Source organism: Gossypium raimondii, chromosome 1 (genome assembly GCF_025698545.1).
Source record: "Gossypium raimondii isolate GPD5lz chromosome 1, ASM2569854v1, whole genome shotgun sequence".
NCBI classification, from domain to species: Eukaryota; Viridiplantae; Streptophyta; class Magnoliopsida; order Malvales; family Malvaceae; genus Gossypium; species Gossypium raimondii.
Genome location: NC_068565.1, coordinates 14,358,074 through 14,430,162, shown reverse-complemented (window position 1 = coordinate 14,430,162; position 72,089 = coordinate 14,358,074). Strand labels below are relative to the sequence as shown.

The 72,089-nt window shown below is 33.5% G+C and overlaps 4 protein-coding genes across 11 annotated transcripts; 2 read left to right on the top strand and 2 right to left on the bottom strand.

Moving 5' to 3' along the window:
- Positions 1-29,421: 29,421 nt before the first annotated feature.
- On the top strand, positions 29,422-30,879 carry LOC105783540 (uncharacterized). The gene is made up of 5 exons (XM_012609063.2): positions 29,422-29,542; positions 29,619-29,808; positions 29,887-30,093; positions 30,190-30,381; positions 30,496-30,879. Exons 1-5 carry the CDS (start codon positions 29,460-29,462, stop codon positions 30,661-30,663), a joined length of 840 nt encoding a protein of 279 aa, XP_012464517.1. The 5' UTR covers positions 29,422-29,459; the 3' UTR covers positions 30,664-30,879.
- A 6,120-nt stretch (positions 30,880-36,999) lies between these two features.
- LOC105783555 (uncharacterized) lies at positions 37,000-53,780 on the top strand. 4 transcript variants are annotated; one of them, XM_052632070.1, is made up of 5 exons: positions 37,000-37,259; positions 52,716-52,905; positions 52,974-53,180; positions 53,290-53,481; positions 53,576-53,780. In XM_052632070.1, the coding sequence occupies exons 1-5, from the start codon at positions 37,177-37,179 to the stop codon at positions 53,708-53,710; spliced, it is 807 nt and encodes a 268-aa protein (XP_052488030.1). In that variant the 5' UTR covers positions 37,000-37,176; the 3' UTR covers positions 53,711-53,780. The 4 variants fall into 4 exon arrangements, with proteins under 4 accessions (XP_052488030.1, XP_052488032.1, XP_012464551.1 ...); XM_012609097.2 differs by lacking the exons at positions 52,716-52,905; positions 52,974-53,180; positions 53,290-53,481; positions 53,576-53,780 and adding exons at positions 37,338-37,527; positions 37,632-37,838; positions 37,932-38,123; positions 38,239-38,562 and having other exon boundaries at positions 37,071-37,259; XM_052632066.1 differs by lacking the exon at positions 37,000-37,259 and adding an exon at positions 52,481-52,623.
- LOC105783564 (uncharacterized) lies at positions 46,504-52,393 on the bottom strand. 5 transcript variants are annotated; one of them, XM_052632086.1, is made up of 5 exons: positions 52,266-52,393; positions 50,433-52,040; positions 50,260-50,352; positions 47,348-47,720; positions 46,504-47,272 (listed from the first exon to the last, which is right to left on the bottom strand). In XM_052632086.1, the coding sequence occupies exons 4-5, from the start codon at positions 47,537-47,539 to the stop codon at positions 46,658-46,660; spliced, it is 807 nt and encodes a 268-aa protein (XP_052488046.1). In that variant the 5' UTR covers positions 47,540-47,720; positions 50,260-50,352; positions 50,433-52,040; positions 52,266-52,393; the 3' UTR covers positions 46,504-46,657. The 5 variants fall into 5 exon arrangements, with proteins under 5 accessions (XP_052488046.1, XP_052488043.1, XP_052488037.1 ...); XM_052632083.1 differs by having other exon boundaries at positions 52,166-52,272; XM_052632077.1 differs by lacking the exon at positions 52,266-52,393 and having other exon boundaries at positions 50,433-50,601; positions 51,857-52,126.
- Positions 53,781-55,504: 1,724 nt separating the features above from the next.
- On the bottom strand, positions 55,505-57,149 carry LOC105783533 (high mobility group B protein 3). The gene is made up of 8 exons (XM_012609052.2): positions 56,988-57,149; positions 56,852-56,900; positions 56,630-56,725; positions 56,341-56,398; positions 56,188-56,232; positions 56,021-56,101; positions 55,862-55,951; positions 55,505-55,772 (listed from the first exon to the last, which is right to left on the bottom strand). Exons 2-8 carry the CDS (start codon positions 56,890-56,892, stop codon positions 55,755-55,757), a joined length of 429 nt encoding a protein of 142 aa, XP_012464506.1. The 5' UTR covers positions 56,893-56,900; positions 56,988-57,149; the 3' UTR covers positions 55,505-55,754.
- Between the last annotated feature and the right edge of the window lie 14,940 nt (positions 57,150-72,089).

The following is a 72,089-nucleotide window of genomic DNA, read 5'->3' as shown; positions in this document are numbered from 1 at the left end:
CAGAATTTATAAGAAAATCGGAAAGGAAAGAAGAGGAGCAAAGTGCTTTCAGATAGTTTTTTTTGTGTGTGTGCGTGTGCTTAAAAAGAGGAAATCTGCCCTTTATGTATACTAGAAATAGAAAGGTAAAACGGTAAATAAGCAGGGGTAAAGGAGTAAAAAACATAGGGACAGTTTTGAAATTGTCCAACCATTTTCACGCTTAACAGCCAAAAAATATAATTGTTCCAAATTTTTTGTAACAGTAAAAAATGGGAACAAATAAAACTGTAATAAAACTGTTATCCAAAAAGAAATACATGCGGTACGTGTTAACATGGACAAGGAACAAACCAAGCGGGCAGTATGGCGTGCGTGTGATAGGCCTATAACTTAATTACTCAATGAAAGCACAAAGTAAAGCTATATAAAAACGTTATTTATAGCTTGTACTTAACCAATGTGGGAAATACCCACTAACAACAACCCTTTGCATTACCAACAATCCCCCATTAATGTAAAGTAATTTGGAAATTTTGTAAACACAAGAAAAAGTAGAGTTCTTTTTTCCAATTAAAACGTGAGAAGAGCAACAGAGAAATTAGTTGCTTAAGCACTAGTATATTGTGAATTTGAACTAGTACATAGTGAAATAAGTGATTCTTCTCTTTTACAAGTGAACGAATCTTATTCGAATATGCCTCTTCTTACTATTGTAAGCTTAACTCTTAGAAACACAAATTGTGGCTTGCGAGTCACATAATAAATATACATGAGGTATTGATTTTTCCTGTAAAGGAATTTTTGCAAGTAGATTCCTAAGTCACTCGGCCTCTTACCCGGCTAAGTCAATAGATATAAACTCTGAGTCCATCGTGCAGCGAGCAATACAGGTATGCTTAGCATACTTCCGTGAAATGGCTACTTCACCCAAAGTAAAGATATACCCATTTGTAGAGCTTACCTCATTATTATCAATTACCCAATTTACATCACAATAACCTTCAAAGACTGCAGGATACCTAACAAATTCTAACTTCCAAGTTATAGTACCTTTAAGGTATTTAAGCAAACACTTTAGAGCATTCCAATGCTCATTGCTTAGATTATAGGTATATCTACTTAGTCTACTAATCGCATAAGCAATGTCCGGTCGAGTGTAGTTCATCAATAACATAAGACTTTCAATAATCATACCATACTCTAATTGAGACGCACTATTTCCTCTGTTCTTTAACAGTTGTATGCTAGAATCATAAGGAGTTCTCACAGGGATTACATCAACTTTTTAACACTTTCTCACTATAGTGAGACTGGTTTAATACAAACCATTTTTCTGATTTTGTAACCTTAACTCTTAAGATTACATCTACCTCTCCCAAATCAGTCATTTCTAATTTGGTAGATAAGAAATTATTTGTTTCATTAATGTTTATATTGGAACTAAAAATTAACATGTCATCTACATACAGACTTATGATGACACAATTAAAACCAAACATCTTAGAATATACACATGCATCTGCACCATTAACAATAAAACTGAAACTGAGAATAGTCTTATGAAATTTCTCATACCATTGTTTTGGAGCTTGTTTGAGACCGTACAGATATTTTTTGAGTATGCAAACTTTATCTTCCATAACAGGTGCCACAAATCCTAGAGGTTTCTCCATGTATATCTCCTCATCCAAATCACCATTCAAGAAATTTGTCTTTACATCCATCTGATGTACCAATAAATTATGAATGAAAGCTAAAGCAAACAAAACATGAATGGTTGAGATCTTAGTCACAGGAGAGTACATATCAAAGTAATCTACTCTAAATTTCTGAGTAAACCCTTTAACCACTAGTCTTGTCTTATATAAAATCATAGGTTTTTGGATCCTCGTCTATAAAAAATGCATGAGCAATAGAATCACTTATTAAGTCTAAATAATTAACTTCATTTATAAAAGAAGTAAGAAAATCAGGTTTGAAACTAGTGACAGTCCTTTGTCTTTTACTTCTCCTAGGTTCTACATCATCATCAAGAATATCTGTATTATGTTTACTAGAAGAAGAAACATGCTCATCTAACTGTGTATCAGGATTTATTTCAGAATTCTTTAGAGGGAAAATATTTTCAAAGAAAACAACATCTCTAGATTCACATATGTAAGAATCATGCAAAGACATAAATCTATTTGCAACACTGTTTAGAACATAATCAACAAAAACAACATCAACTGTTTTAGATCCAATAGTGTTCTGTTTAAAAGCAAACAAGCCTACTTTGCTAAGCACCCCCACACTTTCAAGTATTTCAGATTAGGGGCATAACCTTTCCACAATTCGTATGGGGTACAGTCTAATTTTTATGATGCACTCTATTAAGGATGTGATTCACAGAAAGTACAGCCTCCCCCTACATGTGATCAAGTGAACCAGAAATAAGTAGTAAAGCATTCATCATTTCTTTTAGAGTTCTGTTTTTCCTTTTAGCTATGTCATTTTGTTGTGGAAAATAGGGAGCAGAAAACTCATGTATAATTTCTTCTTTCTCACAAACCTCTTTAAGAAAGTTAATGATATATTTGCCCTCTCTATAAGATCTATGACACTTTATTTTTCTATCAAGTTGGTTTTCTACTTCTGTTTTACAAAAGGAGAAAAGTTTGTTCACATTCATATTTGGTTCTTAAAAGATAAACCTTTGTATACCTAAAGTAGTCATCTACAAAGGTAATATAGTAGCGTTTTCCATTTTTACTTTTTGTGTTTCTAAAGTCTGCTAGATCAATATGAACTAATTTTAAAAGTTCAGTTTTCCTATTAGAAATAGTCTTTAAGGAAGGTCAAGCATGCATGGCCTCAACACAAATTTCACATTTATTAAAGCTAATATTACCTAGATTAGGAAGTAGATTTATTTTTTCGAGTTTTTTCAAAGAATGAATATTCACATGTCCTAATCTAGCATGCCACATGTCAAAAGATTCAACAATATAATCAAAAGTTGTGGCTTTATTATTAAACATAGTCTCAATCACAAATAAATCTCTACTTAAATAACATTTCCCCTCATAATCTCCATAGCTGGAAAGTACAAGTTTATCGGATTCAAAGACTAGTTTAATGCCTGCCTTATTCAATAATCCACCACTAATCAAATTTCTACTTAGGGCAAGTACATAAAAGATATTATTCGATGCCAACATTTTACCACAGCATTTATAACCTCATCTGTTATATGAGCTCGTGGTTTGTTTTCATTTTAGCAGTTAGAATGTTGGTAGCATTGGTATGCTTTGTGGACATGGATACAGACTGGGCGAGCGGCGGTCGCACATGGATGATAGACCTATAGCCTAATTACTCAATAAGAGCAAAAAGTAAAGCTATATAAAAAATCTATTAATAACTTATACTTAACCAATATGAGATATACCCACTAACAAGAACTCTTTTCATTACCATCACGTAGTATGCATAAGAAAAGAGTTTGATGTCAATGGGAGATTGAAAAACCTACAACTACAACCAATCGAAACAATTCTTTTAATTTTAATATATATATTTAAAATTCAGCTAAGTGAAACAAATTAATAATAATATTTTTGAATGAACCTCATAAAAATTTATTAACATCTTATCTCATCAACAAAGAGCAAAATAAGCATCACAAAAAAAATACTTGATAAAAGTATCCTGATACAAAAATTAGCAACACAAAATATGCTGTATGAAGCGGATATCCCATCTTCATAGTAATTTTCGACATCACTTCTAGCTCTTTTGAAATTGGAGCTTTTATCAACAAACACACTTGGACGCTACGTTCGGGACATCCCGCAAATCTTGCCCCGAGTGCTTGATCTATGTCGTGGCTTTCCCAATCTTGCTTACCACAATCTACTATCTCTCATCCATGAGACAACAAAATGGAAAAGGGTTTTATTTTAGAAAACTATACTTGATATCGTGAACTGAAACTTAATTATTGAAATTAACCATACAGCCAATGACAGTGATAATATAAATAGGGTTGCATGTAGAAGCAGTCAATATATATATATATAAATATACATACACGTATCAGTTTGATTTTAAAAACGTTTAAAAAAGAAAAAGAAAGAAGGCTTATCTGATATTACCCCTGATGTTATAGCATAGCATTGAATAAGTAGTTTGGATGAGGTCATTGTCGGGTTTGTCCAAGTATTGGTGGATGATAATGTCCATCAATTATCATGCAATTGAAGACTGGATGGGTCGTATATGCAAATGATTTTTCATCATGTAATTAATGTAATTCATGATTAGTCTGATTGAAAACCAATTTTTCTTTTTTTCAGTTTGATCCACTACTTTTATTCAACTTTTGATTTGAGACCTTTTTTGAAACCTCTTTTAATTCCTAACTTTCCATTTTCATGGATACAGTGGAAGACTTGGATATGCGCAGCATCATGCATGTTGTAATATATATATATATATATAAATAATATAATTGGATGCATGCTGGATTTCAGAATTCAGAGCACATCTATGTTTTGCTTTACTCTTTAGATGTATTTTCATATTCATTTGCAGCAATCTCTAATCCTCAATCTTAGGGTGACTAAAACTAAAAGAAATTGAACTTAAGGCCTGAGAGAGAGAGGGCTCAAGAGCTCTCTGTTTGTTTTTTAAAATGAGATGAAACTGATTTCTTGGGGTTTTTTTTTAACATTTATACTAAGCATAAAACGGCGCCATGTTGAACTTAAGCAACCATGGCCAAAACGACGTCGTTTTGCGTTAGACCCGATTACCCGACCTAACGCAGCCAGGATCCGCGCGTTTTCTAATTTGAGGGGTTATTTTCCCATATGGCCCCTCCGCATTATCGATTGTTCTGATTCAGTCCTTTTTTCTTTTTGCCTCATTTTGTAATTTGGACTGCATGTTTGTCGTGGTTTTCATCTTGGTCCTCAATTCGTTGGACCACTGAGTAAGGGACGCATGGCCTAAAAATAGGGTTTATTTCCCATTTGGCCCTTCGTACTTCCGCGCCCTTTCATTATGGTCCTTCTTTGTGCATTTTATTATGGTTTAACCTTTCAATTTCATTTTTATCCCGATTTAGTCCTGTTATTGTTATTTTCAATATTATTATTATTATTGTTGTTGTTGTTTTATTATATTTTTCTTTCTTTACTTTATCATTATATTCCTACTATATATTCATCTATTTATTTCTTTTTATAAAATCTTTATATGTATATAATTATTTTATTATATCATGTTATTATTCATTGTTTATCATGACTTTTTTTACCTTAACAGCACTATTATTATTATTAGTATTATTATTATTATTATTTACTTCTATCTACCTTTTAAATTTCAAATTTTGTTATATATATATATATATATATATATATACATGCATTCATTTTATAATATATACATATACGTACACATTTTTAAATTTTTTAAATCACATATATATGTATGCATACCTTTATATTTTTTATATTTCATAACTTTAAATATATATATATATATATACATATTTACATATTTTTATATTTAATAACCTTAAAATATGTACACGTACAATGATTTTCCATATTTTCATTATTTTATGTCTATACACATACATATATATTTTATATATTCTATTTCTTTTAAGGTTTCGTTGTTTCATGCGGTTTCTACTTTTTATTTTATGCTTATTTTATTCGAATAATTTATCGCTTATTATCTTGCATGATTAATTCGCTTTTATTTATCTATTTTCGTCGTTATTGCTCGTGTTATTTATGTTTACATCATCGTATTCATTTTTATTTTGTTACGCATATTAACCTCGTGTTTTATTTCTATTATTTCAAGTTAGATTAATTTATCTTGACATATAAGTTTCGACTTTCAAATAAGCAAAATTTCGTGTTTAGATTCGAGAGGATTGAGCCTTAACGTATTGGGTTCTAATTTTCTTCGTTGAATCTAAATAATCGAGAATGCTCTTTAATAAAAAAAAACATAAAAAACTCATTATCGGGAATTCAATACGTTGTGTCTTAACGCATTGGATATGACACGTTGGTTTCTTAAGATGATGATTTTTTCTAAAAAAATCATAAAGGCAATATTCAATGTTTAGAATTTTGAGAAATTGTATCCTAACGTATTGGGCTGCGATTTTTTTTCATTTGACTTAAACAATTGAATATCCTTTTAAACTTTATTGCACGAGTTTTCAGACAAGCTCATTTTTAAGGAGGTGAAATATCATGCCCTAACTCATTGGGTATGACATTTTCTCTCTCCGAAATGAGAGGGTCTTAACATGTAATTTGATTTATACAAGTTTTTAATACAAGGATCGTATTTCGAATCTCTTTAAAGTTTTAAATCTTCGAAACTAAGACATTAATTAATCAACTAGGTACCAATTTTGGGCGTTACGAGGGTGCTAATCCTTCCTCGTACGCAACAGACTCCTGAACCTATTTTTTCTGAATTTAGTGGACCAAAATCGTTGTTTTAATAAAATTAAATTATTTATTACAAAGAACCACTTTTCAAGGTGGCCCGATCACACCTTATCAAAAAAGGATTGGTGGCGACTCCCGTGTTCGTTTTCATTTTAAAAATCTAATTCGACCCTGTTTTATCAAAAAAATGGTGTCAACAGCTTGGCGACTCCACTGGGGACCCAAAATAAGAGAGTCGAGCCACAAGTTGATTATTTCTTGTCTTTTTACTGAAAATGGAAAATTTGGTTCAAATTTACGATCCTTTTATTGCACATAGTATGCATCATTTTGTTATATCTGTTTTATTTGTTTAAGTCTCGATATAGTTTTTGCATATTGCATTTACATGATCGTTCGGTCATACCCTTCTAAATGGGAGTGAGAAACTACGCATTCGTGAGGTTTTCACCTCTGCATGGGATAGTGAATCACTTCCGGGATACATCCGTACCTATGTCTTCGTGAGATTTTCATCTCCGCATGGTCGTAGGGAAATGTATTCCCCTGAACTGAACTCAGTCCGTATGAGCCTATAATGGGTGAGGATCGAGGAATCTGCTGGTTCAGGTACCCTTACTTTAGAAACAAACCGCATATAATGAGTCTTAGTAGACTACCCTAGGTAGAATCATATCGAATGCCTAGAGGTCACCCGAAAACTTGGTTTAAAATTACGATCATTTTGTGGTGTTTTGTCTGTTTTTGTTACGATTATCATTATTTCGGTTTGTAATTACTCTATTGGTTTGAATTTTTGATATGTTTCTGCATATTGCACTACATAACCGCTTGATTATACCCTTTTAAGTGGGAGTGAGAAACTAGTCCTTTGTGATGTTTTCACCTCCGTGCAGGATAGTGGATCACTTTCGGGATACATCCGTACCTATGTCTTCGTGAAATTTTCATCTCCGTGCAGCCATAGGGAAATGTATTCCCCTGAACTGAACTTGGTCCATATGAACCTATAATGGGTGAGGATCGAGGAATCTGCCGGTTCAGGTACCCTTTACTTTAGAGCTAAACCGCATGTAGTGAGACCTAAGAGCCTACACTAGGTAGAACCACTCTGAACCATTAGTGGTCACCCAAATAGGTGTTCTATTCTTTCTTGCTTACTTTTGCTTTGTACTAACCCGTGTTGTTTTGTTTTGTTTATGATTGCTTTGCATTTTCATCATAGGAAAAGAGGTGTTGATTCAAATTTGATTGCTAAATAGAAAAGCTTGTAATGGAAAATGAATTTCTTGATAAAGTAAAATATAATGCGACTGCCCGAATATGGACTGATTAAACACAACGAGAGAAGGCTAGAAGTTCGTGGAGGAATATACGAGTATGCTTCGCTGCCTCAAGATTCAAATCAACAAAGATTATTCGAGAAGCTGTCACGAAACTAAAAAGCATCGCGGGGGAGCAATGGGTTGTGGCTCGGATCAAACAAAAAGGAGATAGTAGAGGCAAATTTTGGGAAATTCGTAAGAATTGATCCTAACATCCTGATATGAATAAAAGATCGATGTCTTCACCTAGAATATGAAGGCAAAGCCGCATATGTAATCCATTTTATGTAAAGAAATTTGTTCTCTAGAAAAGTTATTCTAATGGAATTGAATTCAGAATCAACGCCTCTCTTTCTTTTTGCATTCATTTCATGCATTTGCATTACATGACATCATATGCATTAAAATCTGCTAAAAGGGCCTAATTGAGTAAAATTATTTTAAAAGAGTTAATCTAGAAAACCAACGCCCTCACGGTATCTGAATAGAAGTTAAAGGAATGGACCAAAGACTGGAGAGATTAGAGCAAATGCAAATACAGATGCAAGAGCAATTGACTAAATTTCAACAAGATATAAAGGATTAGAAGCTAGAGGTCCAAAGAAATCTGATGAGCCAGTTATTAGATAGAAGATTAGAAAAAAGAAAAACCCAACGGTCCACTTTGGGATGATAATGAGGGCCCTGGATATCCTCCAGGCTGCACCCCAAATGCATATATAACATACAAACACAATACCAGACCAGTACCTCGACACTGGTGATTTTCTCAACAGGCTCAGGATCCAATCTGAGGAGCAATCTAGCTAAGCCTTTTGCCTCTGATGATCCAAAACAAACGAGGGTAGAATACCCAAATATTGTAAAGGCCTCAAAGAAGAAAAGGAATAAGGGGGATAATGCGGGCAAGTATAACATGGGCTACTCAAAAGCAATCATTGTGGGCCAGTCAAAGACAAAAACGACTAGCAATCAGGCCTCTTTTAAAATGAGAGTCTTATACGAAGGCAGATATAGAAATGTCTCAGTTCGCCTATACCGATGTCATGTAGAGAGCTATATCAAAGCCTATTTGACACACATGTGGTATGTCCCTTCTACTTAAAACCAATATTACCCCCATTTCCTAAATGGTATAACGCAAATGCCCAGTGTGAATACCATGCAGGAATTACGGGGCACTCGATTGAAAACTACACCACATTCAAGAAGATAACAGAGAGATTCTCAATACGGGCATTGTCAAATTCAATGAGTCCTCCAGAACAGGAAATTTACTACCTAATTATATTGATAAGGGGGTGAATGCGACGTACGAAAAGTGTTGAGAGACGTTCACATCAATGCCATATGTGAGGACACAATTAAAAAAGGACATTGTTAGATATTTACCCTTGTATACTTGGGGGTGTTTTGAGCAATGGGACTGTGGAAGAGATCCCTATATTTTTTATAGCTAATTCAGAGTAATGTCCAAAACACGCTTATTGTTTTAAGCCAAGGAGCAATAAGATTCCTTTTGTGAGATAGGCTTATGCTCACTATCTTTAATTCAATAAAATGCATCTTTGTTTCTCACTTAGAGCAAATATTCTTTTATTGTTTCCATTTCATTCATAATCATACTATACATGTAAATATTCTCAGATTCTTTTATTCTTTGGATCTACTTTCGTCCCCATAACAGGTCTCCAGATATCAATGATATGAACGACACTGCTATTGACTCAGAACCTCCTTTGGAGCAGGATATGTGTCTAAATTAAACCTCAGGACTTTGGAGATAACTGAGATTGTAGCTTATCTCTTGATTTGTTAAATACGGGAAAATAAGATTCTACCTTACAAAGAATCAATGGAAGCCATGACCTTTCTCTACGTGGGGCACAAATGCCATAGGGCTGATCTCACCTAAGGTTTTTGACGGTTATCTTTATGGTCATCAATTACCTCACTAAGTGGGCAAAAGATGATTCATATGCCAATATCGCAAAGCCAACAGTTTGTAAATTCTTGAAAAATCATATGTCAGTATGGAATGCCAAAAAAGAGCATATCTGACAATGCACTAAAATTGAACAATGGCACGATATTAGAAGTTTGCAGTCTGTTCAAGGTTAACACCATTTCACCTAAAAATACACGGTGCAGTGAGAACAAAAACAAAAAGAAAAAAGAAAAAACTTCTATCAGAGCAACGCCTTGCCTTATCGCGGTTTTGCTCATTGAGGTCAATATTCCTTCTCTCTCAGTGTTGGATCAAATCTCGATTGAAGAGAAATGTTCAAAGTTATCTGTCTGGGTCAAATACACCAAAAACAAAAGACGCGAGCTCACCAAAGAAGGTTTGCCCTAGAGAGTTCTATGAGGGGGACCTAGCATCGAAGAAGATCCTCTCCATACAAAAAGGACTTTAGAAGAAATATGATATCAAACTGAAAAGAACCTTATGTGGAAGGCTTTATCTGGAGAGGTGTTAATTTCGACCAAAAAGGATAGCAAAGACTTACCTAATCCTACGAGTTCAAATTCAATCAAAGAATGTTAAAAAAAATAAAGAAAAAAAAGAAAAAATAAAAGAAAAAATAAAATAAAATAAAATAAAAGAAGAAAAAGAAAAATGAGAGGCCAATGTGAAAACCCAGAAAGGGCGCCTTGAGACCAAAGGGGTTTTGAATTGAAAACCCAAGAATGGGTAGTTCAAATTTTGGTCAAAGGTGGGGCATGCGATGGCCTTGTCCTCTCTGAACTAGCAAGAAGGTGAGACGCTACATCTCGGGCTATCAACAAAGTCTTTTAGGACTTCTAAACACATATCAAGTTCAAAAGGGTCCTCAAGAAGCTTATGCAGAGAAGCTCATGCTGCGATATCTGGGGCACCTGCTTTTATCTTATTCATTTCGTATCTTAGCAAAGTTTGCTATCTTGATTATTTATTTCTTTCGAGCTTTGTTCTCAATAAAATTCCATCTTGTCCATTGTGATAATCCTTTTCATCTTATTCATTTTGAATCTTAGCAAAATTCTCTATCTTGATTAATTTATTTGTTTAGAGCTCTGCTTTCAATAAAATTTCATCTTTCCCATTGTGATAATATTTTTCAAGCATTTCCTATTGAAATAAAGATTAATGGGCTGTTAATATTCAAGCAAAAGGAGTTTTGCATATTACTTTAGAAGTTTCTAAATAATACAGGAACCTGAAACAGAACTATTGTTTAGAGCACACGAAGTTTAAAGGTTGAAATGTTTGAGGAGGAAAAGTTTAAATCAAGACTATCCTTTCAGATTTTGTTGTCCAAACATTGGTCGAACAAAACGACAAAGTGTCGTGTTGGTGACAAAGCTTCAATTAACAAACAAGCAATGATCACCGAGTGATAAGATGAGGTTTCTACAATTGTACATAAACATTTGGTATGACACCCTTGGAATGGTGTAAGAGAATAAGGAGATTCAAATCCTGTATTCCCGAATTACAGTAGGGGAGATTTGAGAAAGAGTCAGATCTTATACTCCTAAATTACAGTGGGAGGAGGATAGTTCGAATTTTATGTCCCAAAATTATAGTGGACTTAACATTGAAGATTACAGCGATTTGGACTTTGAAGATTACAGTGGGGGCAATCCAGTTAAGTAAGAGATGAATGCCAACAGCTTGGCAACTCCACTGGGGAGCCAAAATAAGAAAGTCAAGCCATGAGTTGATTATTTCTTGTCTTTTTGTCAAAAGTTAATAATATGGTTTAAATTTACGATCCTCTCATTGCATTTCATTTGTTTTGAATTATAGTTTTCATCATGTTTTGTATTTTAAATTTTTATATCTCCACACATTGCATTGCATGACCGTTGGTCACATCCTTTTAAGTGGGAGTGAGAAACTAGTCCTTCGTAAGGTTTTCACCTCCGTGCAGGATAGTGGATCACTTTCAGGATACATCTGTACCTATGTCTTCGTGAGATTTTTATCTTCGTGCAGCTATAGAGAAATGTATTCCCCTGAACTGAACTCGGTCCATATGAGCCTATAATGTGTGAGGACTGAGGAATCTGCTAGTTCAGGTACCTTTTCCCTAGAAGCAGAACCATATATAGTAAACCTTAGGAACTCGCCCTAGGTAGAACTACGCCAAACTCTAGTGGTTACCCGATTAGGTGCTTTATTATTTCTTGTTTGTATCTTATTGTTATACATGATACTGACTTGTTGCATTTTGTTTTGGTTGCATGACATTTTGACTACATCGCATTTTATTATAAAAGGCATTGACTCACATTCGGTTACTAAACGGAAAGCTTATCATGGAAAATAAATTTCTTGATAAAGTGGAAAATAATGCGATTGTTCGGGTGTGGTAAGAAAAAACGCAACTTGAAAATGGTGACAGCTTGTCGGAGGGATACACACCAGAATTATGGGACTTCACTTATATGGGCCCAGTGGGATGATGAAACCAAACAGATATTTTACTATAATTATGGTGTAACACCCCTTACTCGAGACCGTTTCCGGAGTCAAGCACGAGGCATTACTTAGCTTATCTTACTAATTCGGGACATAAAAACTTAATTTGAAATTTTATTTCACTATTTACAGCAAATCTATCCAATCGCGCAGCAGTTACAAAATTAAGTATAACTCGAGCTAAGGAACTCAAAATTCAATTCCGTCAATTTTTCCTGAAACTAGACTCATATTTATACTTAACATAATTTTTTTAGAATTTTTGGTTTAGTCAATTAGTACAGTTTATTAGTTAAAGTTTCCCCTGTTTCACCGATCGACTGCCCTGACCTCTTGTCACTAAAAATAAATTTTCTCACTGTAGGATTTTCATATGAAGTTCTTACTTGTTTCTACAGAAAATAGACTAATTAAGGAATCTAGAAATATAAACTACATCTCATAACCATTTTTATACAATTTTTAATGATTTTCTAATCTCAGAATAGGGGACTCCAAAAACAGTTCTGACCCTGTCTCACTAAAATTCACATATCTTAAAATATAATTTTTTTAAACCGTTATTTTTCTATGAAAATAGACTCAACAAGCTTTAATTCCATATATCATTCAACCTCTAATTCATTTTATACCATCCTAGGTGATTTTTCAAATTCACGCCACCATTGTCGCTCAATTCATTTCTTTGCAAAATTTTACCCTTTCATGATTTCCATGCATAATTTATCACCTAGACTCTTATAACAACAAACATCTTCATACTTAACCATTTTAATAACCATTCATCATCAAATTCTCACACACCATTCTTTAGCAAAATCATAATTACAAACATGCAAATTAACTAAGTCCCTATACATGCCATAACTCAAACGTGTTTCATCATAAAATACCGAGCAGTTGTTCTTGATAGTGTAGACGATCTCCGACTTCTTTAGGATCCCTGAAGCAACTTTGCAATACTATAAGAGAAAGAAAAATAAAAGAAGTAAGCATTAAGCTTAGTAAGTTTACTAGCAAATAAATAACAACATTTAACACAAATGATTATACTCAAATGTCAAGGTCTCTAGTTTACTCTTTAATTAATCTCATTCCCATTCTCTTGCTTGTTTACTTAGTTAACTCGTGATCATATCTTACTCTTCCATTGTTGAAACGTTGAGTATCATTAGATAATATAATAAATTCTTGACTCTTATAACTTACCTGAGCTTGCCATTTACGCTTTTAACTGAACTTTCATGTACCTGATTCGTTTACTAGCCCGTTGAACCACATTGGAATAATAAGGATCCTCGGGTATCTTCTGATCATAACATGCCAAAGCCATGTCTCAGACATGGTCTTACATGGGATGTTCTCATATCGGTGCCCATGCCATGTCCCAGACATGGTCTTACGGGACCTCTCATCTCTATATAACGCCATGTCCTGCACATGGTCTTACATGAGACCTCTCATCTCGGTGCCAATGCATGTCCTAGACATGGTCTTACATGGGACCTCTTGACCCAAATGTCATGACATTCGTATCCAGTACCATCCTTATGTATCAACGGGACTTTTTAATTTTAATTCTCTATCATCTCATACTTAAGTCAACATTAAATAAATTCATAAAATAAATACATAATTGATGGAAAATAACAGCATTAATAATAATTATTGAAATATTGCATTTATTTACTGTAAACTTACCTCGGTACCGAATATAGCCCAATTCACCAACTTAGTCTTCAACTTTATTCTTTTCTTTGTCTAACCTCGATTTTCATTCTTCTTGGTCTAAAATAGAAAATTTAACTTACTTAATACTCACATTCATCAAAACATCCCTCGACTCTAACTTTTTCAAAATTACGATTTTGCCCCTAAACTTTTGAATAATTACATTTTTGCCCCAAGGCCCGGAAATTAAACTTCATCTCATATTCTTATGTTTTATGACCTGCTGAACATTTTTCCCTTCTATGGTAACATCAAATTCTCACTCTAACATGTACTTATGAACATTAGGTATTTTTACCGATTATGTCGTTTTACTCGTTTTCACTTAAAATTGGCTAGCAAAAGTTGTTTAACATAATTTATAGCTTCATATTCTATCATAAAACATCAAAATAAACACTTTTCACCTATGGTTATTTTTCCAAATAAAAACCCTGGGTTAAATTATTGCTAGAATAAGCTAAATTAAGCTATCGGGATCTAAAAAACGTAAAGAACATTAAAAACGGGGCTTGGGATCACTTACTATGGAGCTTGGAAGCTTGAAAACCCTAACTATGGCTTCCCCACTTGCTGATTTCGTTCTAATGAAGAAGATGATGATTTTTTCCATCTTTTTCCCTTTTAATTATTTTTATTACTAGATTACCAAATTGCCCCTAACTTAAAAATTTTCTATTTCACTTATCTCATGTACATTTTTGTCTACCAACTTAACCAATGGTCTATTTACCATATAAGTACCTCCAATTTAAAATTTCATAACAATTGGACACTTCTAACATGTAGAACTCAACTTTTGCACTTTTTACAATTTAGTCTTTTTGACTAAATTGAGTGCCCAAACGTCAAAATTTTTGAACAAAATTTTCATGAAATCATTTTGTAAAATCATAGACCATAAAAATATAAGAAAAATAAATTTTTCCTCATCGGATTTGTGGTCCCGAAACCACTGTTCCGACTAGGCCCAAAATCAGGATGTTACATATGGTGATTTGCCCTTTGTGTTGGATATTAAGGTGGATGAGCATTTGTTTCGAGCTCTGGCCCAGTTTTAGAATTTCGCTTATAGCTGCTTCATTTTTGGGGAGGTAGACTTGGTGCCTACTATAGAGGAATATACGACTCTGCTACGTTGCCCAAGAATCTTGGTAGATAAGGTCTATTCTAAATCCATCAACGTCCCGACTTTTGTAAAAAAGTTAATGAATATCTTAGGAATGAGTGAAGAATGGGTCTCAGCGCGGGTCAAACAAAAGGGAGATAGCAAATGTGTCCCTTGAAAGCGTCTGCGTGATTTGATTTTAGTACATATTGATACTAAGAAGAAGGTCGATGTTTTTGCTTTAGGCATTGATGGATTGATGATTTTTACTAGAGCGCTAGGGTACGTTGATGAAGCAGTTACAGATTTGTTTGATCGACTGGACAAGAGAGTCACACCTGTCCCAGCAATTTTGGAGAAGAAGATTTGTTTGATCTAAATGTCTTCTCCAGGCTGAGAGACGAAGATATTCGACTGATAGAGGAGTATTTGCAAGTAGTCCCATCTGAGATAGAAATCATAAAGCAGGATTTTGAAAAGAGGAATTTGGAGTTGGGAAAGAAAATAGAGCAATTAGAGGAAGAAAAAATGCAACTAGGACTAGATGTCGACGTTCAAAAGTTAGAGACCGACAAATGGAGAAAATGAAAGAACAAGGCTGAAGAAAATTTGGACAACTTGAAGATGGATTACAAGAAGTTGCGTAGGTCAATAAGAATGCCAATTTGGGTAAGACGTCGGAGCAATGGTGACAGGAAATCCAAGAGGAAAAGACCAAAGTTGATCAAATGGGAAAAGAAGTCTATTAGAATGCCAAAACAAGAAGATAGGATTGAAAGCTCGAGTAACTGAGTTAGAAAAGTCGTTTCACCATTACCATAGTCAAAATTCTACGATCGAGTTAAAAGCAAGCTTAGGCAAAATTGAAGAATTGAAGGGACGGGTAGGAGAGCTCGAGGAAGCATTACAAAACAGTAAACTCCGAATAGAGCTTCTTGAGAGGGGTATTGAACAGTGGCAAGAGCAGTCCCGTCGGTCTTAAGATCAGAATAGAGAAAAAGACTATATTATGGGTAAGGCAGTGGCTTAAATATGCGAAGTAGCTGATCATCTACAAACCCTAGCAGTTCAGGCTGATGTATTAAGTTCGAAGTATGAGTCAGAATCGGGCCGAGGCCGAGAACTAGTTTGGCTTCTTAGAAAGGTCAAGGCTTTGAGTATAAGGGCAAAGTCGTATATGTAATCTATTTTATGTAAAGAAATTTATTTTTTAGTAAAGTTTTTCTAATAAAATTGAATCAGAGTTATTACCTCCTTTTGCATTCATTTCATTCATCTGCATTACATTTCATTATATGCATCAAGTATAATAAAAAGACCCTAATAAACTAAAACTATGACAGTTATCCTGGAACATCCTTACGACACAAGAAAGAAAACAAAGGCAATGGATCAAAAGGTTGAAACAAATGCAAAAAGAAATGCAAGATAAGGTGCAAGAACAATTGGATAAAATCTAACAAGACGTGCTAGAATCCCAAAAAACCTATGATGAGCCAACTGGCACAATTATTGGCTTGAGGGAATGATAAAGGAAAGAGCCCTGTAATCAATTCTGGAGTTGATCATGAGGACCCTGTTTACCCTCCAAGTTTCACCCCAACGAATACTCAGACACAACCGAAAATGTGTCCGCAAAGAGTGCCTGTCCCAACCAACCCCATTGTCCCTGATTTAGACGATGTAACGAAAGTAGAGAAAGTAAGGGTGGATTTATCGAAGCAACTTGAAGATAGGTGTAGGTGGCTAGAGGAAAAGTTCAAAGCAATGGAAAGTATTGATTACCGTTGCAAGATCGATGCCAAAGACCTGAGTTTGGTCCCTGACTTAGTTCTCCCTCCTAAGTTTAAAATGCCCGAATTTGAAATGTATAACGGGACTAGCTGTCCTGAAGCCCATATCACCATGTTCTATCAGAGGATGACGGGATATATCGACAATGGTCAATTGTTAATTCACTGTTTCTAGGACAGTTTGATCGGAGCTGCGGCCAAATGGTATAACCAACTGAGTCGTTTCCAAATTAGCTCATGGAAAGATTTGGCACAAGCCTTCATGAGACAATATAGCCACGTAGCGGACATGACACCTGATAGGATCACACTACAAAACATGGAGAAGAAACAAAATGAAAGCTTTAGACAGTATTCCCAGAGATGGAAAGAAGTGGCAATTCAAGTCCAGCCGCCTCTTCTGGAAAAAGACCAAAATGCTTTTCATCAATACTTTAAATGCCCTGTTCATCACTCATATGTTGGGAAGCGTCATTAAGAGCTTGTCAGATATAGTGATGACCGATGAAATGATCAAAAATACGGTAAGAAATGGTAAAATAGATGCAGGAGAAAACTCTAAAAGATCGGCCTCGAGGAAAAAAGAAGGCGATGTGAATAATGTAAGTGCAGACAACAAGGGATATTCAAAGCCAATTACCATTGGCCCGCCAAGGACAGTAGCAGCTAGTCATGAAGGCCCCCCGAGGTAAGAGCCTAATTCGAGGTCAGAAAGACTCCATTTTATGCCTATCCCAATAACTTATAGGGAGCTGTATCAAAATCTGTTTAATGCACATGTGGTAGCCCCTTCTTATCTGAAACTCATGCAACCCCCGTTCCCTAAGTGGTATGACGCAGACGCCCAGTGCGAATACCATGCAGCGATAACGGGGCATTCGATTGAAAATTACACTGCATTCAAGAAGTTGGTCGAAAGACTCATTAAAATGGGTATTATAAAGCTCGATGACCTCTCAGCATCTAATGTAGCAGGAAACCCGTTACCTAATCATTCTGACAAAGGAGTAAATGCGATAGCTGAGGGTGGATGTAAGAGAATTAAGGTAGACGTGATGGAAGTAAGAACCCCAATAAAATGTGTTTGGAAACAGATAGTATGTAGGGGTCTAATCACACGAGATTTAGATGAAAGGCCTAAAGGGGCAGGAACATACTCTGAGTTCCATACCAATGAGGGTCATAACATCTAGGAATGTACAGAGTTCAAGACCATGGTACATAATCTGATGAATAATAAGGAGATAGAATTTTATGAAGAGATCAAGGGATTTGAAGAGATAGAGGTTTGCGCCTCAGATGAGGGACCCGTAGAAAGGTTCCAAAAGGTCAATCACCCAGTGGTGATTATTTCACAGCCAAGAAGCAATGAGGCATGGATACAAATACCACCAAAAGTCATAATCCAAAAACTTGTACCCATTTCCTATAATGATAACAAAAGGGTTCCTTGGAATTATGGCTGTAATGTGACAACTTCAGGAGAGGGAAACCCAATAAATGCTTCAGAAGAGAACAATTATGATGGCTTCTACACACGTATCAGAAAGCGTTACGATCCAGCAATTTCAAAAACAGAGCCTATAAAAGGAAAAGCTGTGGTGGTCGAACAGAAAAAAGAAAAGGCAGTCCGATTTGAATCACATATCAACGAGCTAGTAACGGAGAATGAAGCTAGGGAGTTTTTAAAATTCTTAAAACACAGCGAATATAGTGTCGTAGAGCAGTTACATAAACAGCTGTTCGTATCTCGATACTAGCATTACTCTTAAGCTCAGAGGCACATCGCAGCACGTTAATAAAAGTATTAAATGAAACTTATGTTGCTGATGACATCTCTGTGAACAAGTTAGACCGTCTGGTTGGTAACATAAGTGCTAATAACTTCATTTTCTTTAATGATGATGAATTACCATCGGGAGGCATGGGATCGACCAAAACTCTGCACATTACAACCCGCTGCAAGGGGTACACGTTGTCGGGAGTATTAATTGATAATGGATCAGCCCTAAACGTCTTACCGTTATCCACCCTGAATAGGTTGCCCGTGGACAGCTTGCATATGAAAACGTGCCAGAACATAGTGAGGGCGTTCGATGGTACTGAAAGAAGAGTAATGGGAAGAATTGAAATACCCCTTTTAATCGGCCCAAGCACGTACGAGGTAGATTTCTTGGTAATGGATATCAAGCCTTCTTACAATTTCTTATTAGGAATGCCTTGGATTCATTCAGTAGGAGTAGTACCCTCATCGCTGCACCAAAAGTTGAAGTTGGTAATGGACGGACGGCTGGTGACGATCAATGCAGAGGAGGACATCATTGCGACTATAACGAGTGACGCATCGTATTTTGAGATAGAAGAAGAAATAATTGAATGTCCATTCCGATCTCTGGAATTTGTAAATGCAACCTTTATTGTTGAAGGGAGTAAGACCCCCACACCCAGAATATCCAGAACAACGAGGATGGGCCTACAAATGATGGCTGGAAAAGGGGCTCCACCTGAAAAAAGACTCCAGAAATACCTTTAAGGGAGGGTGGAGGTACCCAGATTAATGGACAAATGAGACTGCTTTGGCTTAGGATATAAGCCAAATGCAAAGCAAAATAGGAAAGAGTTGGAAAAGAAGTAGGAAAGGAGAAAAGCGCGTTTGGATGGAGAAGAGATTAAATGGAAGTCCATGATAATCCCTCACATATCCAGAACTTTCGTATCAGGGGGAACTATTCACTTTGAGCAGATGACATCGAGAAAGGTAATTGCAGAAGAAATATTGGAGAATCTGAGCATCAATGCAATATGCGAGGAAGAGGTGGAAGAAGGGAATTCATCAAGCATTCGCCCTTATGAGTCGAGAAGCATTCTAAATAATTAGACTGCAGAGGAGATCTCTGTAACTTTTAAAGTCAATTCAGAGTAATATTGGAACACACTTGTTGCTCTGAGCCCGAGAGCAACAAGAATCTTTTGTAAAAGGCATATGTCTAAAGTCTTATTTTAATGAAATATATATTCTTTTATTCTTTCCATTCCATTCATAAACATACTGTGCATATAATTATTCTTAGATTCTTTTTCTTTGACTTTTCCTTCACCTCAAGAATAGGTCCCCAAATATTAATGATATAAGTGACACTGCTACTAACTTAGAGTTCCCTTTTGAGCAAGACATGTGTATAGAGGATTCTCAGGATTTTGAAGATGATCGAGGCTGTAACTTATCTCTTGATTTGTTAAGAATGATAGAAAAAAAAAGAAAAACAAATCCTACCTTATAAAGAGTCGGTAGAAGTTGAGAGCTTAGGGGAGGGAAAAGAAGTGAAAATTAGAGCTTGCATTGACACAGAGATGAAGTGAGTTCTCATTGAGTTGCTCCAAGAATTCAAGGATGTATTTGCATTGTCCTATCAAGAGATGTTCGGGTTAAACACTGATATATTAGTACACCGACTCCCCATAAAGAAAGAATATAATCAGTTCAGTAAAAACTTCGAAGGATGAGACTTGATGTCTTGTTGAAAATAAAAGAAGAAGTTAAGAAGCAGTTTGATACTGGTTTCTTACAGGTGGTCAAGTATTCAGAATGGGTAGCCAACATAGTCCCTGTTCCTAAGAAAGATGGGAAAGTGCGAATGTGTGTGGACTACAGAGATCTGAACAAAGCCAGTCCCAAGGATAATTTCCCGTTGCCCCATATTGATACCTTAATGGACAATATAATCGGTTACTCACTGTTCTCCTTCATGAATGGTTTCTCCGGGTACAATCAAATTAGAATGCATCCTGAAGACATAAAGAAGACCACATTCATAATAATGTGGGGAACTTTCTGTTACAAAGTGATGCCATTTGGACTAAAAAATACGAGGGCAACGTATTAGAAAGTCATGGTAACCTTGTTCCATGACATGATGCATAAAGAGATGAAGTTTATGTTGATGACATGATTGCAAAGTCTAGAACAGAAGGGGAACATGTGCAAGTCCTTAGAAAATTGTTCATAAGGTTAAGGAAATTCCAGCTAAAGCTAAATCCAGCGAAATGCACCTTCGGGGCCAGATCAGGAAAATTACTAGGATTCGTGGTCAATGAAAGAGGAATTGAGATCGATCCAAACAAAGTAAAGGCTCTACAAGAACTACCCCCGCCGCGTACTCAAAAAGAAGTTTGAGGTTTTCTAGGGAGACTAAACTACATCGTCCGGTTCATTTCACAATTAACTAAGAAATGTGACCACATATTTCGTCTCCTTAAGAAACATAACACAGGTGTATGGAATGAAGAGTGTCAGAAAACTTTTGAAAAAGTCAAACATTACTTGTCCAACGCCCTAGTGCTAATGCCACCTTGCCCAGACAAGCTATTAATACTGTATTTGACAATATTTGAAAATTCCATGGGATCCGTGCCTGGCCAACATGATGAGTCAGGACGAAAAGAAAGAGCGATTTACTATCTCAGTAAGAAGTTCACTGAATGCGAGACAAATATTCGCCAATTGAGAAGTTGTGTTGCGCCCTGATTTGGACAACTCAGAGATTGAGACAGTACATGTTGTACCATACAACCTAGTTAATCTCTAAACTAGACCCTCTGAAATACATGATGGAGTCGACTGCTCTGAATGGAAGAATGGCCCGATGGAAAATTCTATTGTCTGAATTTGATATAGTCTATGTGAACCAGAAAGCAATAAAAGGGAGTGCAATAGCGGACTTTCTGGCCAATAGAGCACTAGAAGATTATGAGCCACTAAACTTTGATTTCCTGAATGAAGCTTTGATGATGTTGCAACCACAGAAAAAGACTTACAAGAATACAGTTTTTGGAAGCTGAACTTTGACAGAGCTTCGAATGCTGTGGGCAATGGGATTGGGGTAGTCTTGGTATCTCCCGATGGTGATCATTACCCATTCACTGGTAAATTAGATTTTGATTGCACAAATAACATGGTGAAGTATGAAGCATGCATCATGGGAATTCGTGCAGCTATTGAACGTAAAATCAAAGTGTTGGAGGTGTATGGGGATTCTGCATTGGTAATTTATCAGCTCAAAGGCGAATAGGAGACAAGATATTCCAAGTTGATTAATTATCGAAAGTTGGTCCTAGATTTAATTGAGGAGTTTGATAACATTACCTTCTGTTATCTCCCACGGGATGAAAATCAAATGGCAGACGTGTTGGCTATATTAGCCTCTATGATCAAGGCAAATAAACAAGAGGATGTGAAGCCTATCCAGATGAGCATTTATGAGACTCCAGCCTATTGTTACAATATTGACGATGAAAAAGAAAAAGATGATCAATCCTGGTATCACGACATACTGCGATATGTAAAGAATCGCGAGTATCCCGACCAGATGGAGAATGAAAAGAAGACATTGAGAAGTCTGGCAAATGATTATGTCTTAGATGAAGAGATCTTATATAGAAGAGGAAAAGATCAAGTGCTGCTAAGATGCGTAGACGTTGTAGAGGCAAGACAAATCTTGGAGGAGGTCCATGAGGGAGTTTGTAGAACGCATGCTAATGGTTTCACGATGGCCAAGCAGATCATGAGATTCGGATATTATTGGTCCACCATGGAAGGAGATTGCATCAAATATGCCAAGAAATGTCATAAGTGCCAAATTTATGGAGACAAGATTCACGCGCCCCCTTCACCTCTCCATGTCATAACTTCTCCATGGTCTTTCTCTATGTGGGGTATGGATGTCATTGGGCCGATCTTGCCAAAAGCTTCAAATGGGCACCGGTTCATATTCTTAGTTTTTGACTACTTTACTAAGTAGGTAGAGATCACTTCTTACGCCAATGTTACAAAGTCAGCAGTCAGCAGATTCCTAAAAAAAGAGATCATATGTCGGTATGGGATGCCGGAAATGATTATATTCGACAATACATTGAACTTGAACAACAGCACGATAGCAGAGGTCTGTAATCAATTCAAGATCAAACACCACAACTCATCGCCATATCGCCCAAAAATGAATGGCGCGGTAGAAGCGGCCAATAAAAACATCAAGAAGATTGTAGGGAAAATGACTGAGACTTATAAGGATTGGCACGATAAGCTACCATTTGCCCTTTTTGCATATCGAACATCTATCAGAACTTCTACCGGGGCAACACCTTTCTCATTGGTGTATGGAATGAAGGCAGTTTTGCCCATTGAAGTAAAGATTCCTTCCCTCCGAGTTTTATCAGAACTGAAACTAGATGAAGCAAAATGGATCCAATCCTGATATGATCAACTGAATTTGATTGAAGAAAAGAGGCTGCAAGCTATACGTCATGGTCAAATGTGCCAAAGGAGAATGATGCAAGCTTACAACAAAAAGGTTCGCCCTAGCGAATTCCACGAAGGAGACTTGGTACTGAAGAAAATCCTCCCCATACAAAAAGACTTTAGAGGAAAGTGGATGCCAAATTAGGAAGGACCTTATGTGGTAAAGAAAGCCTTTTTTGGAGGAGCATTGATTTTGACCGAGATGGATGGCAAGAACTTACCTAATCCTGTGAATTCAGATTTAATCAAGAAGTATTTCTCTTAAAAAAAAGGGAGAGGCGAAGGTGAAAACCCGCAAATGGCACCTTGAGACCAAAGGGGTCTTGAATTGAAAACCCAGGAATGGGCAATTCAAATTTTGATCAAATGTGGGGCATGTGATAGTCTTGTCCTTTTTAAATTAGCAAGAAAGAGAAATGCTACATCTTGGGACATTAACACAGTCTTCTAGGACTTATAAATACATATCAAGTTCAAAAGGATTCTCAATGAGTTTGTGCGGAAAAGTTCATGCTACGATGTCTGGGGCACCTGTCTTCATCTTATTCATTTCTTATATTATCAAAATTTGCTATCTTGATTAATTTCTTCATTTTGACCTTTGTTCTCAATAATATTTCATGTTATCCATTGTGATAATTTGTTTCATTTTATTCAGTTTGTATCTTTGCAAAGTTTACTATCTTGATTGATTCATTTATTTAGAGCTTTGTTCTCAACAAAATTTCATCTTGTCCATTTTGATAATCTTTTTCAAGCGTTTTTTATTGAAATAACGATTATTGCACTGATAATATTCAGGCAAAAGAAGTTCTGCATATTACTCTGAAAGTTTCTACATAGTACGAGGACTCGAAGCAGGGCTATTGTTTAAAACTAACCAAACCTAGGGGTTGGAAGCATTTAAGAAAGAGTAGTCTAAGTTGCAACTATTTTTTTGGTTTTTCTGTCAAATATACCGACTAAACAAGAAGGCATTAGTGATAAAATATTGATGAACAATAAGGATTGACAAGCCAAACATTAAAAATGGATCATTCTCATGACATTCTGCATTCATACAAATATCATTCATACACATCTAGTTAGGAAATTTTGATTCATTCCGATCATAATATTTTAAACAATAGGCATAATTAGGTCCATGAAATGGATTTTACAGGTCATGTTCCCCAGAGAACAGATCAATGAAGTTACCCATACCCGTGAAGTTGTAGTGGGATGAATTGAAGTCATTATATCAAATCATATCTCCCTGAACAATGGTGGAGTAGGTTGAAGATTGCAGATCTTGTCTCCCTAAGCAGTAGTGGAACAGATTGAAGACAGCGAATCTTATCTTCCCGAGATAGTAGGAAGTAGATTTAAGCCACCAGTCCTATCTCCCTAAGCAGCAGTGGAGTAGGTTGAAGATTGCAGATCTTATCTCCCTAAGCAGTAGTGGAGCAGATCGAAGACGGTGAATCTTATCTTCCCGAGATAGTAGGAAGCAGATTTAAGCCATCAGTCCTATCTCCCTGAGCAGCAATGGAGTAGGTTGAAGATTGCAGATCTTATCTCCCTAAGCAGTAGTAGAGCAGATCGAAGACGGCGAATCTTATCTTCCCGATATAGTAGGAAGCATATTTAAGCCATCAGTCCTATCTCCCTGAGCAGCAATGGAGTAGGTTGAAGATGGTATATCTTTTCTCCCTAAGCAGTAGTGGAGCAGATCGGAGACGGCGAATCTTATCTTCCCAAGGTTATAGGGAAACAGATTTAAGCCACCAGTCCTATCTCCCTGAGTAGTAGTGGAGTAGGTCGAATATTGTAGATCTTATCTCCCTAAGCAGTAGTGGAGCAGATCAAAGACGGCGAATCTTATCTTCCCAAGGTAGTAGGGAAGCAGATTTAAGCCACCGGTCCTATCTCCCTGAGCAGCAGTGGAGTAAGTTGAAGATTGTAGATCCTATCTTCCTAAGCAGTAGTGGAGCAGATCGAAGACGGCGAATCTTATATTCCTAAGGTTGTAGGGAAACAGATTTAAGCCACCAGTCCTATCTCCCTGAGTAGTAATGGAGTAGGTCGAAGATTGTAGATCTTATCTCCCTAAGCAGTAATGGAGCAGATCAAAGACGGCGAATCTTATCTTCCCAAGGTAGTAGGGAAGTAGATTTAAGCCACCAGTCCTATCTCTCTGAGCAGCAGTGGAGTAGGTTGAAGATTGTAGATCCTGTCTCCCTAAGCAGTAGTGGAGCAAATCGAAGACGGTGAATCTTATCTTCCCTAAGGTAGTAAGCAGATTTAAGCTACTAGCCTTATCTCCCTGAGTAGCAGTGGAGTAGGTTGAAGATTGTAAATTTTATCTCCCTAAGCAGCAGTGGAGCAGATCAAAGATGGTGAATCTTATATTCCCAATGTAGTAAGGGAAGCATATTTAAGCCACTAGCCTTATTTCCCTGAGCAGCAGTGGAGTAGGTTGAAAATTGTAGATCTTATCCCCCTAAACAGTAGTGGAGCAGATCGACGACGGCGAATCTTATCTTCCCCAAGGTAGTAGGGAAGCAGATTTAAGCCACCAATCCTATCTCCCTGAGCAGCAGTGGAGTAGGTCGAAGATTGTAGATCTTATCTCCCTAAGCAGTAGTGGAGCAGATCGAAAACGGCGAATCTTATTTCCCCAATGTAGTAGGGAAGCAGATTTAGACACCATCCTTATCTCCCTGAGCAGCAGTGGAGTATGTTGAAGATTGTAGATCTTATCTCCCTAAGCAGTAGTGGAGCAGATCGAAGATAGCGAATTTTATTTCCCTAAAGTTACATTGGAACAGATTAAAGCTATAAATAATAGATCTCATCTATCTGAAGTTGCAGTAGAGTAGATCATATCAAACATTATCTCCCTGAAGTCGCAGTGGAGCAGGTTAAAACAACAAGTCTTATCTCCTTGACGTTGCAGTGGAGCAGACTAAAACCACGAATCTCTTCCCCCTGAAGTTGCTGCGAAGAAGATTAAAGCTACAAGTCAGATCTCTCTGAAGTGCAGTGAAGTGGATTGAAGCAACAAGACCCAGTAGACTGGAATGAGGCTATTTGAAGAAAAGAAGAACCCAAAGAAGTCAAGACTCGGTGAGACTGGGTAAAATTGGTCTTTCTTAGTCTTTGCTCTGTTCTCGTTAAACGACAACGAGCAAAGAGGGGCATCTGTAAAGCCCATATTTCACCCGGCCCGAAATAAAACCAAAAAATAAACAGTCAAAAAATCCGAAGTCCAAATACTACAGACCAATTTACAAGTTATAAAATTTGAGCCCAAATACAAGAGAGGCCCAGTGGCCCAAAGACTTAAGTGTTTTCAGAAAACCCTAGGGTTCCCTCCCCTCTCTAGCGCCGCGTGACCTTCTACCATGTGCGTTTGACGCCCTCTGCTGCCGCTGCAACTCTGCATGGTCACCTGTAAACACTCAACAAGAGAAGCAGAAGCAAACAAGACTAGACAATAGCAAAAATTATTTTGTTTTATTTTCTCTCGGCTATAAAGCCGAAGGTTGTAAAAAGGAAAAATAGGGCTTTTTAGAAAAATATTAAGGAAACAAAACAGAAAAGAAATCAGAGGTTTTTCTTCTTTTTGCGTTCGAATCTCTTGTATTATTTATGTTTTTTTTCTTATTTTTGTTATACTAAATAACCAAAAAACAAGAAATAAAAAAAACCTTACCTACGCAACGCTGGAGGAAGAGGAGACGAGTGGTTTCCCCTCGTTCTTCGAGTCTTGGGCTGATTTTTCCCGAGATTTGGCCCTGGATCCGTGTCCTAGAGGCAATCGGCTTCAAAAAGGGACCAAAAAGGTCTAATTTTGTGCCTCCTGCCGCCGTCCGCGGCGGCGCTACGGCGGAGGCTCGCCGAAACCCTAGGCCGGATTTAAGGCCTGAGAGAGAGAGGGCTCAAGAGCTCTCTGTTTGTTTTTTAAAATGAGATGAAACTGATTTTTTTTGGGGTTTTTTTAACATTTTTACTAAGCATAAAACGGCGTTGTTTTGAACTTAAGCAACCATGGCCAAAACGACGTTGTTTTGCGTTAGACCCAATTACCCGACCTGGCACAGCCAGGATCCGCACGTTTTCTGATTTAAAGGGTTATTTGCCTATCTGGCCCCTCCGCATTATCAATTGTTTTGATTCAGTCCTTTTTTTCTTTTTGCCTCGTTTTGTAATTTGGACTGCATGTTTGTTGCTGTTTTCATCTTGGTCCTCAATTCGTTGGACCACTGAGGAAAGGACGCATGGCCTAAAAATAGGGTTTATTTCCCATTTGGCCCTTCGCACTTCTGCGCCATTTCATTATGGTCCTTCTTTGTGCATTTTATTATGGCTTTAACCTTTCAATTTCATTTTTATCCCGATTTAGTCCTGTTATTATTATTATTATTTTATTATTTTATTATTTTTCTTTATATTTCTTTCTTTACTTTATCATTATATTCCTACTTATATATTCATCTGTTTATTTCTTTTTATAAAATATTTATATGTATATAATTATTTTATTATATCATGTTATTATTCATTGTTTATCATGACTTTTTTTACCTTAAAAGTACTATTATTATTATTATTAGTATTATTATTATTATTTACTCCTATCTACCTTTTAAATTTCAAATTTTGTTATATATATATACATGCATACATTTTATAATATATACATATACGTACATATTTTTAATTTTTTAAAACAAATATATATGTATGCATACCTTTATATTTTTTATATTTCATAACTTTAAATACATATATATATATATATATATTTACATATTTACATATTTTTATATTTAATAACCTTAAAATATGTACACGTACAATGATTTTCCATATTTTCATAATTTTATGTCTATACACATACATATATATTTTATATATTCTATTTCTTTTACGATTTCGTTGTTTCACGCGGTTTCTACTTTTTATTTTATGCTTATTTTATTCGAATAATTTATCTACTTATTATCTTGCATGATTAATTCGTTTTTATTTATCTTATTTTCGTCGTTATTGCTCGTGTTATTTATGTTTACATCATCGTATTCATTTTTATTTTGTTACGCATATTAACCTCGTGTTTTATTTCTATTATTTCAAATTAGATTAATTTATCTTGACGTATAAGTTTCGACTTTCAAATAAGCAAAATTTCGTGTTTAGATTCGAGAGGATTGAGTCCTAACGTATTGGGTTCCAATTTTCTTTGTTGAATCTAAATAATCGAGAATGATCTTTAATAAAAAAACATAAAAAGCTCATTATCGGGAATTCAATACGTTGTGTCCTAATGCATTGGATATGACACGTTGTTTTCTCGAGATGAGGATTTTTTCTAAAAAAATAATAAAGGCAATATTCAATGTTTAGAATTTTGAGAAATTGTGTCCTAACGTATTGGGCTGCGATTTTTTTCATCTGACTTAAACAATTGAATATCATTTTAAACTTTATTGCACGAGTTTTCAAACAATCTCATTTTTAAGGAGGTGAAATATCATGCCCTAACTCATTAGGTATGACATTTTCTCTCTCTGAAATGAGAGGGTCTTAACATGTAATTTGATTTATACAAGTTTTTAATACAAGGATCGTATTTTGAATCTCTTTAAAGTTTTCAATCTTCGACACTAAGACATTAATTAATCAACTAGGTACCAATTTTGGGCGTTACAAGGGTGCTAATCCTTCCTCGTACGTAAAAGACTCCTGAACCTGTTTTTCTGAATTTAGTGGACTAAAATCGCTGTTTTAATAAAATTAAATTATTTATTAAAAAGAACCACTTTTCAAGGTGGCCCGATCACACCTTATCAAAAAAGGATTGGTGGCGACTCCCTTGTTCGTTTTCATTTTAAAAATCCAAGTCGACCCCGTTTTATCAAAAAAATGGTGTCCAACAATATTAATAAAATAATTTAGGTTTATATGAATAAATATCCTCTACGCGCCTACTTTCAAAATGGGTGCCATTTCTTATATGCTTTGCTCTTATCCAAAAAAGCCGTCCGTACAAGATTTTTATATTTAAAATTAATTTTTATTATATCAAATTAAATTATTTGAAAAAAATCAGTGGGTATCGTTTTGGGTAACGCCATTTGGTTTCTTAAACCATTAAAATTCACTGTTTAAAATAATAATGATAAAGCAAAGTGCATGCATAAACGTAAACAATACCACCAAAAGAAGAAAATTTGCAGTCTCTTCTCTATTGTTCCATCATTCTAGAGTTTTAACCAATCCACTCAATCCCAAACAATTGAACCATGTGTATTGCCGCTTTTATTTGGCAAGCTCATCCACTCTATCCCCTTCTTCTGTTACAAAACAGAGATGAATACTACAACAGGTATGTTTCCATTTCACTTCACTTATTCTTCTCTTTACTATATATATCTCTTATTTGTTTATGGGTGGAATTGAAGGCCTACAAAGGCACTTGCATGGTGGGATGTTGATGGTTGTGAGATACTGGGAGGAAGAGATGAAGTTGCAGGAGGGACATGGTTGGCTTGTTCAAGACAAGGCAGAGTTGCTTTTCTTACCAATGTTTTGGAGCTTCATCACCTTTCCGGCGCCAAGACCCGCGGGGATCTCCCTCTACTTTTCTTGAAGGTATTTATATGCCCTTGAAAAAAATATTATTCAAGCAAGCTCAACTAACAATAATGGTGCCAACTGTTGTTGATACAGAGCACAAAGAGCCCTATGGAATTTGCGGACCAACTGCTCACAAATGCTCATCAATACAATGGATTTAACCTCATAGTGGCTGATATTGCTACCAAATCGATGGTTTATATCTCCAACAGACCAAAGGGGGAAGCCATTCACATTCAACAGGTTTCTCCAGGTCTTCATGTTCTTTCAAATGCCAAGCTTGACTCACCCGTGCCTAAGGTACCGTACACTATTATCTCCTTTACGCAAAAAAAAAAAAAAAACACACAAGTACAAGGAATTCTTCAATTATTACTTCCAGTCTTCACTCTGCAGGCTCTGCGGCTACGTAAAAGCATTAGACAGATGATGAATAAATATGGCAAAAATGAAGTAAACGTGAAAGAAATGATTGAGAAACTTATGAAGGACAAAGTGAAAGCTGATAAGAGTAAGTTACCTGGCATTTGTGCTCTCGACATGGAATTCAACCTTAGCTCCATATTTGTTGAAATGGACACTCCTCAGGTAAAATTTCTAGTTCTAAACCACCCTTCTATTAAATTTATGAAAAATAACGTTAAAGCTGATAAAAACCTAGAGTCGTTTTAACTAATATATCATGCGTTTTGTGGGATTCAGGGGCTTTGTGGGACAAGGAGTACAGCAGCATTGACCATACGTGCTAGTGGGGAAGTTAGCTTTTGTGACAAATATCTTGAAAAGGGTGTGTGGTTTGAGAAAACCATCAATTACCATATCCAGAATGAAACAAGGGATTTTTCTGAAGTTAAATTGAGTATGTTGTAAATGGAGTGATGTATGGCCGAGTGCCTGATAAAATGTTATATTTTGCAAGGAAGGACCTTGCTGATTGCTAAGCTGCTACAGCACGAGTGCCTGATAAATGTTTATAAATTCCCGAGAAACTTAAACAACATCAAAGATAACGCAGAGAAAACCCCGTAAATGTCCTTTCTGAAAGTAGATTATGCAAAAACAATCAAAACCCATTGAAAACAGGAAACCAATCAACCAAAAATAACACATCACCTACAAAATACTTTCATAATTAATAAAATTTATTAATGCCTTTCATTACTTTTTATTAATTATCAATTTTGTAACTTATATTCTTAAAATACTATAAATAGAAACCTTTCAAAATTATCTCTAAAATTCCTTCAACTAATTTTCTTTACTTAGCCTTATCGGTAGCCACATTTTCTTTTTCTCCACCTTACCAATCATCATCTGCCATTATATTCAATGTTATCGAATTTACTCCCGCCTTTCTCTCTACTTTCTTCCGGCAATACTTCCTCCATCAAAAAATTCTCTATAAATGACTATATATGTAATAGCTGTGTTCCTATTTAACTAAAAAACAAAATTCCTACCCATATTTTGCAACATCAATTTCATAACTAAAATAAAATAATAAGGATGACTTTGATTTACAAAATCTGAGTTGGGAAAGAAGAAAAGAGAAATAGGGATAGTTTGGGGGTGGAGGCGATGAGATGAGTGAGTCCATCTTAGCTTAGCTAATTGTGGCATGGGACATGATCTGGAATGTGTGTTTTTAACTTGCCAACTTACAACCAATAAATTAAAAGTTGGCCAACTCCCATTTCTTTCTTTGGATAATATTTAGAAATGGTGATGGGATTGAAAGTATTTCACTAAATTCCATATCATTAATTAGCATTTCAATGCTAATGAATTTTATTTATATTTTAAATAGAAATATATTCATAATCAATTATATATGGTATATTTATTATGACTTGCAAAATTACATTAGCTGAATTTAATCATAAGCAGTCAAACATGCTAATGTAAGTGTTAATACTATGCAATTACGGTTTAACTTAATGGATCTTAATTAGTGTGTGAATTTCATGTTTTATGAATAAATCCTTAATTTATACCTATTCAATGAATAGGTTATTGGTCTAAGTTTGAGGGTCTGTCCCAAGTTGAAAGAATTTGAGTAAAAATATTTAACTCAAAAAATAGGTTTAGGTAAAAAAAAAAATTAGACTCGTTTAAAATATGGGTCATATTCGGGCTTGAACATTTGAAGGCCTGAGTCTAGCCGAACCCAACTTTTTTTTCTTTTAAGTTTATAATATTTTATTTCTATATATTATGTAATTTATAACACATAAAAATTAAATCTATAATATCACTTTGTTAAGAAGACTATATATAAAATAATATAATTATATATTTTTTTTAAAATAATATGGGCGGGCTTAAAATGGAGCTGAATCATTTATTTACAAATATGGGTGAATTGCATTAGCAACTACTTATTTGAGTGCTCAAGCATGTAATGTCTTTTATTATTTTATTCAATCAAGTTGATGCATCTCAAATAGTAAAATTTTAGAGGCAATTGACAAGTAACAGAATATGCGGACTACAATTAAATGGTTAGAGATTAGAAAAATATATATTATAACACCCTATTCTTATCCAATCGTTGGGTTCAAATTCCTTCTTGAAGTAACTACAATTTCATTTAATATCAAATAATGCTGCAATTTCTTTTTATTCCTATACTCAATTTCTCATATTTTTCAATATTTAGCATCGAATCAAAATCTAATTTCATATTATTTTATTAGGGATCTTGTGCTTTTAATCAATAACATAATTTCTTAATAGCTTTCAATTTAATCTCAAACGTTAAGATTAACTTTAAACTAATTTCACAATCTTCTAATACAAACTTAATGAAAAAGTCATAAATTGGAGAATCTGATACATGCTATAAAAATCATGAAAGAAAACCTCTCTTACCTAAACTAGTTTGGATCAAATTTTGATAGAAAGCTTGGACGGCACAATCTAAAGGGAAAGATGTTCATCTTATTCTCTTTCCCACTTGTTTTTGTTTTTACACCCATAATTAGAGATAACTAAGCTTAATTAACTTTTCTTAAAGCTTCATTCATAATCTAAGTTTAAGCTAATTAAATCAAGATGGATGGATTAGTTGGTCCCACCCACTAACTATGGTCCTCAAATATTTTTTAAATTAAAATTTAATAACGATTGTATTTTTATATTTTAATTAGTGATTTTTTCGATTTAATATCTTGACTGTTTTCAATTTTAAACACATAATTTCACCAACTCATGTTACATAATTAAATTTGGAAAACATCTAAAATCGAGTCCTTACAAATATATATTATTAAATTGAGTGTGCTAATAATAAGTACATGGACTTGTTTAACCATGCACAATTTTCTTTGGTTGAATTAATATTCTAATTAAATGAGTGATGCAGATTTTTATTATGTTTTGCCCAATGCATTAAAGACAATGTTTTTGAAGGTGGTAATTGGATTTGGACTTCTGCCGCATTACAAATCATGAATTACCATATAGCACCAAAAATTGAGAAATAGAAATTTCATTTGTGAAATATAAGTTCAAAATTTATCCATTTAATTTTTATTTATCCTAAGTAATTAGAGAATATTTAATATTTTTAATTAACTGTATTATCTATTTAAATTTTTATTCACAATTTAAATTAACATGTTTTATTTTAATTTTGTATTATTATTAGTTTCAAACTATATGCTTCATTATTTTTAGATGTTATTTTGAAATGCACACGTGATTTTCACATGTATATGCATGTGATAGAACTACCGTGCATATATATAAATATATTACTTATAAAGTTTTTGTAAAATGGACAAGTGATTGAATTGAGAAATTTAAGACTAGTTGAGTGTGGATTTTATATACTCTATAAAATTACCACATAATTTAGTATTTATAGTAGAATGATCCATTTATAACAATGTAAAATTAATATGGTTTTACATATTTTCATAATTTTTCTACGATTAATATTTTAAAAATTGAAATGTTATATAATTCATGTAAGATCAAAAGTTTAGAGTAAATTAAAATTCTAACTATTTATTTTATATAAAAAGAAACTTTCAACCAATAATATTTTAGAACGATATAATAGAGATTATATGTATAAAAGATGCAATTATATTGATAATTTCGATGATTAAATGATTGAAAAAATTAATAAAAGAAGAAATTCTATGGCAAAATTATTGTGCCTGACAAAAGAGGGAAAGGATTTTTATGTAAAGAGATGATAAAAAGTATGAGTTAACACTATGGTGCAGGTAGACGTATAGGAGTAGCTCATACGCCGCCGTTTGAGGCCATTTCATTTTCTACATAGAATGCCTCAAAATTGGTTGTGCCAAGGAATTGTGAGCTGTGACTAATTTAATTAGCCGCAAAATAATGCATAAATAAATATATATTTATTTTTTAAAATTCTTATAATATTATATCTATAACTATTCATACCCTTTCCTCAATTTTTAAACAGGAGGATAATGTGTTTTAACGATCTGCAACAATGTCGATGCCAATCAAGCTAAGACTCAACCGAAAAATAAATAATATCTATTTATACAAAATGATCAAACTTGTGATTATTAAATTGCTATTTTGAGTGAATAAGAAAAAATTAAAATTAAAATTACTGAAAACAGAATCAAAATAAAACATCCGTTTGAAATTGCTTAAAATAATTAAATTCCATTCATCTATTTTAATTTATCAACATTCAATCTTCACAATTTCGTTTACACTCTCACTGACTAGAAAACCAACAAGTCAATAAATTAATAAAACCAATAGTTTAACAGTTCATATCGTAAAAATCAACAGCTCAATGTCATGCGCTTTTTAATATTTGGATTAATTATTAAGTTCTTATAAAGTACAAATGAAATAAATAAATAAAATTTTCAAAAGAAATTAAAAGAATTGCTTAAAACACACATATGATGATGGCGGTGGGGAAATATTAATGGTGCTAAATTAGGGTTTTATGATGTAGATTCAATTCGATGGCAATTATGAGAAAGTTAAAAGACATCACATGGAATCGACTTGCTCGGCCTTATTAGTGGAGGATGATGCTCATAAAATCAATTAATACTTAATATAAATCAAATAAATCATTTTTCATCTGTCAAAAAATACCTCTCTCGATTTCAAATTTAAATAAATTACTCCTTATCAATTCTGAAAGTGGGTAATTAAAGACAATCAATCACAGCATTAATGTTTTCATTCAATTATACATGAATTTGATTGGTATAATACTAAATTTCACCCTCAAAATTTACATATTCTATCAATTTGGTCCCAATTTAACAAATTTATCCCGCAACCTTCATGTAAATGTTGAGACAGAAATTTGTTGAATTTTTTGGAATCAAGGTTAAATTGACAGAACATATTAGTATACTAATCGAAATCATGTACAACTAATGGAAGGCATTAACGTCGTGATTAATTGCTCATTTTCAAAATTAACAGGGTTTAATTTGCTTCAATGTGTTTTGAAAAATATTAGTTTACTCGTTTTTGAAATTGAAATAGATGGAAGAAGTTTTTTACCACTGGAATATGTTTTTCTTTTATATAAACTAAATTAAACTTAAATAAAAATGGTCTACTGGTACAGGAATGCTTCGGTTCTCTTTTGTCTAAACATATTTTATTATTTCAGGATTTAATTTAGAAAAAAATAAGGGGTAAAAAGGAAATAGTCCAACTTTAGACTACGGCGGCGTCTACGGTTTGTAAACGGGAGCCTACGCGAGAAATATATTCTTATCCATTCATTTAATTCATTGGTAAATTCGTAATTTTTTATTTATATTTAATCTGAAAGCAGATTATTTTTTTAGAATTTTAATCTCATTATAAGTTTTTATCATATATACTCTCCTCCCCAACCTTTAAATAGAAGAATAATGTGTTTCGCGAACTCACGTCATCCTGACAACAATATCAATATTAATTGAATTAAAACTCAATTCACAATAATGATTAAAATTTTCTTTCTCTATAAATATGTTGTAAACCTTTATTCGATAATGTATAATACTTTTGATGTCAAAATAATGCATTAAAATTTATTCAACTGTCAATTTAAGTGGAAAAATTGGAGATGAAATTTGTAATTAAACCTTCTTTAATTTATGTCCTTTTCCATAAAAAAAATTTCTTAAAAAAATATTAAATGTTGGAAAGTGGTTAAGAAAATCATTAGGATAAACTACCAAAATAGTCATTTTTGTTTGCCTTAGGTTGCATTTTAGTCATTTATGTTTGAAATGTTACGTTTTAGTCACTTACGTTATCGTGTTGTAACATTTTAGTCACTGAGTCGTTAATTGTCGACAATGGTGTAACAGTAAGGTGATGTGACACGTTAAATCATCATTTCAAACGAAAATTTTAGGTTAAATTTTACAATTGGTCCCTATATTTTTCATTTTCAACAATTTAAAAATTTTCTTTTATGTTCTTCTAACTATTTTTTTTCCATTCTCTTATGCTTCTCCCTCTATTTTCCTCCTTTCTTCATTTATTTTAACATAGTTTTTCTATGCTTTCCATTTGTAACTAGTCCACAAGCTCGCCTCACTCGAAAAAATTAAATTGTTCTAAAAAATTAAACGTAGAAAAATTACGTTGAAAGAAATGGAGAAGTGAGGAAAACAAAGGGAGAAGCATAAGAGAATGGAAAAGAAAGAAAGTTAAAAAAACATAAAAGAAAAAAATTAAATTGCTTCAAACGAAAAAATATGGGGATCGGTTGTATGAATTAACCTAGAATTTTTGTTTGAAATGATGATTTAATGTGCCACAGCAATTTACTGTTACACCGTTAACAGAAACTAACGGCTCAGTGACTAAAATGTTACAACGTGATAACATAAGTGATTAAAACGTAACATTTTAAACATAAGTGACTAAAATGTAATCTGAGCCAAACAAAAGTGACTATTTTGATAGTTTACCCAAATCATTATTATTAATTTATAATTCATCCTCATTATTGATTAGTGTCACTGAAGCAACGAATTTCATTGGGTTTGGTAATGGATGAGAGTTTGCTCAAAATCTTCTCCATTTTCACTTACATAGTTTAGGATAAGCATGTTAAAAACCTATGTTATATCCATAGAAATTGAAGGCTATATTTGTTATCATCACAACAAGCGCAAGCATTGTTGGGGTATATCCACTTCTCTTAAACCACTACAATGTACAAGTAGCAGTAAAAAGAACAGATAATAATGATTAAAAGCTTGGGTAATTAATTTTGTAGTATATAGTCGGTCCAACACTGACTTATATCTAAGCAAAGTGCATGCATCTACCACAACATTTTTTCTCTGATTACCTTCTCTTTTCTTCTATCATTCTAGAGTTTAAACAATTGAATAGAATTGTCTAACCATGTGTATTGCTGCTTTCATTTGGCAAGCTCATCCACTCTACCCTCTTCTGCTTTTACAAAACAGAGATGAATACCACAACAGGTATGTTTCCATTTCACGTCAATTATTCTTCTCTTGAAAATATATTTATCTTATTAATATATATGGGTGGAATTGAAGGCCTACGAAGGCACTTGCATGGTGGGATGTTGATGGTTGTGAGATATTAGGAGGAAGAGATGAAGTAGCAGGAGGGACATGGTTGGCTTGTTCAAGACAAGGCAGAGTTGCTTTTCTCACCAATGTCTTGGAGCTTCATCCCCGTCCCGACGCCAAGACCCGCGGTGATCTTCCACTTCTTTTCCTGGAGGTAAATAAATCTATATGCCTTTTTTTTTTTTTTGGGTTGAAGTCAGCTCACCTATCAAAAACGGTGGTCATTCATTAAAAGTAAACACGCTGTTGTTGATACAGAGCACAAAGAGCCCCATGGAATTTGCGGAGCAACTGGCCACCGATGCTCATCAGTACAATGGATTTAACCTCATAGTGGCTGATATTCCTTCCAAATCAATGGTTTACATCTCGAACAGGCCAAAGGGGGAACCCATTAACATTCAACAGGTTTCTCCGGGGCTTCATGTTCTTTCAAATGCCAAGCTTGACTCTCCCTGGCATAAGGTACAGTAACTTGTGTCGTGTTATTTTCCTATAAAGTTATGCCCAAAGGCAGATGGACGCTGGAGAATTGATTCATCCACTCCCATTGTGCAGGCTCAGCGGCTAGGTAAAGGCTTCAAACAGATGCTCAATAGATACGGTAAAAATGAAGTAAACGTGAAAGAAATGGTTGAGAAACTTATGAAAGATAAAGTGAAAGCTGATAAAAGTAAGTTACCTGGCATATGTGCTCTCGACATGGAGTTCAACCTTAGCTCCATATTTGTTGAAATGGACACCCCACTGGTAAAATTCCAAGTTCTAAACCATCCTCCTACTAAAATTTATGTAGAACAATGTTGAAGCCAATAAAAATTGTGGTTGTTTCAACTTACATATCCATCTATTTTCTGGAATACAGGGGCTTTATGGAACAAGGAGTACTGCAGCAATGACCGTAGGTGCTGGTGGGGAAGTTAGCTTTTATGACAAGTATCTAGAAAAGGGTGTGTGGTTTGAGAGAACCGTCAATTATCATATCCAGAAGCTCAAGTAGATTGAATCCATGTCACAGCAAGGGATTTTACTACTCAAGTTATTTATGGATTTGCGAATGTTATAAGCATTTTAAGTTTATACTAATTGTACCAAAGGAGTGATGTATGATGTATCCCGGTCTGCCTAATAATGCAAAATCCAATAAAACAATGGAAGAAAAATAAGAAATGTAACATTTTGCAGGGTACGACTCTGTCATCCTCTTTGCTAATTGCATTCAATTCGAAAACCCAAGAATCAGCCAAAAGAAAACGACATGTGCTGAGGTATGTGAGGTTCCAAGCACAAATGATATAGCTTACAAACCTACCTCCAAAGCAGAGCAGATGTCGCAGGCATTTGCATTTGTGTGCTGTCTTGAAAACCTATACCTCATTTCTTTCTCAACAAGTCAAGTTGTGGGAATTGTATTAAGGCATGTTTTTAAGCAATTAAAACCCTGCCATCTCTACCTCCTTACAAACCTCTTTACCAGGATTATTATCCAAGATCATATACCACTAACAACATATATGTAGTGGATCCAACATTCTTTTACTTTACTTAGCAACTCAACCACGCTCTCAAGCAAGCCGTAAGGTTCAAGTTTCCAGCATGACTGTCCTATAATCTTAGTATATATATAGTGGAGGGATCTACTTACAGCAATGTAAAACTAATATGGTTTTACATATTTCATAATTTTTTCTACGATTAATATTTTAAAAATTGAACCGTCATATATTTCATGTTCAATTCATGTAAGATCAAAGGTTTAGAGTAAATTAAAGTTTCTAACTATTTATTTTATGTAAAAAAAACTTTCAACCCTTACACATATAGATAACAATAGAGATTATATGTATAAAAATATAATTATATTGATAAATTTAACTATTAAATCATTGAAAAATTAATAAAAGAAGAAATTATAAAATATGTAAAATTATGTAAATATTGGGGTAGTACAAATGAATACTCTTCTCTTGATAATTAATACAATGTATATATTCTATGGCAAAATTATTGTGTCTAACAAAAAAGGTAAAAGATTTTTATGTACAGAAATGATAAAAAGTATGACTTAACACAATGGTGCAGGTAGCTGTAGGAGTAGCTCATACGCCGCGTTTGAGGCCATTACATTTTCTAAATAGAATGCCTCAAAATAGGTTGTGCCACTAACTTAATTAGCCCCAAAATAATGCTTTATTTATTTTTCAATATAAGATATTTTAATACCTATAACTACTCATAACCCCTCCTTAGCCCTTAAATAAAAAAATAACATATTTTAGCGCACTCAAATCCACGACCTCTTATACTGACAACAATATTGATGTCAATCGAGTTAAAAGTTAATTAGAAAATAAATCATATTGAATGAAAAAGATACAGATACAAAATGATGAAATTTTAATTATACAACTGTTATTTTGGGTGAATAAGAAAAATTGAAAATCAAAATTACTGAAAACTGAATGAAAATAAAGCGGAAATTGCTTAAAATAATTAGTCATGAAATTTAAAAATTTTATTTCTAAATTTCATCCATCTATTTTATGAAAATTGTTAAATTAATTCTTCAATTTTGATTTGTCAAAATTCAATCTTCACACTTAAAGAAATTGAAAAATTAGTCCAACTCGTTAACACTGTTGCTGACTAGAAACCAACAACTTAATAAATTAATAGTTTAACAATTTATATACAACAAATTTGCAAAATTAACAGTTCAAATTCATGTGTGTATTAATAATTGGATTAATTTTTAGTTCTTATAAATTACGAGGATCAAATCTTGACAAATAAAGTAAATAAATAATCTTTTCAGCTTTTGTTAATTAATAATTAAAGTAATTAAAAGAATTGTTTAAAACACAAGTTAAGACACATATCATGGCATTGGGCAAATATTGATAGTCGACAATTACTCAATTTTGAAATTGAAAAGAATCAAAAGTATTTTTTTATCGCTGAATATAGTTTTCTTTTATATAAACTAAATTAAAACTTTCTTTTTAAGATTTAACTTAAATAAAATGGTCATCTTCGGTTCTCTTTTGTCTAAACATATTTTATTATTTCAAGATTTAATAAAAAAACTAAGGGATAAAAAGGTACTCCAACTTTATATTGCAGCGGAAAAAATCGAACATAAATACCTCCAGTCATTGCCTGAATCAAATGTCAAAATCTAAATATTGTTACACCACTGTTGAGCACGTCAAACCACCAACAAGGTCGTTGAATTTAGCCATACGAAAATTAAAAACCGTCAAAGTCTTCTAAGCACTCGAAAATCTCACTAGATGGAAAAAAAATATTTTTCGATGCTTATGGACCTTAAGCTAGTTATTATTTTAATGGTGGTTTCCCATCAAAACAACCAATTACATGAAAGTGGAGGGAAACGTGGAAATGACCCGCGAAATAATGAAAACGTGGGATGACCCCTCGAACCAAAACATAATGCACGTCCAACATGAACTTCTACAAGATGAGTGGCAGAGGACAGGTTCCTTGCCAATACCTCCATATTTTAGTGAAAATCTAATAATCTAGGATTAGGAATAGTTGAGCCCAACACAAAGTTTGCGGAGCTCACAATGCGACCCTATTCCCGCATCGTCATCGGTCCATGCCACCCATCTTACATTTGACAAAAGTATCGTACACAAGAGGACATAATATGTTGTGAACCGTACAGAGGAGAACATAGTCCACGATAGAAAGCTGAAAATTTACGTAATTTGTATATTTTTACTTGACCACTCAACCAAAACTTTATTTTAGTGTATTTTATATATTTTAATCTAATTACACATATTATATTATCTCCGTCAATTGTATATTTATACTTACTATTATTGATAGAGCAGTCTGATCCAATTAAATGTCCATGATGGAAATGGGCTTAGTTTCCCTCAAGGCCCAATCACGAGACCCAAAACCAAGTAGTTGAAGTAAAAACTCAACTTATTCATTCAAGACTTTATCACGAAGAAATTTTGAGAAGAAGAGTTGAAGCTTCAAGACCATGGGCTTTGGAGTTCAATACGGAGCGAGGATGAATTAGAAAAGTCCAATTTTATTCACGGACTTAAAATCTCAAATCCATTATGACAAGCCCATGTGAAAGATGTTAACAAGTATAGGCGTTACACTTCAATGAGCCTAATAGAGCCCCCACACCTAACCCAAGTTATAATCATTTCACTTGTAGTGCATTTTTATAGTGCTACAATATAATTTTTAAATCCATAAGAATCAAATAACTCGAAGCCATCAACAATATAGATCCATATATAATTTAATTTTATAGTGCTACAATATAATTTTTAAATTTTATAATTAAAATTTAGAGGAAATTAATAAAATAAATAGTTAGTAAATAGATTTCAAGGAATTTTATGGGGTTTTCTTTGATCCAAAAAGGGATGAGTAGGTCTTTATGGATGATTTATCTTAATATGATTCAATTACTCTTTTTTTTAACAATCTCATTATAGGTTCTGATCACTTCCTTTTTTCTAACAATCTCATTATAGGTTCTGATCATATTTGCTCTATTTTTTTAACACAATGCCTAGAACTACCCATAGTCCCTCCCCAACCCGTAAATAGGAAGATAATGCGCTTTAGCGCATTCGAACCCACATCCTCCTACATTATATGTACATTAAATATAAACATTTAAAACATATGCTTGCTTGTTATGAATGCTATTAAGTGGATGTTCAACCTTTCACTTTTCATCTTCTTTAACCTTTAACCTTTCATCTTCTTGTAACCACTTTCCTATTTATGTATTAGAATATGAAGAGTCTAATCTCCTATATAAATAGAGAAGTATGCTACTTGTAAATATGATGAAAATATAGAATGCAATAGAAATCATCATATTCTCATATCCATCTTTTATCTATTATTTTTGTTTATAATACGTTATTAGCACAAGTTCTTAAATTAATCCAAGAGCCTTTTATTTTTCGTTAGCTTGGACCAAGGTATGTAATACATTTTATCATGATGTCCATCATGATAAAATTACTTACATTATAATTTGTTTCACTTTTTAAGGGTTCCACTAATCCCGTAATTTGTTAAAAACTTCTAACATAGTCAAATTACTTGTAATTTATTTTATGACTAAATTGTTATGATTATTTGATTATTTTTTCCTATTATGTTATGCTTGAAAGTTTTGTTAATGGATTACTTATGTTTGCTTCAAAGTTTGTTAAGGAACTACTTATATTTATATTAAATTTCTATTGTAGTTATATCATCAGTATCGAACCTTACAAAACTTGAATTTGTGGCTCTTGATATTACTAGAAAGAACTATTTATCTTGGATGTTAGATGTTGAAATGCACTTAGATGCAAAAGGCCTTGGTGAAACAATTAATGAAGGAAATGAAGCATCTAGTCAAGATAATGCCAAAGCTATGATATTTCTTTGCCATCACCTCCACGAGGGACTAAAGACTGAATCTTTGAATGTTAAAGATCCACTTGTCCTTCGGAATGGTCTAAAAGAAAGATATGACCACCAGAAAACCGTAATACTTCCTAAAGCTCACTATGATTGGTTGCATTTAAGATTACAAGATTTTAAATCTGTGAGTGAATATAACTTAACTATGTTTAGAATCACTTCAAAATTGAAATTATGTGGAGAGAAAATAACTAATGAGGATATGTTAGAAAAAAACATACTCCACATTTCACGCAAATAATGTTGTCCCGCAGACACAATATCGTGAAAAATGTTTTAAGAAATATTTTGAGTTAATATCTTGTCTTCTTGTTGCTGAGTAAAATAATGAACTGTTAATGAAAAATCATGAGTCACGTTCAACTGGCTCTACTCCATTCTCTGAAGCGAATGTGACATCATATAACGGAAAAGATAAAGGCCACACTAGTAGTTGTGGTCGAGGACATGGCCGCGGTCGTGGTCGTGGTCACGGTCGAGGACGTGGACATGAACGAGGTGGTCATTTCAAGAATACCCACCAGAAGTGGGATCATAAGGATGGAAAAAATGATAAAAATGCAACTGGAAAGTGAAAAGTTTATGTTATCATTGTGAAGGTAAAAACCATTGGTCTCGTACCTGTCATACACCAAAGCATCTTGTGGAACTATATCAACAATCATTGAAGGACAAAGGAAAGAAAATAGAGACAAATTTTGTTTGTGAGAATGGCAAATATGATTATGGTATCATTGGTACAACTCATTTGAAAGTTGTTGATTTCTTCACCACCCCTGAAGGGAATAATTGATCTTTTAATTTTATTATTATAGTTTTAAAGAATAAATTTTATGCAAGTTTGTTATGTTATTAACAGCATGGTTATTATATTATGTTTTAAATTATTTATGAAAATTTTATATATTTTGAAAATCTATGTGACATTTATTTGTTTTCTTTAAAGAATATGAATACTTCTCAAATTCAATTAGTGATATATGGTGAAGACTTACACTTAGTAGGCAATGCAACTACTCATACAATACTTAAGAATAAGAAATATTTTTTTCTCATTTGACAACGCAAAAAGCTAGTGTGAGTACTATATCTGGTAGTACCAAAATCATAAAAGGCTCCGAAAGAGCAAATATATTGTCGCCTAAATGAACTAAGTTTCAAATTAATGATGCGTTATACTCCCCTAAGTCTCAAAGAAATTTGTTGAGTTTTAAAGATATTCGCCATAGTGGATATCATATTAAGATAATAAGTGAAGGGAATGATGAATATCTTCAAATTACGAGTATAATCCAAGGAAATAAAAATATTTTGGTGAAATTGTCTGCACTCTCCTTCAGTTTGTATTACACGAGAATTAGTACAATTAAAGCATATGCTATAATAAATCAGAAGTTTACTGATGACTTTATTATTTGGCATGATCAGTTAGGTCATCCCGATTCAATTATAAAGCAAAAAATTATTGAAAATTCATGTGGACATTCATTGAAGAGCCAACAGATTCTTCAAGCTAATAATTTTTCATGTGATGCTTACTTTCAAGGAAAATTAATGCAAATTAATCATTCAGTCATCACCAGCCAAGATAAATTATGAATCTATCACTTTTCTCGAATAGATACAATGAGATATATGTGGACCAATTAGATATTTTATGGTTTTACTCGATGCTTCGACTAGATGGTCGCATGTATCCTTGTTATCAACTCGCAATCTTGCATTTGCAATGTTACTTGCTCAATTGATCAAATTACGAGCACATTTTCCAGATTTCCCTATCAAGACAATTTGTCTTGACAATGCTGGTGAATTTACTTCCCAAGCTTTCAATGATTTTTGTATGTCTATTGGAATAAATGTTGAACATCCTGTAGCACATGTTCATACACAAAACTGTCTTGCTAAATCATTAATCAAACGTATTCAATTGATTGTGAGACCATTACTTATGAAGCCAAAACTTCTAATTTCTTCTTGGGGACATGTCATACTACATGCAACATCACTAATTCAAGTCAGGCCAACAAGTTATCATAAGTTCTCTCTCCATTACAAATGGTTTTGGTCAAGAACCAAATATCTCTCATCTGAGAATTTTTGGATGTGTTGTATATATTTCGATTGCTCCACCACAACTCTCTAAGATAAGTCTTCAAAGGAGGTTAAGAATATAAGTTGGATATGAATCCCCAACAATAGTTAAATATCTCGAGCCATCAATGGGGAACTTACTTACGGCTCGATTTGCTGACTGTCATTTTAATGAATCAGTTTTTCCAATGTTAAGGGTAAAAAATAAACAGCTGGAAAAAGAAATAGATTGGAATGAATTATCATTGTCTCATATTGATCATCGTACGCAACAATATGAACTGGAGGTTCAAAGGATAATTCATTTACAAGGTTTAGCAAATCAATTGCTAGACGCATTTACTGATCCAAAAAGAGTGACAAAATCACATATACCAACTGTAAATGCTTCAATCAAAATTTTTGTCCCTAAAGGACAAACTCTAGTTGCTGGTGATTCTAAAACATGTTTGAAGCGTGGTAGGCCAGTAGATTCCAGAGATAAGAATCCTTGAAAAAAGAAAGGAGCAAAAACAAATAATGGTCAGATTGAGGAAGCAATAACTTTAAAAGGGTCTCCAGAAGAGATTTTAGACATGACTAAAGTTCAAGAAAAATCTCAATTACCTGATAATGAAGAGATCTCAACAAATTATGTCATCTCAAGAATTAAGTGGAACCGAAATCAAATCGACGTCAATGACATATTTACATGCAATGTAGCACTAGATATTTTGAATGGTAATGTGGATCAGGAACTAATGTCAATTGAAGAATGTAGACAAAGAGATGATTGGCCAAAATGGAAAGAAGCAATTGAAGTAAAGTTAAAATCTCTTGCGAAGAGAGATGTATTCGGACATGTAGTTCGTACACCTGAAGGTGTAACTTGTGGGATATAAATGGGTTTTTGTGAGAAAGAGAAATGAAAAGGGATAAATTGTGATATATATAAATGGTGTTTGGTTGCACAAGAATTTTTACAAAGACCTGATATTGATTATGAAGAGACATACTCTCATGTGGTGGATGCAACTACTTTTAGGGCACGTTTGGTTCGCTGTAATGGAATAGAGCTGTAATAGTAATTCAATTGTTTGGTTGAATGGAATGGAATATAACTATAATAGTATTCTTGTGTTTGGTTGAATGAAATGATGTTGTAATAGCATAAGGAAAAAAAACTAAAATAACTAGAATACCCTTAGCAAAAAAATTTTTAGGTTGATGATTATTGTTATTGTTATTAAATTTTAATAAGATTATTAATATAAATAATAAATAATTTAATCATATTTTAACATAATTATTATTAAATATAATTTTTAAAAATATAATTTAATGAAATTCTTAATATAATTATTCTTATATGAATTTACTAAAATCATAATATATAATACTATAAAAATTATATATAATCTACTTAATTATTTTTAAACTGCAATACATATTTAATGTGCTAAAATATCATTAGTGAAACAAATAATTTAATTATTCTACAATATCACATATATTTTAAGTAATAAATAACTTGAGAATTATATTTTGCATAAACATAATATTCATATATTAACAAAAGGTTACATGAAATTCATGAAATTCTATGTCATAATCCATATGTTATACAGTTTTACAACATCAAAAAGTTAGAACATTGTAATGACATATCATCCCAAATATTACAAATAGAAAAAGTTACCAAAATATCATCAACAGAACCATGATTTTTAATGGTCAGCAAGAAATCTTCTGACCCATTCCAACCGCACATCAGAAGGTAAACTAAAGAAAATGAGCATTTGCGTTGGATGATCTGGAATTTTGCTCAATGCTCGATAGCGCTCATCCACAGTTAAACCTTCTATTTCACATAAGGTTGGATATAAATTTATAGCTTTTTCTTGGATGATCTGGAATTCTTCTAAATTTTGTTGAACTACCACATTTGAGGTAATACTCCTATTGATTTGTTCGCCAATGTCCCACATGTTTTCTGCCAATAAAGTGGCAGCATCATGAAATGAAGAAGAAATATGATCACTTGCATCAGAATTCTTTTTTTTCTTCTTTGAAGATGTGGAACCCCCTTGGTTTCTATCTGGTTGCGGTTCTGTAGCAAAAACATCCATGTCATCCAAAGAGACATCAGCTTCGCATCCATAGAAATCGTTTCTTTCTTCATTAATATCTGTAGTAGCTACATCCTCAACATTTATTTCTTCAATAACATCAGCGGCTGTTTGAGCATCTTTCCCAGTCGCTCGATCTTTTGCGTAGATGGCAGCAAGTTGGTCATCGTAAGGGAAACTACGATGTCTGAATTGACCGGCTTCTTTATGACTCTATAAAAATGAAGAATTCATATTAGTTATAAGTTTGGTCAAAATAAGATAATAAAGACTTGAAATAATTCTTACATTTAAATAAGAGTTCCCAACCACATCTTCAGCAACAACGAGCTGCCTATGCTCATCCCACCCAAAACCGCTATTGTTTTTTCCATTAAGCATGTTATACACAATTGACCAATCCCTTTTCAGTACCCTAATCCTCGATTCAATATTAGGTCTAGCCTTCAACATTGCATTGGGTAAAGCTTTTTCTAACATTTTTTTCCAACTCGTTTAAATAACCTGCTTTGAACCCCGTATCAGCATTAAAGGTTCCAACATTGTGCTAGTCCACCATACAAGAAACCAACGCTGCATCTTCTTCTGGAACCCATTTCATTTTGGTTCCTCGAGAAGTTTGGGAAGAAACATTTGATTCTGAAACATCTGAAATAATTATCTTAAGAAAAAAACAAATTAAAATTAAGTTTAATATCACGAATCAAAAGGTAAACACTTTATAAAATTAAAATTAAGTTCAATATCATGAATCAAAAGCTCAACACTTTATAAAATTATAACACATGATGAATGAAAAGAAATTAAATTATAATTCAACAAGTTTAGTACAATACAAAAAATAATTCAAACACCACCAAAGTTTCACAAACTAGATACATATAGGATGCATATCCGGCCATAAGGAGGCTTGTCATAACCGACGTTGGTATGAAGGGTATATGCCTTGTTGGTGATTCATACTAATCAGTAAAGATATGTGTTGTTCTCCAGATTTGACAGGCAGAAGTAGGAGGAAAAATTCAAAAGCCAGAGACACACCAAATGAAATGTCAATAAATTGATATATATGGAAGCCTAAAGAGGAGTAGCAAGGGAACCAAATGTGTCTTGATGAAATTTGTATACCGTGTTGGCCAGTCAAAATCATTTCATACCATTTACATTCTTAAACAGCTTAAATCTCTATGTTTCTCAAGTAAACCTTTACTTTAGAGATTCAGTTGTTTCACCTTCCTTCTCAATAAAGGGGGCTAAAACTTTGTTCTGCAAAAACCAAAACCTAATAATACTATTAGGTCAAAATTAGTTTAGACTGAACGTAACAAAACACAAAATGTGAGACAAAAGAGTGAGACAAAGCTGAAGTTGAAACAAGGAAAAATAGTTGGTCACAAAATGAGATTCTTGGGGATTTAACAGAATGATGATGTGAAGCTCGAGAAATGCATGCAATAATGTAAATGAAAGACTTTAATATTGTTCCAAAGACAAAACAAATAAATTGTACCCAGATCAAATTAATAAGACCCATGTTACTTAGACTCTTAATTTTTCCTAAAGTATTCATGCCTGATACAAATTTGGACATGGGGATGGAATATAATCCTCCAAATATATGATAAAACTTCAGTAAAATTGAGCATACCCATGTCAAACACATACCCATATCCAATAGATGGCACGATAATCGATTAACAACAATGCCAATGCAGCTTTTGTGATATGATTATGGTTGATGAAATATAGTAACAAACGAATGAATTTGATTACTGCACTTTTTCCATTCTAAAAAGGGGGAGTGAGAAAGCAGTGTAATTGAGAATTAAGAACCTAGAATGAGTAGCACATATCACCAGTAACACACACATAGGTTATATATAGCAGAAGATTTTACTCTTACCTATGTTACTTGGACCCAGATGAATATAAGATAGAGGTACGTGTTTAACATAGTTGTGCCTAGTTTTTTCTAAGCTCTTCTATATATTTGTAGAATCATACCCCCATGGCCAAATATGTATTGGGAATAGAATATTGAACACAGGCACTTTAAATATACTCGGGTAACAATTAGCATAGATTCCTACTGCTACACCAATTCAAAATAAGGGGTCTAAATGTTCAACAAATTTTCCCATGCTTAAGAAATTAAATGTTAACATTATACTACATGTAAAAGCTCATTGTGATTGGTTTATACAAAGGTGGTTTATAGAAAGGAAGTTAACCCCAATCCTTAGCTCATAAACCTCTTTCCCAGAAATTCAAACTCAAGACATTTAAGCTGAATTTCAAGCAACAGTCCACTCCAAATGCCTTTTCAACATTTGCAAAGTTCAAGTTTTTTTTTTTTTGCTAAAGCCTACTCTACTGCTGCTATATGGAGTGCTCTTAGACCTATAGGGCAAATAAGGTAGCTTGGAATAGGTTAATCTGGTTTCAGTACAATGTTCCTAAGTACTATTATCTCATGGATAGCGATTAAGGACAGACTGTCAACAAACGATCATTTCTGGGGAATACCACAATGATGAAGTTTGCTCTTTTTGTAAGCAAGAAAATGAAACCAGAAGCCATCTTTTCTTCACTAGCGGGGTAACCAACCAAGTTTGGCAAGCAGTGTAGGAGCTTTGCCAAATTCAAAGAATGACTTTCAAATGAGAGGAGAAACTGACAATGGCAATTTAACCACTTGAAAACCAAAGTTTTTATTACTTTCATGTTGCTAATTGCTTGGACTACTTAGTGCCAACATCTATTTTATATGTAAACAAAGGAATCAGTTCAATTTTTTGCTGATGCAGATTAAGGAATCGGTTTCCATTGTGTTAATTTAGCTCTTTGTACAGTTTGAGACCTAAATAGTTCAATTTTTGCTAAATGATAGTAAAATATATTGTCATTGTAGCAGTTTACTTGCTTATTTCTTATATAAAGAAAAACTCATTTCAGCTCTAAGTTCATACAAATGCTAAATACTTAGCTCCAACTAAAGAATCTAAACAAACAAGTTAAAAAAAAGAAGAAGCTAACAATGAAATGCTCCAAAACTCAAATGATAAAATGAAAATATCTAAAAATTTCATGTCAAAAGAAGTTAAGCCACATCAAAAGAGAAAAAAATAAAGGAAAATAAAAGAGACTTTGTTTACACATAAGAAGGAAAAATCAATGAAGAAAAGAAGTAAAAAGATTACCTCTGTAATCAATGAAAGGGAAACGTCGGAGAGGATGAAGCTTGATGAAGGCAGAAAAAGATTACCTCCCTTCCCGCTACTGTTTCTCAGTCGCTGCAAGAAGCGGAAGAATGGTGAAGCCCTAAACAAAATGAGTTCTTACCCGAGAAGTGCAAGAAAATGTAAAAACGTACCTTTGGCTGGAAGAAGATGAAGGCGAATTGATTTGGCTTGATTTGGGGATATGAAATCGATGAGAAATTTTTGGGGAGAAGAAGGTAGGCTATTTTGGTCTCAAAATGTGAAGAAGAAAACAGTGAATAGCTATTCCAAGCTAAAACCTCTGAATACCTATTACAGCTGCTGAGGGAATAAGGGTGTAATAGCAAAACCCCCGAATTAGTAAACGGTGAACCAAACGGATGAATAGGGCTGTAATTACTGTAGCGCGGGAATAGGCAAGGAATGGAATGGCTATTCATGCCAACAAAACATGCTGTTAGGTTCTTGATTAGTTTGGCAATAAGATAAGGGTTTGATTTACGCCTAATGGATGTAGTTACAGCCTATTTATATGGCCCACTTGATAATAACATTTACATGAAACTCTTAGAAGGTTTTAAACTGTCAAAAGCAGCTAATCCATGTTCTCCAAAACATTACTCAATCAAATTAAATAGATCCTGTTATGGATTGAAACAATGTGGGCGCATGTGGTATAATCGCCTTAGTGAGTACTTATTGTGGGAAGGCTAAATAATGATCCCATTTCCCCATGCATTCTTATAAAGAGGTTTGGATCATGATTTGTTATAATTGTTGTGTATATTGATTATTTAAATATCATTAGGACTCCTGAAGAGATTTTAGTGATAATGGAGTGCTTAAAGAAAGAATTTGAAATGAAAGACCTTGAAAAGACAAAATTTTGTCTAGAGTTACAAATTGAGTGCTTAAAGAATGGAACCATTGTGCATCAAACAATACATGTAGAAAAAGTGCTAAGAAGATTTTACATGCATAACACGCATCCGTTGAACACCTTAATAGTTGTTAGGTCACTTAATGTAAATAAAGACTCTTTCTGTCCTCGAGAAAATAATGAAGATTTTCTTGGTCCTGAAGTATCATATTTAAGTGCTATTGGTGCATTGATGTATCTTGCTACTCATACACGACCTGATATATCATTTTCTATCAACTTATTAGTAAAATTTAGATCTTTTCCAACCCAAAGACATTGGAATAGGGTTAAGCATGTTTGTCATTATCTTCAAGGTACAAGAGATATGAGTTTATTTTTCCCTAACCTACCCAAAAAAGAATTGGTTGGTTTTGCAGATGCAAGGTACTTGTCTGATCCTTACAATGCTCAATCAGAAACTAGTTATGTTTTCACGTATAATGGTACTGCAATTTCTTGGCATTCTATGAAACAAACAATTGCTGCTACTTCTTCTAATCATGCTAAGATTTTGGCAATTCATGAGTCTAGTTGTCAATGTGTATGGCTAAGGTCTATAATTTATCACATACGAAAATATTGTGGTTTATGCTCTGAAAAAAAAAACTCCAACAGTCTTATATGAACAAGGACTGAATATGAACAAGGACTTACGAAACAGTCAGCGCATGTGCTCCCAACACTCTCTGATGATGAATCAACTTACTACAATTTTGTGCCTTCAATGAAAACATTAGGTGAATGAATCTTACTTGTGGAGAGAATGTGGAAGATTTTATGCATTCATTCAGGGACTACCGCACTGTTTCTTCAATCTGGGAGCGGTATCCTCCATCAACTGCATTGATTAAACAGTGTTGAGGATTTTTGTTTTTAAATACAGATGAGACCAAATGCAGTGTGATTGCAATATCAATTTGGAGGTATATGGGGGAGGAGCCAAATCTGTTTGTTTCCTCTTACGTTTTAGAGAACGATTCAAACTGGGCAGTGTTGAACAGATGCCCCGCCGTCGGCTACATTTTTCAAAATGTTTTTCTTAGTTTTGAAAAGTCAAGATTACCTTTTGTTTCTACCTCACTCAAACCCCTCTTGTAAAACAAGAACAGCTCCTTTTGCCGTAAATGTTGGTTCTGAGGCAATTATTTAGTGTTGGATGACTCTTATTAATCACTGCAATCCAGCTGGTCATAGCAAGCCAAAAAGAAATTGCAGATTTTTTCCCCTGATCTTATCTAATCTGCTTCTCTGTTCTCTTTTCTCATTTCATATTCTGCTATCATTCTAGAGTTCAACCAATTCACTCAAAGCCAAACAATTGAATAGAATTGTCTAACCATGTGTATTGCTGCTTTCATTTGGCAAGCTCATCCACTCTACCCTCTTCTGCTTTTACAAAACAGAGATGAATACCACAACAGGTATGTTTTCATTTCGCTTCAATTATTTTTCTTTCAAGGAAGGAAGCATCTATGATTAATCTATGGGATTTGTTTTATGGGTGGCGTTGAAGGCCTACAAAGCCAGCTGCATGGTGGGATGTTGATGGTTGTGAAATACTGGGAGGTAGAGATGAGGTTGCAGGAGGGACATGGTTGGCATGTTCAAGACAAGGCAGAGTAGCTTGTCTTACCAATGTTTTGGAGCTTCATCACCTTCCCAACGCCAAGACCCGCGGGGATCTCCCTATACTTTTCTTGAAGGTAAATCTATATGCCTTTCTTTGTTGGTTCAAGCGAAACTCAACTAACAGTAAGTATTGCTGATACAGAGCACAAAGAGCCCCATGGAATTTGCGGAGCAACTGGCCACCGATGCTCATCAGTACAATGGATTTAACCTCATAGTGGCTGATATTCCTTCCAAATCAATGGTTTACATCTCGAACAGGCCAAAGGGGGAACCCATTAACATTCAACAGGTTTCTCCGGGGCTTCATGTTCTTTCAAATGCCAAGCTTGACTCTCCCTGGCATAAGGTACATCTCTTTTACGCAAGAAAAACAACTCTTCCATATTACATTGCTATAAAGTCATACAGAAATGCAAAAACACTGGAGATTTGATCCATCCTTTCCCACTCTGCAGGCTCTGCGGCTACGTAAAAGCTTCAAACAAATGCTGAATAAGTATGGTAACAATGAAGTAATGGTGAAGGAAATGGTTGAAAAACTCATGGAAGACAAAGTTAAAGCTGATAAAAGCAAGTTACCTGGCATTTGTGCTCTGGAGTGGGAATTCGAGCTTAGCTCCATATTTGTTGAAACGGACACTCCACTGGTAAAATTCCGTTCTAAATTTATTGAAAGAAAAAAGCAATGTTAAAGCTGATAAAAACTGTAGCCGTTTGAACTATGCGTTTTATGGGATACAGGGGCTTTGTGGCACAAGGAGTACTATAGCATTGACCATATCTGCTGGTGAAGAAGTCGGCTTTTACGAGAAATATCTTGAAAAGGGTGTGTGGTTTGAGAAAACCATCAATTACAATCTCCAGAAACAAATCTAGAAACATTTCCTTTTTCTTTATGTACTATTTTTCGATATTTATTTAGAAAATATCAAATAATAAGATTAAACAGGTTTTCAACCATTTTCAAAAATACAATCTATACTTCAACAAACCTAAAATAAACAATATAACAATCCATCATTCAACAAAACCCAAAATAAATAATAAGAATTATATTTATACTATAAAAATTCATTCTTATTAATTAGTACATCATATTCTAGCCAATTAAAGTTTACATTGGAATGAACCTAAAATTTATTGTCCCAATTATTACCGAAACAAAATGTATTGGCTACCTTAAATTTTACTAAAACTTATTTATAAACCATTTTAAGTTTATATTAATTATACTAATGAGAAAAGTGCATTATAATGGAAGAGAATGTATCCAAGTGTTATATTTTGCGAGGAACCGACTGTGTTCCTCTTTGCTAAATGCAAATTGCTACTTGTAACCAAATACATCTAATAGATTACATTTGCAAAGAATCAGCCCAAAGAAAATACTCAAATCTATTTCGAAGGATATCTTTTGGACTGAAAAATCCCCGTCAACAAAGACGAAACTTGTGGATGCCACATGAGACCCAATTCCCCAATTCTAATGTATCATCCCCAAGCGGAAATAATATGTTGTTAGATGCCAATTTTATATTTATCAAATACCAAACCTTAACACCTCTATGGTTAGAGGTTCAACCCTCGCTCATGGGAGTGAAACACATTTTGTGATTAATCTTTTATCTTAGATACAACCAAAATAAAAAAATTCTTAGGCAGGAGGGTTGCAGCAAGACAGATTCATGATAAGGGACAAGTTATGGAATCGAAAGGAAATGGTTCCCTGGCACAAACTTGTATAAGGGAACCACGCAATCCCAAGTCGCTCTCTTACTGTTTGGCTTCATATACGGGACAGACTGGTTGTTGAGTCCAAGCTACTGTCATTTGGAAAGCAAGTTGATCCTGTGACTTGTGCAGGGAAGAAATTGAAATTAGGGATCACCTATTTGGTTGTTCCCCTTATTACAAGGAGTTTTGATGCTGTGTTACATTTGACTCACTCTTCTTGGCAAGACAAACTTGATTGGATGCTTGTTAATGTCACGGGAAAATCCATAGATTCAGCAATGATTAGTAGGGGCCAGGAGACTGCGAAGGCCAATCCAGCTCCCGTCCAATTAGATAAAATGTACGGTGAGATGTAGGCTAGTTGATGCTAAACTTTCGTTAATGCTTCATATGCAAGGGTTAGTCAAAAACTTTTGTTACTGGTTTCAGAGGAAATGAAAGGTTACAAGTTTTTATACACCTCCATTCAAAAATCACTGCTTGGAAACACAAGTTAACGTCAACACTAATCAAACCATGTAAACCACTGAGAAGAATAAGAACCTGTCAGACTACTCAAAATAGATCAACTGAAAGGAGAGCCTGTCAATAGTGATTATTTATTTTATATAAGGAAGCGTCGCAGAAAGGCTAATGGACTTTCTCCTACACATAATAAACCCTAATTAATAACTTTTAGCGGTTGACCATATATAATAGTGGAATAAAATCTTACAGCATACAATGGAAGACCAATGATAAACGATATCTGTAAATTGCTTTGAAAGATTTGACGCACAAATGAGAACCCATTAAAACGAATACAGAAACCATCACACAACCACACAAACCAGCAGCATCCACGACATATATACATTAATACGCCTGTCAAATCGCATTGGAGCAAGCAGCAAAATTATAAAAGATGGCAACAGTAAGAACAAATTATAGGACTAATTCTCTACAAAAGGATTTATCTAAGCCATTCAACTTTAAATCAAAAAGTACATATAGAAGCAGATTATCCCATCTACAACTATTAATTTCTGAAGGTCAAAAGGAACCAACAGGATTCAGAGGTACATTTCTCCCTTAGATGGCATGCGCATCTAAAAGAATAACATGGAAACATCGAAAGCATTAACATAAGGTTTTGATCAAACACTATCACAGCCTACATTGATTATGCTATCCACCGCGGACCTTCCTACTCATCATCTTCTTCCTGCATTAAAATAAGAAACAATTCATTAAGTCAAACAATAGCAACCAACATGAACAACAGCAACAATTAACCGAAACATTGCAACTTACGTCTCCGCTGCCTTCTTCATCATCATCCTCATCATTCACCTCAGACACTGATTTGTCAGACTCAACATCTTCGTCTTTGGGACCCTCAGCCTGGAAAATCCATCAATTATTAGCTGCCCAAACAGATACATTATGCTCATAAATGAAAAACTGAATTACCTGTCTCTTATTGTAGGCCTTCATGTTCTTTTCATACTCGACCTTTCGCTTTTCTGCCTTGGCTACATAAGGTGCCTTTTCCTGAATATAATTATTTAAATTTAATCAGAAAACGCAGTTGCGAATATAGTTTTCGAATACTTCAAACGAAACAACTAAATACTTACAGCTTCAGACAAGCTCTTCCATTTATCTCCACCAGCTTTGCCGACCTAAAGTTGGCACACGAAAAATAGAACAAATAAATTTAACTTTATTGAAAAAAAACAAAGACCCGTGGCTATAAACCAAAAAGAAAAAATAAAATCAGTGACACCTACAGCGGCAACGGATTTGTTTTTAGGGTGATCCTTCTTGTATTGCTCACGGAACTCCTCCCTATAATACGAAGTGAACATCAACAATTTGGATGAGAAAATGAGAGAAAATCAACGAAATAAGAAAAATCGTTTAATTTGCCTCTTCAACGAGGGATTATGAACGCCAGAACTTCCAACGGAGCAAAGGAACAAACACAAAAAAAATAAAGGAAAAACTGACAAAAGAAACAGTTGAGAATTGTTGACGACACAAATTGAGAGGCAAGATAAGAGAAGAAAATAAAATTACATGAAAACGAAGAAGGCACTAGCAGGCCTCTTTGGCTTGTTTGGATCCTTGGCAGCCTTCCCCGATTTTTTTCCAGCTTTGGTTTTCACGGATAGCCTAAGAACAAATAAAAAATAGTCGACCAATAAGAAAGAAAATTTCCATCCAGATCTTGGATCCTAGAAAACACGATATTAAAAAGCAAGAGAAAAAACGAATGGAAAAAGGGGGACGAAAACTCACTTGGCACTCTTAGTATCTGACTTGGATTTTCCTCCCTTCATGTTGAATCCTGCAAATTAAAATCGCAGATCAGTGGAAAGAGCGAGATAAATCGTGGAAAATTGAGAAAAAAATGGAGGAAACCGACGGAAAATACCTGGTTGGTGAGGTAGGGTTAGGGTTGAAAAAAGAGAGAGAGAAAAGGGGAAACAAAGGAGAGATATGAGATTGGGGATTGAGGGGTGAGTTGAAAGGCCGAAAGGCGGAGATATTAAGTTAGGGGCAAATTGAAATTCAATTGCGCACGAAATGAAAATTGGGGGTTTAGGCGGGATTTGTAAATTTCATGCCAGGTCAGCGATCTGTGTGCTTTTATATTATTGGCTGCGTGACTCCTAAGCTTTTGCCTTTCCCAGATTCACCTCTCTCCCTTTTGTGTTTCCTTTGTGCTTCTTCGCTCTCACTGCATGCTTTGGTTTCTCTTTTCTCCTTTCCTTTTATTGACCTGCACGCCTTGCTTGGGCACTGGGCCAAATTGGTAAATTCATGCCCCTTATCCCCATAAATGTTATAAAAGATATTTTTATATTACATGCACGAGATTGAGATTTAGTGGGCCTTCTCCCACTCAATTCTAGCCCAATTCACTTGCAAAGCCTAATCATAAATCAATGGATCTATAACCAGGGCGGCCCGATCTGCCTTCTAAGTTTCATCTATTCCAGATACTAGTTTGTGCCATCTGCAGTATTGTAGTGGTGATTGTAAGATTAGATATTATAGTGTGAGATAAAAAAAAAACTAAACGCGCTGCACTGAAGATAAACGTCCATCCAAAATAATCCTTAATATATTTTTTACGTTAAAAATAATTAATACAATTTATACTAAATTAAAATAATTAAATTACATATAATTAGAGTTTTTCACGTGTGAGTAAAAGAAGAAAAATTGAAGGAAATAAATGTAGGTTAATTAAAAGAGGTGGTTTTTTTAAAAAAAATATTTATTTATGTTTTTTTTTTTTTATGTTGTCAGAGTTTGATTACAAATTACTCGTACTTAGTTGGGTGAAAAATTAGAACGATGGGAGGAGAAGGTGGAAAGTGGAAAGAAATTAAATTTTAAGTGTAGGCTTAGTTTAGCATTTCTTCTCTAAAATGTTTTTGAAAAGCTTAAAAACATCTTCTTTAGCAATGTTTTTATCCCAAAAGTGCTTCTTAAAAGTAATGCTAAATTGACCAGGGAAGAATAAAATAGAATGGATGATCATTTTCTATCCTAATACATAAAAATCAAATTTTCCAAATCGGGATGATGAGAAGAGAGAAAAGGAGAGAAATGAGTATATTAGTTCAAAATTATGCATTTGTCGAATGTTTTATTTTCTTTCCTTTCATTTTTCAACTCTACCAAAAAATGGATGAAAAGAAAATTATAATTTTGTTTCCATTTTTTCATCTTTCCTCCCAAACAAACTTATGGGAAGAAAAATTATGTTTTTCATCTTTATAGCTTTCTACCTTCTCGATTTTTCATCCTTTTGGTTTTTTTTACACTCTACTAAGTAAAGCCTAAAAGTCCAACATCCTATCATCATAGCATATGCTTATTAACCGCTTGAGTTATTTTATGAAAAATTATTATATGAAATTTTAAAATGTACTTCACTCTTCTCCTAATTGAATTTGTACACAATTAACTCATGAAATCAACTCAAATTGAAATTTTATGAAAGTAGAAATAAAAAAAAACTAATTAAAAAAACATATATTTTTTGTTATTCAAAAAACATTAAATTGCCTTTAGGTTTTTTATCCCTGTTTTAAATTTGGATGTCACTATTATAACAATTGTGAGAGAACGAGAATCGAAGATCGAGTGTATGAGGTAAACTTATCGACCTGGGTTTAAATTCATATTCTCTCCTCTCATTGGGGCTCCTCTTCGTGGAGGTTTATTTTAATAAGAAATTTTTCCTTTAAAAAAATTAATAATATAAAATTTCATTACCATAAAATAAAACCTAACCCTATATTTATGGTTTCAAATTTGTAAGTAATTAATTTTTTATAAATGAGATTTCTAGAAATAGTTATAAATAATTACAATTTTAAAAATATGGGTTATATATAAATAAGTACGAGTTTGAACTGATGAAAATATTCTCTATTTTTACTTGATGAATAATTTGGGGGAAAATATACTGCACTTAGAACGAGGTTAGTAAACCGTTAAACTACTTCTACTTGAAGTGTAGGGGAAATCTGAAGGTGCATACGAATCATAACTTTAAGAGATAATGAGCACAGCCGCAGTGAATTTGGATTCAACATTACTGATATCTATTTTATTTATTTGTCGTAACTTTGTTTCATTCTAATTATTGCTTATTGAGGGAATAATCAACATTATTTTGAGGCTGAATTGAATATGTATTTTTTGTATTAAATTTATATACACTATTTCATTATCATCAAGTTTTTGGCATCTGTGTTTTCTTCTATATCATTTATTAAAATAATTTTAGCTAAATCTTTAAATTAGGGCCCAACCTTTCAAAATGGTTATATAAAGGCCTATTGTTTATAAAAGTACTTAAATGAAGGCTAAACCTTTTTAAATGGTCAAATAAAGTCCTAACATTTTCGAAAGTACTCAAGTAAGGGTTAAATCTTTTTCAAAAGTGCTTAAGTGTCATATACCATGTTACAGATAGACCTGCTCATTTGTCGGGCCACCCAGCCCGCCCCGAAGACTCGCTCAAAAAGTGGAGGGTTTGGGCAAAAATATAGACCCGAAAAATCAGCTTGGAAAAAAAGGCCCATTTAAAAAATGAGTCGGGCCTCGGGTAAGGCATTTTTTGCCCGGGCTTAACCCCGCTCGGCTTGAATTCACAAAAGAATAAAAAAAATCTGCTATTTTTTGTTGTTTTAATGCTATTTTCATGTTGTTTTCTCCCTATTTTGCTACTATTTCACTATTATGTTATTACTATTTTGTTGTTATTGTTTGGATATTGTATAACACTTGTTTTATTGTTAATTTTGCTCTATTTTAGTGTTATTTAAGTATACATATTTTTAAAATTCATTTTCAATTTGTTGAAACATATTTATTTTAATGTTTTTTTATTTTTATGTATTATATATATTTAAAATTATATAAAAATAATATAAAATTAAGACCTGTGGGCCAAACTCGAGTTTTAGCTTTTTATCCAAGCCAAGCTTGAGTAAAATTTTACCCTTTAATAAGTTGAACCCTAATTTGAACATTTACCTAATAATTTTACAAAAAATTTAATTATAAATAAAAATATAAAAGTGTATTTTTTTCGTTCCACGTATATAAGTTGGCAATTAATGTTGCTGTTGAGATTGAAGTTGTATTTTTAGTTCTTTTCAATGGAAAATCAATCTAATGTTAAAGACTCTAATGTAAAACAATTCTTTCAAATTTAATACGAGGTTATGATCAAACACTGATTATTAATTACATCTTTAACACTATTATACTATATTAATAACTATTTTGTAAATATTTTAAATATATGTAGGTGTCACGGGGCTAGAGTTTTAGTTTCACAATCTGTGTGGCATTATGTGATTTCTTCGCTTCAAATACATCTAAGTGAATCTAACTCTCGCAAAGTGAGAATTCTCATAGAATTTCTCTAAGACACCAAAAATATAGCGAAAGTAGCTCAAAGACAAAAGAAAACTCGAAATGAAAGAATAGCCACAAAAGGCAACAGCACGCCAAATGTTTGAGTAAATGCTCTCAATTAGTATCCACTACTAAAGAATGGAATACAATGGATGATTTAAAATTAGGGGGAAACTTTCTATTTATAGTTGAGCTCTCCTAAATCCAACGGCACAACTAGCTTTACATCGATGTACGAGATCGAAGCATATATCTACAATTAAGAGATTTACATAACCTCCAAGATTACAAAATCAAATATTATCAAATTACAAATCTTTTAAGATTACTTTCGTTATTTATCAAGATAACTATAGTTTTCCATAAGTGTTTCACTGGGTCATCAAAGCTTCAAATAGATGGGTTTTATCACTTACTTTTCGAATTTGGACTAATTTAAGTGGGTTAAATGAATCCTATTTAATTGATAGACCTCTATAAAATACTTTTTGTGTAATAATCACTGTCTTTAAACCGTGCCCGTAACATAGAAAGATGGATATGTAAAGGTTGGAACTATTTTTGAAAGTTTGGTAAGATGTTTGTATATATTACAACCTTGGAGGAAAAATTTAACGTTACACGTCTTCATGGAACACAATTTTTACTAGAAAAAATAAAAGGTATAGCAGGAAAATAATTTATTTATAACATTTTATTTATTCAATCTTAATAACTTCTATTATAAGTTCCGTAGCGAGTTTGTCATGCAATTATTTTTTATTAAAAAAACAGGGAATTTGATGAAATGTGATGGTGGTTTTCATGCCTTGCAAAATGCACTTACATTGAAATGTAAGTTAATACATACGATAATCATTTATTATTTACTAGCATAAGATTTATAATAATATTTTAAAACAACTTTTAAGAACAAAATTTGAAGATAAATAAGATATCTAATTATACAATTAAGTGTATTACAATCACATTTTGGAATTTTTGATTAATTTGAGTTTTATACTAAATATGAATTTTTTAGGTCTTAATTTCTATCGTACATAATGCAAAGTTACATGTAACATTACAAAAAGTTTTTCCATAAAAGAGGGAAGATTTGGAAAACTAACAACATTTTTTTTAAATATAAACTTTTTAAATTCATTAATTTATTCAACGAATGGAATCATACAATTCAGGGGGAAAAATAACGAACACTTGTTATAGATAGTGAAAGACAAGCTCCACCAACACAACAAAGGCTAAGGTTTTAGTTTTAGCATCGATAGAACATCATGATACGTTGACAATTGGCTTTGTTACAACTCAATCACAACATATCTAGAGTGATTGCAATCACGTAATACGATAAGAAAATCAACCCCCGGATAGTCCAAAGCGGTGAGCAAAAATCGACAAAAGAATCGAGCATTTACCAAACTAGAGAGGACGACCACGAAATCATCCCTAAAATCAGTTGTAAAACTAATGTTACATGCATAAGCAAGACTAAAAAACGTGCTACAAGAGCAGACAAAAGCTTTTAAAACTGAAAACTTATTAAATAATGGAAAAACAAATAAAAAAGCATATAAAACTTAAAGATAAGAAGTAAACAATTGGGAGAAAAAAAGATAAAAGTATATAGACTTATTTAATGTTTGACTCACCCACCCAAACTCGAAGTCCTACTTGAAATATGAGAGAGTTTAGATAAAAAAAATATTAAACTGATGCCCTAAAAAAAAGTAGAAGTTTATCTGTTAATTTAAAGGAATAAAGTATAGAAAAGTAAATGACATTTTATTGCTAATGAATTTGACGATTCTAGTTATCTTTGAAAAAGAAAATTTAAATTGCAACTTGAACAAACGTGAGTCATTCAAGGATTTCTTTATTATTTTTGTAATATGTATCATCAATAATTTTTAGAACAAATGGGCTAATCATTTAGTTCTTTTATATTTTAATCAACAATATCCATAATCATTAGTTTGAAATTTTCAAAATATTATAAGCTAATTAATATTAATTTTAGTATTTGACTCCAAAGTAATTAATATTATACTATTGTTAAAGAATAGAGTACCTTGCTCCAGTTCAAAAGTTTACTTGGAAGGGTTTAATAAAAATATTAAAATTTTCAAATGAAATTAAAAAATATTAGTCGGTTGAGTCTTAATACGATTGATATGAGTATTATTGTCAATACAAGAGGACGTAGGTTCAAATGCGCTGAAGCATATTATCCTCCTATTTATGGGTTAGGGAGAGACTATAGATAATTCTAAACATCTTATGTCAAAAAGAACATATATGATCAGAATATTTTATTTTATTTTTTTGCAATTTTAGAATTATAACGGTCGGACATGATTATGAACTGCTTATGGTGTTTATTAACAATTAAATTGATAATTTTATTTTGTAAATACTTTTCGTTTTTTTTACTTCTGTTACTAAAAAAAGAAATTGAGTAGGATTACATTAAAATTTATAACCTATCAGTTTTTTTGTTTAAAATTAATAAATATGTCATCACATTTTTGCTTATCACAAGTGTTAATTAATGACTTATTCTCATTATTAAATAATTAAAGTGTTTTCCTTTTTAAAGTGTTTATATTTAGGCTAAATTAGGCTAATATGTAAATTTTTTTTAAATTAGGTTTTTAAGCAGTTTTTTTTAAAATTTAGGGAAATAAGTCATTTTTTGAGAGAGAAATAGAAAGCGTGAGAAAAGCTCATCCAACTGAGCGCGTTTTCCTGCCACTTGTATAGAAAGCTCACTCAACTGGATGCGCTTTCCCTTTATCTTTCCTAGGGTTAGTTTTTTAAAAATATTTTTAAGTTTAAGGTTTAAATAATATTAGAGTTTTTAATAAGGTTTAGGGCTTTTTGATTTAGGGTTTTTTAACAGGGTTCGAGGATTTCGTTTAAAACTAGAAAATTTCAAAGGTAGTTTTGAGGAGTCGGGGATGTGATAACGCGCCTCATGACATATACATTTCATATGTCGTAGCGAGATAAGACCATCACATCAAAAACCCATTTTGGGAAAATCAGGGTTCGAGGTGATTGTGTTTGATAATATCAGAGGTCGAAGTCAAAGTGGAGGTCCTAGTTGACGGTCGTGATGCAATCACAAGTTCAAATATAACCGGGGGCCAGTTGATGGTCGTTACGTGGTCATGAGTTCAAGCTTTTTGGATACCGTGCAAATGATGCATTATATATACCATACATAAGATTTAGGCCATAATCATAGGGAAAAATAGAGGGATTTCCAGTGTAATCAACGTATTTTTTTTCTCTATTTCTGCGCAGTTGGTATCTTTAACCTTTCATTCTTATTCAAAGGTTGACACTGAGTTGGATACAAGAGGACTCTCAGGGGGAGAGTGTAACACCCCTAACTCGTCTCCGTCACCGAATTAGGGTTACAGATCATTACAGTACAAATCAGAACAATTTACTTCAAAACAGATCAATAATACCATTTGTTATTAATTATCAGAACTTATCACAATCTTAGTAAACATACACATTTGGGCATTAAATCGAGCCTTCGAGGCCCTAAAAGCAGTTTAGAAACAAGCTAGGACTAATTTGAAACAAATAAGAAATTTTAGGAAAAAGTTAAAAATTTTGAAAACATGGGTCACACGGCCGTGTGACATAGCCTAGACTGTGTGGACATTCGAAGTTTGGATACACGGCCGTGTCTCAACCTGTGTGTGAAAACGAAGTTGGGTCACACGACCGTGTCGCCAAGCCGTGTAACTCTCTGAGCTCATGTGGTTCACGCTACACCTATAATTTAAATGACACATGACCATGTAGGATGACCGTGTGTGGCACACGACTATGTGACAGCCAGTGTCTCAGGCCGCGTGCAACAAAAGTTGCCTCTAAGTCAAGTCATTTCAAGCCTAAAACTTGCACACAAAGATTTACCAATTCAACCATCATTAACATATATAAAGCATACCTCGAAACATCTATAAACATGGCACCTCAATCATCATTCTATTCAATTCGATCAAACATGCCTTATAACCTAAACATATATTCCTATGCTCACACCATTATTATACCATTTCTATCACATGTGAATGAACACAAATCACATATTTACAAGGCATTTTAGGTCCAAAGTCACGACATATACATACATTTACATAACCATATTAACATATGCATAAGTTTGGTTGCAATCCAAACATAGCAACTCAAACATCAAAATACCAAGTGGTAACTGGCCTATACACGCCAAATAATCATATCACAACATAGCACACAAACATCTTTTTTCTACTCACATGAGGGCATGCATAGTTACTATCATCTCATATGAATACACATAATTTATAAGCCTCCATCAAAAGATATTAAAATAAATGAACTTGACACAATTTAAAAACAAATCAATTACTAATACTACACTTATAATCTTCTTACATGCCATTTATAACCATTTGCCAAAATAACCAAAATTTACCAAGATGGATCGTTAGATAGTGTGATCATGCTCCGACGTAATTTCCAATCGATCGAGCTTTTCGATGACCTCTAAAAACAGAGAAAATCAACTAGGTAAGCAACTAATGCTTACTAAGTTCGTATAATGGAACTTAAACTTACCAAATGCATTAATTAAACAACCATAAATGATTCCATTTAGCCATAGTCCAAATTTCATTTTCCTACACACAACATCTCACAAGATTAGTAGGTGAAGCAATGCACATATAAATTTAACCAAATAAGGCATATAACATCTCAAGCTTTTCAAATTCATCAATCACTTTCATCATATACTATGTACTTTCATTTCATTACCTTCCACATATACCTAATAAGCATTTAGGTTTTATATATCATCCATCACACACATATATATATCCATTTCACATTCTACCATTTTAGTCCACATAGTTAATAGATAATAAGTAAACATAACATATATTAAGAAATAAATTCCATGGATATTTCATCTATCACATAATAAATTCTCATCCTTTTTATTGCATATGTGCATATCCATCTTTCCATTTCATAAGAACATTAGTACATTAAGTTTTTATACATGCATTTTCATTAACATTTACTTACCCATTGAACCATCTAGAATTACATCGGATGCTCGGGAATGCTCACATAAAGTGTGCCTTTTCATGTAACCGTAACCTTTCCAATAGTGCTCACACGAGTTGTAGGTTGGGATGTTAGCTACACGATGCTGCTCACACGAGCTGTGTAGAATCCACAACAAATGCAGGACCTCAGCTATCAGTAGGACATCCAGGACCAGCACCTGAAATCGTATAATTTGTAACACCCGCATACCCGACCCGATCGTCGAGTCATGGTATTAGGATGTCACATTCGTTGTCGAAGCAACTACTAAAAATTTCAGATCAATTTATCATATTATTTAATTAATGTAGATCATTAACTAATTTTAGTAATAATTGAATTACGATAGAACTAATTATGAGTTAAAGGAGTTCATTAAAACATCCACAATTGATCAAATGTCAAATTGTAAAGTTCATAAAAAATTTTGAACTATCGTCTCGATGTTGGGGTTTCCACGTCATGACATGGCGAACTTGTCATCGTGACGTCGTCTCCATTTTCCTACAAGTTCCACGCTTTATTTTTATTTATTTTATTTTATATCATTACCTGAACCGTATTCAGATGTCATAACTGCCACTTCATTTTACATATCATCCACTTACATTTATTTCTAATCTCAAGTTCTCATAAAAACATGATATTCAATCAAAGATAACAAAGTTTATAAAATTAACACAAATATTAAAGTTTTACAAATAAGACCATTGGAGGACTTGTACTTGTAAAATTAGTTTACCCACTTTATGTATATTTCATATTTATTTCTAAATTGTGCCAATTAATTTAATTCTTCATAAAATTTTAACAAAGAATTCAATATCACATCAATTAACAATTATTCACTTTTTATTTTATTAATTTTTTAAACATACTCACATGTATTAATCATTCCATTACCTACAACCATTTCAAACATTTCAAATTCATCTATTATATATATTCATATATTTTCCTCCTCCTCCTCTCCATTCCACATCCTTTATGTATATATTTGTTAGAATCTTTAGCTTTTAGTATATAACATGCTTATATGTAACATTATCTATAATTCCACTATTTACTTATGTGTTCATATCAAAGTTGTTCACTTGAGTCATAATCACTAAATTATTTATATCTTGAGCTACAAAATTTGAAATTAAGATCCGCTTGATATTTTTGAAACTAAACTCAAATATATTTTTACAATAAAAATTTTAGAATTTATAAATTATCCAATAAGTACATTAAATTCTTCAAGTTTGTCCCTATTCTGCTGCTTAACAGTTTCGACATTTCTTTACTAAAAATTAATTATCTCTTAGTACGAGGCTTGGATGATGTTTCCATTTGTTAATTATCTCTTAGTACGGGGCTTGGATGATGTTTCCATTTGTTCCTATTGAAAATGGACTCATTAATAATTTAAACATATAAATTTAAACCCCTAATCATTTTTTACAATTTTTTATGATTTTCCAAAGTTAGAACAGGGGATCCCGAAATCAATCGGACATTGTCTCACAAAAATTCATATATCTCATAATATGAAATTATTTTTCTTACACCGTTTCTTCTATGTAAAACTAGACTTAATAGGATTTAATTTCATACTTTAATTAACCTCTAATTAAATTTCTACAATTTTTGGTGAATTTTCAAAGTCAGACTACTACTGCTGCCCAAAACTGTTTTAGTGCAAAATGTTGATAACCAAGTTTATAACACGCTTCTTTCCTTTCTCTATAATATTTCCCATTACTTCCTCTTATTTCCTTTCACTAACATATTAAGAACATAAAACCTTATATAAGAAAACTCTACTTTTACAACATTTTCATGATTTTGCAATAATATCAAACTTAAAAATATATTAAAATCTTGATGTTCTTACCTTGTCCTAATGATTTCAAACTCTAACTTGATTTACTCTCTCCTTCAACTTCCATTTTCTTGAATCCAAGGTGAATTTCTTGTTCTCCATAGTCCCCTTATCACTTTTCTCTCTTGATGATTATAAAAATTCCTTGAAATTCTGGGTGAAAATGGAGGATTTTTTGTGGAAGGAACAAATTGTAAAGACAACAAAGTTTTCTTCTTCTCTCCCCCTTACTCACCTTTGAAAGATGAGAGGATCTTTTCTTTCTTTTTTTTTCTTCTTCATCTTTCTCTCCTTTTATACTAGCTATTTATAATAAAATATTAGTAAAATATCTCATTAATATATTAATAAAGTAATATTTATCGAATTAAATAATTATAAAATATCTCCAACATCATCATTGCCTTCTAGACTTCTCTCTCTTTCTAATTGACCATTTTACCCTTCATGATCTTTTAAAATTTCATCCTTGAATCATCACTTAATTTGGTAAAATTACAATTTAGTCCCTTATACTTTTTACTTATTCAATTTGGTCCTTATTAACTGCTTTTCCTTAATTTCTAGATCCTTCTACCTTTAAGATATTTGCACTATTGGCCTTTCATTTCAACTTTTCCATATTTATACTTATGCCACAAAACTTTTCACATATTTACAATTTAGTCCATTCCTTAATTTAATACATTATGTCTTGCTTCTTGATTTAACTTTCTTTTGATATCTTGCAACTTTCGTTTTCATTGATCTTATACCCTTTTTTCACTAGGATTTATATCATTTTATTTACTACGAATGGGGTTTTGAGGATGTTACATAATTCCTAATGACATGTCATTTGTATCCTAAGTACTCACAAGGTTCAAATGGGACCTTTGCACATATATGATTCTTTAAAATTCATTATATTATACTATTTCACACATGCTTAATGAAATACATATTTCTCAATTTACGCATCCAAATTCTTTCCTTTCATTCCATTGTACCATTCCATTGCACATTAATTGAAGTTCATGTTTTCATATATAGACTTTAATTTAATTAGCTTCACAACTTAATCCATTATACTAAATTAATACAAAACTATCAATCCAATTATGCATATCACAAATATTAATTAACATTCGATCCAAAACAACTGTAACAAATTTAATCCTTATACGAACTTACCTCGATTAGAACAGTTGCTAAAATGGAGTCAACAACTAGTTCAGAACATTAGCTTTTTCCTCGATTTAAATCCAATCATAGCGTTTCTTGATCTAAATAATAATTTTCATTCAATTAATACAATTCCAACACTTAAAATAATCAATTTTACTCAATTAAGACATTCCATCATCATTTTACAAAATTACTCCAACATTTTACCTTTTATGCAATTTAGTCCTTAAACCCAAAACTTGCAAATTTACCATTTTTAGCTAAAATCTATGTTAGCTGATTTTTCCCTAAGCTCATATCAGTCCATATTTTTCCACATTTTATACATTATACATGGAATTTTTACTATTTTTCAAATAGGTCCCTAACCTTAAAATCTTTTAAAAAATCACTTAACAAAATACTTATATTTAACAACCTAGCTTAATAATCTAACAATTAAATTCACAAACACACTTAAACCATCCATGGTAGATCCCTAAAATTTTAATAGTTTTACAAATTGACCCCCGAGTTAGTTGGATTAAGCTACAACGATTACAAAAACATAAAAATCAGTGAAAATGGAACAAATGTACGTACCATGCAAGTCAATTTAACCAAGGTTGAAAGCTTGGTTTTTCTTTCCATGGAGAATTGATTTCAACCAAGAAAAGGTAGAAGATGATAATTGTTTTTCTTATTTGTCTTAAGTTATTTTATTTTGTTTAATTACAAAATTAACCTTAAAACAACTTATATTATAAAATAAAAATGCAAGCTTATAACCGTCCAACTAAAAATCTTGGCATATTTGCCATATAAAGCCATTGAATCATAATTCTATTCCTAGTTGACACTTTTTGTAACTTCTACGATTTAATCCTTTTTACTAAATTAACTATTTAAACTTTAAAATTTCTTAACCAAATTTTAATATGAACCTAATAGCACTCCGTAAATATTCTCGATTTACAGAAATGAAATCCCGATACCTCTTTTTCTAAAACCACTTGACTTTAAGGATATACCACTTGAACTTAACTATTAAAACAAATAACAAAAATTATCATATCAAATTTTATTATAATACTATATATAACTCATAAATATTAAATTGTAATATTTACGGACTCACTTGTCGGATTTGTGACCACGAAATCACTGTTCTGACACTACTGAAAAATGGGCTGTTACAGAGAGCAGATGTTTTGGTGGAAGTAGAGGTCAAACTCGGGTCGGAGCGGTAGCGATTGTAGTTATTAATGGGCTGTTTAAGAACAACAACCGCTGTCATCCTGAAAGGAGCATCACCCTTAATCCATCGAAACCGTTGCTCCCCGCTTGAAAGTCTTTCTGCGTCCACAATGGTGTCGACCTTCGGACAAGAATGAAGGTTAAATGTATTGACTGCCTAAAAATGGAGAAAAAATTACGTTGATTATAGCAGGAAGACCCAGAGTTTTTCCCTATGAAAATACCCTCAAACTTCTGTATGTTATTTATAGGGCAACATTTTCGAGTATCCGGAAATTGTAAGCTTGTGGTCGCGTAACGACTGTGAACTGACTCCCTTATTATACCTTGATCTATGACTGTATAGTGTCCATCAGTTGAGACCTCCACGTACATTACCACTCGTGACCGTATAAAGCAAAATCACCTCGAAACCCGACTTCTCTAGGATAGGCTTCAGAGGTAATGGTCTTATCTTGGAGCGACATTACATCACCGATGCCTCAATAATACCTCGAACATCAACAAAAAATTTTTAGGAATAGAAATTTTTAACACCAAGAAGTGTTTTATAGAGGAGGGATGGAGAGGCTGTGGGAGAAAATGTTTAAGGGACGATGAAGCATGGAGTGGAAAAGTCCTTTTATAGGCATAAGGAAAGGCTAGATTGCAAAGTAGAAATTTTCTGCGGTCAAAAACATGTTGTAGGAGTTGTGTCTTCTAAGAATATATTTAAAATGTGCCTAAAAAAGGCTGAAAAATTTAACGGGCATGTACTTTTGATAATTAAAACTAGAGGGTTGTAGAGATTTTTTTGTATAATTGATGCACGTTTCGAGGCATCAAATACTATTAAGAGCACTATAGTAATAAAATTATATAACTTCAAGAACGCACTTTCGAATAATACTTTGCATTCCATCGTCATTGTTTGACGAATGCGTCTTTTCATAAACAGATATTGATGTACGTAATTCCTTTTATTGCTCGCTTTATTTTCCTATTAAAGACACACAATTTGCATAACTTAGACACACAGTAAAAATATATCAAAAGTTGAATTGTTGAGTCACGAAACTCGTGTGTACTTCTTCAGACAACCCTATACTTTTTTTGGTGCTGTTAATCCAATTTGTGACCGATATTTAAATGAGTCTACGGGTGAAATCTATTATTTACTACTATGGTCAAATTTGTAATGCAAAGGTCGGGGTGATATTTGTAGGAGCAAAGTCTGTGGAATTGGTATTCAATCATGACATTCAATTGCGTGAGCTACATACTAGAATTAGGAGGAAAGTCGGATGATCAACCCAGGTTAACTTGTGCATTTCTCATCTTAGAATGTAACGAAAACAAATATAGTGTTGAAATGAAAATCTATGGTTTCTTTTTTTATGTCATATATATTTACATTACACTAGTAATAAAAAAATACATCAATCGCGTCGTGGGGGAGAATATGTGCTGTAGGGCTGTGGACGACAATCACGAAAAAGATTTTTTCGTACAATAGGAGATACAGGCCTATAAACTTCCTCGTTGCCACCATCCGCGTCATCATCGCCTTTACCCCTACCCTCTTGCTCGTATCCGTCTCTATCGTCGTCATCGTGTTTGTCCTGGGCTTCCTCTCTATGTTGATATTGGTCTTCGTCTTCATTTTCATGTTTGTGTTCATATTATTATTCTTCTTCTCCTTCATCTCCATCACCTTTCTCTATGCTCGAATGAGGTGTCATCCTAGCCTCCCATCGCGTAACCTCCACTCCACTGGTATACGATTGCGCCGATGACCCACCATGATAAAATAATGATGCTTGCAGTGATTATGTCACTACCGACGTGTAACCATAAGGTGCAACAAAACTGAGATACGTCGACATTGACCTAAGAATCGACACTAACATTGGTGTTTGCATCGGTATCTACATCAGTGACGATGCATAAGTCGATATCTAGCCCTACATTTGGTTTGGCATCAAAGTCGGCATCGAGGTTTAGAATGCGAGGGACATTGGTGGCCCAAAATATGTATCTGCGGGAACAGAAGATCCCGCCACGTTTGGTGGTGGTGCGTAATGCGGTATTTTAGAAAAAATACGGGATTAGTGAAATGAATAGGGACAAGTAGAGTGACCTGGCTGGGATATTACGTGGACATAGGCGACGCTTCTTAGGGCAGAGCTGATGGCGAACCCGTTGTGCGATCGCATTTGGCCC

Coding starts and splice junctions, on each gene's coding strand:
- LOC105783540 (XM_012609063.2), top strand. CDS start 29,460: ATGTGTATTGCCGCTTTTATTTGGCAAGCTCATCCACTCTATCCCCTT. Junction 29,809..29,886: donor TCCCTCTACTTTTCTTGAAG/GTATTTATATGC, acceptor TTGTTGATACAG/AGCACAAAGAGCCCTATGGA. Junction 30,382..30,495: donor TTGAAATGGACACTCCTCAG/GTAAAATTTCTA, acceptor TGTGGGATTCAG/GGGCTTTGTGGGACAAGGAG.
- LOC105783555 (XM_052632070.1), top strand. CDS start 37,177: ATGTGTATTGCTGCTTTCATTTGGCAAGCTCATCCACTCTACCCTCTT. Junction 52,906..52,973: donor TCCCTATACTTTTCTTGAAG/GTAAATCTATAT, acceptor TTGCTGATACAG/AGCACAAAGAGCCCCATGGA. Junction 53,482..53,575: donor TTGAAACGGACACTCCACTG/GTAAAATTCCGT, acceptor TATGGGATACAG/GGGCTTTGTGGCACAAGGAG.
- LOC105783564 (XM_052632086.1), bottom strand. CDS start 47,539: ATGTTAGAAAAAGCTTTACCCAATGCAATGTTGAAGGCTAGACCTAAT. Junction 47,273..47,347: donor TTGGGAACTCTTATTTAAAT/GTAAGAATTATT, acceptor TCATTTTTATAG/AGTCATAAAGAAGCCGGTCA.
- LOC105783533 (XM_012609052.2), bottom strand. CDS start 56,892: ATGAAGGGAGGAAAATCCAAGTCAGATACTAAGAGTGCCAA. Junction 56,726..56,851: donor TCAGATACTAAGAGTGCCAA/GTGAGTTTTCGT, acceptor ATTTGTTCTTAG/GCTATCCGTGAAAACCAAAG. Junction 56,399..56,629: donor AGTGCCTTCTTCGTTTTCAT/GTAATTTTATTT, acceptor TTCGTATTATAG/GGAGGAGTTCCGTGAGCAAT.